The sequence below is a fragment of the Coptis chinensis genome, chromosome 2, assembly GCF_015680905.1.
Source record: "Coptis chinensis isolate HL-2020 chromosome 2, ASM1568090v1, whole genome shotgun sequence".
Classification (NCBI taxonomy): Eukaryota; Viridiplantae; Streptophyta; class Magnoliopsida; order Ranunculales; family Ranunculaceae; genus Coptis; species Coptis chinensis.
The window spans coordinates 32,251,496-32,323,584 of NC_141457.1; the positions used below are offsets into that span (position 1 = coordinate 32,251,496).

Below are 72,089 nucleotides of genomic sequence, written 5' to 3' on the forward strand. Positions count from 1 at the left end.
TCAAAATGGTTACTTTCAACCCACTAGAAACTATTCTTAAGGAAAACAAACTTCTTGGCCCTAATTACATAGACTGGAAATGCAACTTGGATATCGTGTTGACTGCTGAAGAGTACAAATATGTACTCAATGAGGAATGCCCACCTAAGCTTGAAGATATTGCTGGAGAAGAGGAGAAAGAAGCATTTAAGAAGTGGAACAAGGCAGATGAGATGTCGCGGTGTTACATTCTGGCATCTATGTCAGGTGTGCTGCAACATCAGCATTAGGCCATGACCACGGCTTATGATATGATGCTCAATCTCAAGGAATTCTTCGGACACCAGAATAGGGCTGCTAGGCAAACTGCCATGAAAAACTTGATGACCACAACTATGATTGAAGGGACTCCTATAAAGGATCATATACTCAGGATGATGGCTTATCTGAATGAGTTGGAGATCCTTGGAGCTGATATCGATGCAGAAATGCAGGTCGATATCATTCTCATGACGCTGCCTGAGAGGTTTGAACCGTTCCGCCTTAACTACAACATGAACAAAAGGTTGTATTCTTTGGTGGAATTGATGACAGAACTTCAGTCAGCTGAGAGTCTCTTTAAGCAGAGTTATGTTCATGTTTATGCTACTGAGAAGGTTTCTACTTCTACGCCTAATAGCGGAAAGAAGAAGAATAATGTTCAGAAGCATAAGAATATGGCAAAGAAAGGCATGGGACCTCAAGGAGCTGTGAAAAAGCCTAAGGGCAAATGCTACAAGTGCAAGCAGTCAGGACACTGGAAGCCAAATTGTCCTCTTCTCAACAAAGAGAATAATGGAGGTATGTCTCATGTACTAGTAGTTTAAACATGTTTAGCGGTGTTATCTACCAGAACCTGGTGTGTAGATACGGGAACCACTAACCCCGCATTTTGTTGCGCAGGTTCCGTGAAACCGAAAACTTAGTCTTTGGAGAGATTGCCATATCTTTAGGGATGCTACCAGAGTAGTAGCTATTGCAGTGGGAGATGCTTGTTTATCTTTTGGTAGAAATAAGACTAAGGTGTTAAAGAATTGTCTTTATGTGCCTAATTTTAGAAAGAACTTGATTTCAGTTTCTATGTTAATTAAGGATTGATATTCTGTTTCTTTTAAATGACAAGATTGTCATTAAGAAAAATAAACTTGTTATCTGTTCTGGTACATTAGAAGGCAATTTATACATCATTAATCTTATTCCACCCACAGTGCATTAAATTTTACCCAGAGTAGTTTTATTCTAGAAGTATTGAGAGGAGAGACATTAAACTACTTCAGTACCAATTGTACAAGAATAGGAACCACAACGTGTCACAAATGACGTACAAGAACAAGAGGTGCTTCGTCGTAATGGGGGGGGGGGGGGGTTATTAGACAACCAGATAGGTGATTGGTTTGGGAATGTCTTTAGACATAACCTCTGATAACCAAGATCCTGATCTCTGGACCTACAATGAAGCACTCCAAGATAGAGATGTAATATCTTGGCAAAAGGAAATGAATTTAAAGATGGAATCTATGGATTCTGATCAGATCTGGGAGCTTGTAGAGCCACCCAATGGTATAAAACCCATTGGATGCAAGTGGGTCTATAAAATGGATGTCAAGATAGCCTTCCTTAATGGAAGTCTTGAGGAAACCATCTATATGGAGCAACCAGAAGGATTCATTGAAAAAGGTCAAGAGCATCTTGTTTTGTACAAGAAATTTGATGGAAACATAGTGGTAATTCTTGTGCTTTATGTAGATGACATCTTACTTATTGGAAATAATGTGAAAGTGTTGACAGACATAAGGGTATGGTTATCCAAACTTTTTGATATGAAGGACTTAGGAGAAGCAGGTCACGTCCTTGGGATCAAAATTATAAGAGATCACAAGAAAAGGATGTTGTGCTTATCTCAGGCTACCTATATTGATACTGTGTTGACTCATTCTAACATGCAAAACTCCAAGAAAGGTTTTTGCCTTTCAGGCATGGAGTTCCTCTATCAAAGGATATATGTGTCCCAAAACACCAAAAGAGATAGAGGACATGAAAGCGGTTCCTTATGCTTTGGCTGTAGGAAGCTTAATGTACGCCATGCTATGCACGAGGCTAGACATCTGCTTTACCGTTGGCATGGTTAGCAGATATCAGAAGAACCCAGGATAAGGGCACTGGACTGCGGTAAAACATATACTGAAGTACATGAAAAGGACTAAGGATTATATGTTAGTATACCATGTAGATAGTTTGGTTCCCTTAGGGTATACAGTCTACACTATCGTGAACTCCCAAAAGTATTTCCACGAATCAAGAATGGTAAACGTCCACACTATCGTGGCTTACTACATCTCGGTGTGGAGGGTACTTAAGGGTCAGATAAGGACAAGAGTAAGTCTACCTCTGGTTGTGTGTTTACCTTGTGAGGTGGAGACATAATATGGAGGAGTGTCAAGCAGAAATGCTTGTCTGACTCTACCATGGAAGCTGAATATGTGGCAGCCACTGAGGCGGCTAAAGAATTAGTTTTGGGTCCAGAACTTCTTAGAAGCAAGTAAACACATTGAGCGCAAGTACCACCTAGAAAAGAGGAGATGTTTATGTTACCAAGATAGCATCAGAAGATAACCTAGGTGACCCCTTGACAACATGTTGAGGGGATGAGAATTAGATACTTGGCAGCATAGCTTTAAGTATAAGTGGGAGATTTGTTAATAGTATACTAAAAAGCAGTGCTTTGAGTATAAGTGGGAGATTGATAGGGTTATATACTAAAAGCATTACTTTTGTATTAACTCTAATTCTTCATTTTTTGAATGAGAATCATATGGGCAAATGTGATGCATATTATATATGTTATTAGTTATATGCATGTGTCTAATACTTTATGTTGTAGATGATATGGTGTGAACACACATAATATCATATCATCAGTACCTTATAAAGTATAAGTAATCGTTCACAACCTAGATGGATTTGGACAAACCATTAGTACGGTTATAGTATAATCTGGTATTAGTCTATCTTGACTATAGGATTACACTAGTACACTTTGTGTGTATTGAACAGGACCAAGTAAGGTTGTTTCTCCTTATACTGACTATATAAGAGAACAAACGCCTATGTTATTATGGATGCTTGTCCTCTTAATCCATATATAATAACGGACACTTACATGCATTGTACATTGCTTTAAATCATCAATGAGTGAGATTCATTTGTTAATCAACAAACTCAATGGATTGGGTAATGACATTGTATGTAAGGTGTGCTGTTGATTATAGAAGGAATCTGTGCCCCGCAAGAAGTCGGGTTGATGATGTCCCCTTGAGGAGCTCAAAAAGATTGTCATGTAAATCATGCAGGTAGATTTATTCCGACATGACGATGAGGTTGAGTGGTACTACTCAAGGACATAAGAAGTTGATTAATGTAGTTGACAGTAACTTGACTTAATCAACGGACATTCGATATCTTAAACTTGGGGAGATCAACGAGCAAATAATATGGAGCCCATAAACGTTGACACATAATTTGGGATTAGGGCAGTAGTGCAACAATGGCCTTTAGTGGAATAAGCCATTTGTTGACGGACTTAGGCCGTGTGTTCTGGGCGAACATGGGAAGCCGAAGCCCGTCAGGAGGCCCAACCCTAATTTTTCCTCATGGTCCCTGTTGTAGCCTATAAATAGAGTACTCTCTCTCTGGCCAAAATTCACTATTCACTAGATTAGAAAAAGAGGTAAGGAAAGATAGATCCAAAATTGGATCTAGCTTTGTGAGAAAGAAGGGGATTGGTAGATCGTTACCCACACAACGTCCAATCTGTTCTAAAGGAATACAACAGAAGATCAGGGGGTTGATTTTGGATTTGATAAAGCTTGGATTCTCAGAGTTATCTAAATCAAATTCAAAGGTATGTTTTATATTCAAAATCATGAAAACCCTATTGATTTCGCTGCGCGTGGGTTCTCGCGGTTTGTAGAAATATTTGCATTCTGAATAACGGTTCCTACAATTGACTACTACTGCTCAACGGGTAACGTATTACTGGAAACGGCACGATCTTCCTGGTACAAACCCAACACAGGTTATTAGACAGTATGGCTATAGAGATGAGATAGATATGTCTGTCTTCTACACCTTGTATAAGAATGGTTGGCTCAATGATATCGTATGTCTCTCTCACTGATCTTCTACTTACGCAGTTGTTTGCAAATATATTACCTAAATATTTGTACTAATTCTGTGCTGGTTTGCAGGCTGTCGATATGTACAAGGAATTGTTGCGGCGTTGATACAAGGACATGGTACATGAACCAAAGTACCACATTATATCTGCGTCATTTTTTTCGGTAATCTTAACAACGTATAGTATTGTATTTACGGAAATGTTATATAGGGTCTTCAAAATCTTATCTACTGTCTTCCATTGGGTATATGGTGTCATATAAAATCTTTCCCAAGCATATTAACAACTTAAAATTGTTAAGGACATATAAAAGCTGACCCACCATGAAGTCCGTTTATGAGAAAGCCTGCACAACGCCCTTAACTAATAAATTTTCCTTTCCATGACTACAACACTGTATGTACTTTTCCCATAATAGTTTGGCAACGATCCTTGACGATGACAAAATTGATTTGGAAGCTAAGATCAAAGAAATCACACATTCTGTATTGGGAGGCTTTTTACACACAAGCTACATGACAAGGGTTTTCCTTTCATTTGTTAATGACATAGCGAACAAGTCGTGTTTGATGATGATGGTTAATATTGGCAACATCCATTGGATTCTCATTGTAGTCAACTTCAGAGACTGGTCTGTTCAGATCTTTGATTCTTTAGAGGTTGCTAAGAGTGGTGAGGAGTGGGAGCTTGACCCCAGGCCGACTTTGGAAAAGGTACTCTCTGTATTGCCTTACGGGATGTTGGCTTTGAACAATGACTCTATCAATCACTCCAAATTGTGTACCAAGTGGAAGTTTGTGTTCGCTGATTGTTGCAAAGAAAATGATGATAACAGCTGTGGGGCCTATGCATTGACCTTTGCTGACTGTCTTCTCAGTAATAGGTCACCAGATTTGCGCAAAGTATACATCAAACAGAGAATTGCAAAGGATTTATTGGAGTGTGGAATTAGTGCTACAGAGTATGTTAAGATGGTTGCTGGTTGTCGTCAAGTTGACTTCAATGATAACGGAGAGGGTAATGTAAAGGATGGTGGTGACGGTACTGAAAAGGAAGTGAATGAAACCCAGACTAATGATAAGGTGTAAACCAAGAGTATGACACATATTCAAAATGTCAAAGATAATTTTGTTTGCTTTTTCACTTAAACACTTAGCTTATACATGATCGTGGGGGCAGCTTATATAATCTCTTCCAACACCTTATCTAGTTTCGTGAACAACCTTTTAATGTACAGTTACTAACGTTTTAATTTAGGCTTATATATAACACTATATAAGTTGTGCAAGACCCTATATAACGTCGTAGATACACAGACGTCTGATCTTGTGTCATATATAAGCTTCCCTTGATCAAGTTCTTAAGAGGAAATATAAAATTTGTTGAAGACTTAATATAAGCTATTCAAGAGACTATATAACCTGGTACGTTCACCCACATATGATAGTGTCTTGTCACAGCTAATTTAGTGTCATATGTAAGCTTACCAGGAACAAGTTGATAAGTAGAATTTCAAAGTTATGGAAGCCAATATATAAGTTTGCCAAGACACTATATAAGTTGTTAAAGATTCTATATATGTTCCCTTGTGAATGTGTTTCTTCACGGAAATGTCCGTTGAAGAGAATGCCTTAAGTTGTGAATAGTCTTCAATATGTATACTGCTTTATTGTGATGTCCATTGCACTGTACTAACGGCCTATGCCACTAATCTGGATTTGTCAGAATGTATTTGAAGGTACTATCCTCAAACAATATTGTTGACGACCAGTTCACAAAAGGAATGCACAGAAGGAGTCCCAGTGGAACAAATTTAGTGTACTAGAAGAAGAAGTGGCAAAACTATGCCAAAAAAAGATTCAACATACTTTTCAGAAAAATGCGCTAATTGTCAGAAACTCTACTGTATGCACTAGAGGTGAACTTATGGATGATCCAGTGAAAAGGACCACTATCGCCTATGTCACAGCATAGTACTGGTGGCAGCATGATCAACCAAACATGGAAGCTATTACACCAATTATTAAAGTCAGATGTTTTGGCCGAGGCTTACACATTAATCTAAGGAGCTTCTACTTGCTTTATGACAAATAATGGCTGAATGATGAGGTTTGAAAACAAATTATTACCCTATAGTAATCTGTCAACGCCCGTACGTACACACAATGGCAAACTTCTTTTACTTTATTTATTTATTATTATTATATTTTTTTTCCAACAAGTTCTTTCTGTTTACATGGAACTTTTGAATAGGTGGAATAATGAAATGGTGGATCCAGATTTCCAGACACATTATGCCAGATACACTATCATCCCTGACATGCTTGTCCCAGTAATTTATTACACATTCCCAACTGTCGTCCTTCTTCATTTTTTCTGATATAGTGACACAAATTACTTCTATGTCTATTAACTTAGGTTTTGATGGAGGCGTTATATGGAACCCTGCAAGGCACCTTCAGTGATGGGAGTCTAACCACAATAGAAAAGCTTACAAAAAATGGTACGGTAATATCATGGAGCCTAAGCATGCCGTTCAAATACTTGGTTTGAAGTCTGTATGGCTTTTATTTGCGAGGACTTCCGTCTTTTTCATAGACTTGTTTGTTATAATGTAATTTTGGTCAATTGTCTACTAATCAGGCTACTGTTATGTGCCCTATAATGTTAATCTTAATATTTGTTAGTGATAAAACATAGAAACATTGTATGATATAAATATATCATTATCTTAAGATTTACCTGAATTATTATACCTACCTACCAACATAATCTCAAATATGTTAGATGTAATAATATTCGAAGCATTACAAATATACTATAAAAACAGATTTCCTCGAGTACTTATCTACTGTCGTCTGATAAACTGTAAAACAAATAGTTTTACCTACGAATAAGCGATGAAACTCAAACGTAAGTAAAACTAAAACTATTTTCTAGCTTATATTATCAAAGTTTTCTACTCTCGATGCTATTGCAATATAGTTGGAATAGAAAATTCGTTCCACTCCTAGTTCTTTAGAATTCTAAGTTAACTACGATTATCAATCTATCAAAGTTAGTGACAGTAACGATAGGATTATACTACAATGGGAAACTACTAATCAGGATACGATAATTCAAACTACGGAATTGCTAATTTGACTATATGAGGAGGAATTAGGGGGATTTGATTCCACCTTAACTCGACTTAATTAACTAGTGAAGATTCGTCATAATCCCAATTGCAATGGTTTCGCATAACAAATTGGTATTTCTAATCCCTAATTATTCATGACAATCTCTATCAAATAATAACTTGCATGTGAAACAATCAAACCCATTCTCATGGTGAACTAATTACTTTCTAAAATTGAATAGATTATCACAATGATTTCTAAGCTAACACAATCAAGTTTTCATCAAGGCTTCCTCAAACCCCTCTAATGGAGGTTTTAGCCTTGAATCATTAAACTATTATTTCTATATGAATTGAAGCAAGACATGATATAAAGATTATAAATATACTAATTTGATCTAATCAAGGGTTCACAACTGAATTAACAATTAAGAAATGATTAACAACTAATAATTGAATTTAGATCTAAGTAATTTAATAAACCAAAACTAAATTTATGAATAACTTACTACTTTTATTAATCTAAAGAAGAATTATCAATGATTCAATAAACTAAATTAAAAACAAGTAAATTACTAATTAAAAAATGGAGTCTAAGCTAATTTATTTCTGATCTAGGTCTAGCTAACGAGTCTGCCTCCTTTCCTCCATTCAAGAAGAGAAAGAGATCTCTAATTTCGTGCATGGGCTTGGAGCCATGTTTTGGGCATGAAAATCGAGCCTAAAACCCAATTTCTTCAGTATACAGAAGTCTTTTCAGCTAGATTTGACTTGAATAGACTTTTTGTCTACTTCTGCTCCTCTGATTGGGTCAAAGTTTGAACCATTGGGAAGCTCTTTCTATGACGGTCGTTTTGACATAAGGTAGGCCCAATTCTGAGATCTGAGTTCAAAGATATGGTCTTCGGAAGTTCTATTGACTTTTGTACGCTGTTTATGCGCGCCCTCGTTGACTTTGACTTTTTAGCTTTGACCGGGCTTTAAAAAGGCTTTTTCTCTTTCAATCTTGGCCTTTAATCACAGAACATCTTAGCAACCAATCCTTGCTCCTTTATCTCGCAAAAGTGACACATTTCTGCTCATAATTGACTCCAATGCCTGAAATACATAAAAGCACGTAATCAACATTAACTCTTATTTATTACTCACATAATTGGTTTAAAAGTATTATTGTTAAAGGGTTAAAACTACAGTTTTGGGCTCTTATCAAACAACCCCCAAACAGCATTTTACTTGTCCTCAAGCAAATATGAGAAATTAGAATAAGTGACCAAAAATAGAGTTCTAACTAATCTCGTTTCGCCGAGTGCGATTGCATTGACCATATACAACAAGGCCTTAAACCACTAGGAATTCCCTAGTGGACGCGTTATAGCCTCGTGAGAGTTTTCCAGTGAAGGTACTCACAAACTTCATCTATACTACAACGACTAAGAAATAGAACTATTGTTTCCTTATTTATGTCTCAATTATCTATACATCTCACTAGCAATGAATATAGAATAATCAAGTCAAAACCTAAGCTAATATATGCATAATAATCAATTATCTATGAATAAACTTATATACAATGAGTAATACTATGAAATGCACTAGCATGTCCATTTCTGAAACTTTGGAATAACCTCCTTAAGTAGGTCCTCACATAAATGTCAAGACAAAAACACTGATTTTTTCGCTCAAGTTTCGCTACTCCAGTGTCTAGTGGGCACACTTTACCTTACAATCTCAATGACACACAAGGAAGCTGAAGTCGATCAAACACATCTCCACTTACTATCACACTAACCTATTCCTAATTGAGCTAGATGTCTTATTTAGGTGTTACGGGGATTAGGAGATGGTTTGAGAAGGAAGGAAATGAATATTCAAAAAGAACAAGTCTGAGATAATAGGGTCTTCATATTATGTAACTAGAGAAACCCTTGTTATTTTGCTTCTCCACTTTGTTTCCATCCTTAGCCTTTTTATTTTGGTTTTTTGGCTTTTTGACTCTGATTTTTTTGGAGTTCTAACTCTTTATTTTATTTTATTTGGATGGAAACTTTCTTTTCTTATTCTTTTCTGAAGCAACTAACTAATTTTTGTTTACACAAGTTTTTCTCTTCTATTTTCTTCACTCATCCTATTCTCAGACTCATTCTATAATGGGTAGGTTGATTTTTATTTTGTTTTGTTTTTGTAAAAGGGTAAAGAAATTGTGGTTTATGAAAGTCTAAAGGTTCAGAGGGGCGACTAGCAGAAAATAATTTCATAAGGTTTGAATTTCTGGCTATATCGATCCAAAGAGGGCCTAAATTCTCGCTTAGGGTATGGTATAGTGATCAAGCAAGTGGACGTGTGATTTATCTATCCAGATTTTACTTCTCCCTTGCGTCATTTCTCAAATGTTTCACTCATATAAGTCTTTAGGCTATATTCTCACAGGATTTGTAGAATAAGTACTCTAGCCTAGATTTCAGAAACTTACTACCAAACAATCCTAGATACTCATGTAATATATTTATAGAGAGATGCAAAGATTATTACCTACATATTAACCTAAGTTTCTAAAAACTATTCTAATGCAAAAGCTAACGTGAGACTTCTAGATTATTAAGAGCATAGGGAAAGAAAACAATACCAATATTACTAAGTGTATAGCGTAACATATATTTTTTTATTTTTTTTATTTTTTTTAAAATTTTTACTAGAAAACAAGTGCATATTGTACATAGCTATATCCTAACATATGCCTTAATTATTAATATTTCTATGCCACCCCCAAACAAGAAGCATGCTTTGTCCTCAAAGTATTGAAATAAAAAGGGTAGAAAAATACCATGGAAACACATAAAATTTTGGAACATCTGCAAAACAAGGTTAAAACATACTAATATAGATAAAGAAAAATAGACGCAACTCTATATGAGTTCCGCCCGTTATGAGGATAACAAGAAGTAAATTGCTTAGGACATAAGCAGACACGAACAAAAATAAAAACTTGCCTCCTCTCCAGCATTTAAACGTCATCATCCTCCTCTTCTATAAAGAAATAAGGTTCCTTTGCATCCTGCCACGCCATGATGATTTGCGAGGCTTCACACCATTTATCATCTATGATCGCTAACCTGTTAAGCGCCACTTGGTCGGATGGGGTGTAAGGTGCAACCTGATGAGGTTGTATTCTCCACCCTTGCCAAGTCATTGCACGGAAAGATCGAATAATACAATTGGTGGGTCTTACAATGTCGACCCGAACCCAATCCGTGAAGCGGGCACAAAAAATAGGGAAGAAACATAACATAATATGACAAACTAAAACAATCATAAGAAGGTACTTATGCCTCATGCTATGGGCTCGTGCTAAACTAGACATTAGGGTCTGAGGAATATCATAGAGTATACGTCCCCTAGATAAAGCAAGGAAAATATCACAAGTTTCATCATTCACAGAAGAATAACGCCATTCCCCTCTAATGTTTAGCATGATCCAAAACATAACAGTGCCCACGTTCATGGGCAGGCTACCAAAGGTGACGTTATATTCCCCTTGGTCCTCTATCCTAAAGATTCCTACCCCGTAATGCTCATGCAAATTCTCATAGTTATAAAGGTACATATTATCGACCAAATAGGCCTATGAGTCTTGTATTTCAGCGGGTATAGTAAGTCCAAGAACAAAGGCTAGCAATAACCTAGTAATTTCCATTGGTTCATCCTCAATGGTGATGGAGAACATTTGTTCTCCATCCGGTCTATCAAAGAACTTACAATTATCATAAAAATAAGATGTAAGTGCCAGAGAATAAAGTTCATCAGGTCTTACCATTAGCGGTTCCCAACCTACGTGTATGATCACCTCGCAAAACCAAGCACCATAGGTGTCGCTTTGGAACAAGTCTTCAAAAGACTACTCCGGTATGATTGTAGGAGATGTCATCAAAATAAACACACTCTAGAAGTGCTACAAACAACCCTGGAACAACTCACAAAAAATCAGAAATTTCTGGGGCTACAACGGTCAGGGCGTGGGGTGTGCTCAGAAATGGTCTTGGTAGGGCGCGGGTCGCGCTCCTATCAAATATCGAGTTACAGTGTTTTCAGCGCAGGGTGCGCTCATAAATGGGGTGTGTTGGGCGTGGGGCATGCTCCGTGTGTGAAGAGCAGGATGAAGTGAAAAATAACAGGAAAAATGTAGAGGTTCAGGGTGAGAGATGGAAGTGAGATGTGTGGGTTTTGTGTGTAGAATGAAGCAAGTATATATAGGGTTTTAGTTTCTAAAATGAATCGACAAGTTGCCAAAAAAATTTTAGGCAATTGCCGGAAACAAAATATTTCCAAAACCTAAAACAGAAACAACCTATATTTCTTATTCCAAAACAAATCTAATATCTTTTAGATTGAATTTAGAAAAGCAACTTCCTAACTTATTGAAATTTCATCCTACCACAATATCAAATCATAGCCACACAAATAATAGCAACCATCTCGACCAACTCATTGCAAAATTACTTCTAAAATGGTGGATCATATAAAAGCAATGCTAACAATAAGAATACCACCCCCAAACAGTTCGGGAAGGTGGGATTTACATAAAAATCATTGCATGCTTAGACCAAACCCAATTTAAAGTAAAATAGAAATTCAAATAACCATTAACTATAGAATTTAAATTTAACTACTGAATTTAACAACTTAACATCCAATCTACTAAAAACAATAAAAACAACATCAAAACAACAAAGTGAGAATTTTATAGTAAGATAGTAAAGACTATATCTAAAACATATGTATATAATGAACATGCAGTTTACCATATATCAACAACCAAAATAGTTGTGGATCTTTCCATAAATAAATAACATGGAATGCACCCCCAAACAGAATCAAGCACCAAAATTTTCTACGACGCAACTTTGTGAAATGAAAGTGAAGTCTGATAGACCTAGAACGTAACCGAGCATACACCTTCTTCTTCATTTTTGAATGAAAGGGTGTCCAAGTGAATGATCGTGAGAAAATGGATGTTTGTGGAAGATATGTTGGATATGTATAAGTTTTAGAAGGAAAGAATAGAAAAAATGGGAATGTGGATTTAGCACAAAACTCATTCATGGTGTAAGTAGGAACTATCTCAATTCTGAAAATGAAGGTGTCAAGTGCTTTTTCCTTGGGAATTATTTCCGTATTAGGAGGATTTATAAAATCATTAAGCATAGGAGAAAAAAAAGGGTCAAGTGCAAACTCAATGTTCCTTTGAAAAGGTGGAAGGTGGAAAAAATTGGTGATGGAAGATGAATGAGTGACAGGATGATGTGAGGTGGATGAATAGGGCTCGGCTAAAGCTCTCAGGTCTAGATCATCAGAAGCCTTGAGATATGCAAGACATTCCTCAATAGGTGGGTCAAAAGAATCACTGGGATAGAGGGTGAAAAATTCATCTTCCGTCATAGCGTCAAGGGATGAATGGATGTTGACAGGGAGGGACTTGCGAGGTGGCAAGGAAGAGTTGCAAATGAATCGAAGGAAATCTTCCTCGACTTCCAGGGAGTTCTCGTTGAAGTTGGAACTTCCAAAGGAAAGGAATTTGTGCATATGATTATCAGGAAACGTGGTTTTGAAATAATCTTAAGCTAAGCTCTCGATCATGCTAACCTCTCCATCGACAGTCATATTTGGGAACTGTTTAATCATTTTAAAAACATTTACCTCAATAGAAAGATGGCAAAAAGACATGGACATCGAACCATCGCAGCAGTTTATGAGCGCATTGGCAGTAGCCAAGAAAGGACGCCCTAAAATGATCGTAATAGAGTCGTTAGCGACTTCTGTATCGAGGATAATAAAATCAGCAGGATAATAGAAATCCTAAACCTTAACAAGAACAATTTCCACCACACCCTTTGGATACTTAATCGACCAATTAGCTAATTGCAACGTCATTTTAGTAGGTTGCATCTCCTGTAGACCTATTTGTTTATAAAGATAATAAGGGAGTAAGTTAACACTCGCCCCCAGGTCTAATATCGCGGTCGTCGTGTGGGAATCTCCTAAGGTGCATTGTACAGTAGGACGACCAGGGTCCTTGTACTTTACAATTCTATTATGTTCGGTTAAAGTTTGAAACTGTTCAGTTAAAAAAGCCTCTTTAGGAATATTTGTCTTACGCCTAGTAGTGCACAACTCTTTGAGAAACTTAACATGGTGTGGTAACTTTTTAATTGCTTCGAGAAAAGGTAGTTTTATCGTTGGATTTTTAAAAACCTCCCTAATCTCATCAAAATTTGTATCCTTGTTCAACATAGCGAATCTCTAGGGAAACGGTGGTTTCTCTCTATATTTAGCATATGGATCAACAGGATGTTTAACCTTGGCTTTTTATTTCTTAGGTTGTGGTTTAACTGGTACCTCTACAGGGGTATGAGTTTCAGTTTTTATTTCGGTATCTAGTTCAATATCTGGTGTAGGGACTACTGGTGGGCTAACTATAGGCATAGTTACGGCATTATCAACCACTCTGCAAGAACGGAGAGTGGTGATGGCATTTAGCTCACCTACGTTTATATTGTCCTTACTAGTATTACTGTTTACCTCAAAGGTTGTGTTTATTGTTTTAGGATTAGGTATCGCTTGACCTGGAAACATACCTTTCGGTTGTACTTTCTCTTGTGCTAACTGCTGTAAGGAAAGTTGAATAGACTGTAAAATATGTTGTTGGGTTTGCATAAAGGCGTCAAAACAATCCGGTTGTGGAAGAGTGTTTGCTATAGGTTGTGTGACAAGAACTATGTCACGTTGATTATTAACAGGTGGGTTGTGATAGTTATGATTAACCGGAACAATACCTCTATTAGCATTATAATTATTATTGTTATAATTATTATAATTCCCTTGTCCTTGTCCTTGTCTCTATGGAGCTTGATTGTAATTGTGTACTAGCCTAACATTTTGATTATTATACGCTGGAGGTGTAACTTGTTAATTATTTCGCTAACCGTTGGGGTTTTGTCGCCAAGGAGCGTTAGGTTCACTATTAGTGGAACAAACATTGTTCGGCTATGCGGATTGTTGTTCATAGACTAGAGGCCGGATAATAGGAGTCGGGATGCGCAGGACTCAAACAGAAATTACATGCAATAGAGTTGATATTCATGACAGGGATAAGCTTTTGTTGAACAAAAATATCTTCTACCTTTTTAGTGAGGGATTAAATTAGAGTTTTAAGCTCAGGATTGGATTTAACCTCAAGCATACTGGTAGCCTTAACTGTTGAAGAATAACTAGCGAAACGGGAGATATCGTCACTACACCCACGCACCCCCCCCCCTTCTCCCTCCCGCCAGTTATTATTACACTTTGTTTGATCTTCTAAAAATTTATAAGCCTATGAGGCTCCTTTACTGAGGAAACTACCCCAATTCATTATATCTAGGACCTTATAGACACCCCATTTTTGCACCCCAAACATAATTCATTCACGATTTTACCTTGAATTAAATTTGATCATATAAGATGATTTGCTTTCTGGAGTCTTCATTGCTACATCAAACTTCTTTCTTTTCATCTTCTTTTAGCGTTTTTAGACTCTCCTCATCATGTTCTAGCTATGGCTGAAGTTTCATTGCTTTCTGAGTTTTGAGCTGAAAATAACCAAAATACCCCTCTAACCCTTTGGACCCCAAATCTCGTTTTTTCAGCTCTTTCTTTGGATGAGATTATTTCATATTTGAATTACCCTTAAAAAATCCTTCGAAATGAGTACAAGCTTGCCTAGGTTCCTTATGGATTTTAGAAACCCTAATTTTGCCTTATCCCGTTTTAGCTCGTTGTGTGCACTGTTCAGTGCAATATATTATTAGAGTAAGATTTCGACCCAAGGGTAAGTTGCCCATAGGTTAAGTCTAAAAGGGTCAATTATGTTAGAAATTATTTCATTGCCCTTTTCATCCACCTTTACAGCTCTGATTATAGCAAGGGTAGGTCATTGGAAAGTTTATTCTAAGCTGGTCATTTTGACATAATGTAGGCCCAATTCAGAGGTATGATTCCAAAGATGCACCCTTTTGAAGTTCTAATGGCTTTTTGTCCTTTTACTATCCAAATTGACTTTGACTTCCCAGCTTTGACTGGGCTTGAAAAGGCTTTTTCTTCTTGATTATTGGGCTTTAAACATAGAACTCTTCCAGCAATGACCTTGACTCATTTTCCAAGCAAAATGGCCTCTTTAAGCACATAAATAGCTTCAAGACTTGAAATACACAAAAAAACGTAAACAATACTAACTCTTATTTATTATAAACATAATTGGCCTAAGTAGAATACTATTAAAGGGTTTAAACTACACTTGTGGGTGCTTATCACACCACCCCGAAATAGCATTTTGCTTGTCCTCAAGCAAAGGTGAGAAATAAAAACAGATTAGTGACAAAAAATGTGGTCCTAACTAATCTCGTTTCGCAGAGTGCAATCACATTGACCATATGCAATAAGGTCTTAAATCACTAGGAATTTACTAGTGGACAAGTTATAGTCTCGTGAGAGTTTTCCAAAGAAGATACTCATAAACTTTATTTATAATTCAACGACTAAGAAATAAAAGTAATTGACCCCTAATTTATCTCAAATATCTATACATCTCACTAGCATTTAAACAAGGATCATCAATCTAACCCCTAAATTAATATATGCATAATTATCAAATCATCTTAAGATAAACAACTATACAATGAACTATACTATGAAATGCAATGACATGTCTTTTTATAAAACTTGTGGGTAGCTTGCATAAGTAGGTTCTCACAAGGAATGTGTCAAGACACAAAACACTATGATTTTTCCACTCAAGTTTGCTAATTCCAGTGTGTAGTGGGCACACATTTCCTCACAATCTTAATGACAATCCAAGAAAGCCGAGGTCAATCAAACACATCTACCACTTACTATCACACTAACCTATTCCTAATTGAGCTAGAGGTCTTTATTAGGTGATACGGGGCGTAGGTGTTGGTTAAAGAAGGAAGGAAATGGATATTCAAAAAGATAAATCTGAGATAATAGGGTCTTCAAAATATGTAACTAGAGAAAACCTTGTTCTTACTTTTCTTATACACTTTGTTTCTATCCTTAGCCCTTTTGTTTTGGCTTTTAACTCCTTTGATTCTATTTTTTAGAGTTCTAACTTTATATTTTATTTTTCTTATCTTTGGATGGAAACTTACTTTTCTTTTCTTTTTCTATTTCTTTTTCTTTTGAAGCAACTAACTAACTTTTGTTTACACAGGATTTTCTCTTCTTTTTTCTTCAATCATCCTATTTCTCAGACTTATCTAGATAAGTAGGCTAATTTTATTTTTTTTATTTTGTTTTATTGGGTAAAGGATTTGTGGTTTGTGTAAAGGCTAATGAAAAACTCAGTGGGGCGACTAGCGGAAAATATACTTAGGTAAGAATTTCTGGCTATATCGATCCAAATAGGGCCTACATTGCCGCTTAGGATATGGTATGGTGATCAAGCAAGTGGATGTGTGATTTCTCTACTCGGAATTTACTTCTCTCTTATGTCATCACTCATATATTTCACTCTTATGAGGCTTTTAGTTTTAGGTTAGATGCTCATAGGATATGGATTAAGTACTTTAACCTAGATCTCAGAAAAATACTGTCAAGTACAATCATAGATGCTCATGCAAGATGTTCATGAAAAGATGCAATGACTATTACTTACATATTAATCTAAGTTTCAGAAATTAAATCCTAATTCAAGTACTACGTGAGATTTTTTGACTAATATCATCTTAGAGAAGGGAACAATTCAATACCATTTTCACTAAGTACATAGTATAAACTATTTTTTTGATTTTTATACTTTTCTAATTTTTATACAACAAATAATACGTAATATACAACCTAGTATGTGCTTAAACATTTACAACATGTTTCTATACCACCCCCAAACAAAATCATTCATGTTTTGTCCCCAAAGTATGAAATTAAAATAAATGATAGAGAGTATCATAGAAATGTGCTTGTAAATGGGAGCACCTGAAAAAGAAGATTAATTTATACTAATATAAATAAATAAAAGCATACGCAACTCCTATATGAGTTTCTCCCATTATGGGGATAACATGAAATAATAAATAGCGTTTGGGACATAAATAGACTCTAACATAAATAAAATAATAGCATACGTGGCTCATATAGGCTTAGCTTATGAAATTCCGCAAAATAGAGAAATTTTACGAAATTAAGGTACCTAATTACATTATGCATCCCAATTAAATCAACAAGGTCCATGGGTTCTATATTTCGATATTTATACATGCAATTTTAATACGTGAATGTACAATATGTTAAAATTAAATATACCACCCCCAAACAATTTGGGAGAAGGGGGTTCATGAAATAATTCAATATCACAATTAAATTATGTAATTAACTAACCTAGACTCTACTAGAGTAAATATGACAGACAAAAAGGTGGCAAAAGGTTTTGAAATGAAACACCAAAATAAGCAACCCCTAAACAAAATTTGAAAACACTTTTTAAGTTTGAAATTTTTTTGTGGCATATACTCCATTAAGGTGGTATTTTACAAAAACTTGGGTCTTTTAAAGTCAGATTCCCTAGACATACTAATATATGTTTATGTTTTTAATTTTTTTTATATGTTTGATTTTTGGAAAAACAAAATTACAAGAAAAAAAAAGGAAAATGAAACTTACTCCATAGAGAAAGACTACTCAAATAACAAGAAAAAGTGCAAGAGATGAATGTGTAAGTTACATGAAATGTGGACTAAGGATCCGACACTTACAACCACTCACTCCAAAAGGAAGGTCCGGTTACCTTAATGGTGCACTCCCATAACATAAGATTGGAATGGAGTACACTAAAGAATAAAATGAGTCTTTTATAGTCAAATACTCGAGACTTTATCTAATACATCTATTACCCTGCAATTTACCATATATCAATAACTGAAATAGTTGTGGGTCTTTCCATAAATAGTTAACACGGAATTCACCCCCAAAATGAATCAAGCACCAAGATTTCCTATGATGTAGCTTAGCAGAATAAGAGTGAAGTCTAATGGACCTAGAACTTAATTAAGCATGTAATTCCTTCTTTTTCCTCCAACAAAAGGGTCTCCAAGTAAATGATTGTAAGGAAATAGATGGTTTTGGAAAATACTTAGGATGTGGATAAGTTCTAGAAGGAAAGGGTGAAGTGAATGAAAGAGTGGGTTTAGCATAAAACTTATTCATGGTGTAGGTCTGAACTGTCTCATATCTAAAAATGAAGGTGCAAGGTGGCTTAGAAAATCATGAAGCACAAGAGAAGTAAAAAGGTCAAGTGCAAACTCAGGTTTCCATTGAAAAGGTAGAGGGAGGGGGATCGAGGTGGTGGAAAATGATTGGATTTTATGAGGGATTAGCTCAGGTGGATGGTGGTCTGGTGGTGCTCTAGGTAGTTCTTGAGAAGGTGGATTGTCAATGGTTCTTAAAAACACGACAAATTCCTCATCTAGGTTGTTCATATCCACGTAATTGTGGTATTCCTCTGCATCATTGAGGAATTCATCTATGTCGTCCATTGTGAGATTTACTCCATCTCCATAGGGGTGGGAAGGCAGGTTGGAAAATTCTTCCTCTATTTCAGTTATGTTTAGGGAGTCAAAATTGTGATATTTGTCTTCTTCCCTAAGAGGGGTATCTGCTAGTGTGGGGACGAGGTCGGCCGCACTAACGTGAGATACAAAACTCTCAATGGACTTCACTTCTCTTTCGACAAGCAAACCTAGTTGTCCATGCTTGAGCCTAAATATCTTAACCTCCACAAAAAGATTTCCAAAGGAAAGAGTCATTGATCCATCTCGGCAATTGATTTGTGCATTGGCGGTTGCCAAGAAAAGACGCCCTAAGATGATGGGAATAGAATCATGAGCAACTTCTGTGTTAAGAATAACAAAGTTGGATGGGTAGTAAAAATCTTGAACTTTAACAAGAATGTTTTCAACTATGCCTTTGGGATACTTAATAGAACGATCAGCTAATTGCAAAGTCATTTTAGTTGGTTGAAGTTTTGTTAGACCTAGTTGTTTATATAAATAAAAAGGGAGGAAGTTAACATTCGCCCCGAGGTCTAATAGTACAATTGTTATGAAGTAAACTCCCAACGTGCATTGTATAGTAGGACGACTAGGGTCCTTGTACTTAATAATTTCATTATGTTCAGATAAGGAAGGATACTATTCAATTAAGAAAGCTTCGTTGGGTATGTTGGTTTTCCTCTTCGTGGTGCACAACTCTTTTAGAAACTTAGCGTGTCCAGGTAGACTTTTTATAGCATCTAGAAAAGGTATGTTTATAGTCAGATTTTTAAACACTTCCCTAATCTCATCAAAATTCTCGTTCTTTTTAAACACAACTAGTCTCTAGGGAAACGGTGGTTTTTCTCTATACTTAGCATAAGGTTCAACAATATTATTAACCTTGTGTTTATCTTTAGCATGAGGGTGAACATATTTATTAACCGTTATTTTATCTTTTGGTGGATTCCCTTTTGGTTGTAGTTTAACTGGTACTTCTACAGTTTTAAGGTCTCCGATTTCTATGACAATATTTGGTATGTTTCATTGTCAGCTTCCGTTTGTGGGCAATCTTTCGGCATAGTCACTTTGTTATCAACTACTCTACCAGAACGAAGGGTAGTGATTGCCTGTAGGTCCCCTTGGTTTATATGACCATTACACTGAATACTGTTTACTTTGAAAGTAGTATTTGTTGACTTAGGATTAGGCACTACTTGACCTGGAAACACGCCTTTTTGGTTATTATTTTGGTTAGGAGATAGTGCAATTACCTTTTGGGACAAAGACTGCATCATTTGCATTGTTTGTTGTAGCATGTTAGAGTTTTGCTCATGCCGATCTTTCATAAATCTGGAGTTTTGTTCATTTTGTTCCTTCATCAAGTTAGAGTTTTGTTGCATAATTTGATTTTGATGTTGCAGCAAAGTTACTACCACATCCTCTATAGATGGTTTAATTGGTGGAGTGGTCATAGGAGGACTGACTGGAATTAAGGCTTGTTAAGCGTTCATGTCTAGATGTTGATAGTTTTGGGTAATGGGCACTAAACTTCGGTTTTGGTCACCTACATCTCTTTGTCCTAGATGTTGGTTAAATTGGTGGAAGTTAGTAGTGGGCCTAACGTTTTGATAATTAAAACATGGAGGTGTAGGCTGTTGTTGATTATAATTAGTGTTCTGCCTCCATTATGTGTTAGGGTTTGTGAAAGCGTAATTATCTATGGGTTGTGGTTGTGGTGAACCGTAGAGTAAGGGTCAAAAGGAATCAGTATTATTGGGATTAAAACAGAAATTACATGGAGGGGAGTTGATGTTTATGGCTGGAGTGGGTATCGCTTCTTGTTTATGAACAGAGAGGGCATCTACTTTTTAGTTAGGGATTCAATAAGAGTTTTAAGCTCATGGTCAGGTTTAACCTCAAACATACTGGTTGCCAATGTAACTATTGAAGAAGAGTGGGAGTAATTGTTACCTCCCCAGGTGTTACTTTTCTTGGATTGATTAATTATCTAAGAAGTTATAAGCATCTGTGGCTCCTTTACTTAAGAAATTACCTCCATGCATGATGTCTAAAGTCTCCTTGTGGTATTGTGAAAGACATTTGAAAAATGCGCGAATGAGTGTGTATTTTCCAAGGTTATGATGGGGACACTCTACTAGAAGATCAGTGAAACGATTCCAAGCTTCAGAAAAAGATTCATGAGGCTTTTGGCAAAATAAGTGAATATTTTGAAGCATTTCGTCAGTCTTCTTTGGTGGGTAGAATTATTCTATATATAACTCAACTAGTTTTTCCCATTTGTCAATAGAGTTCGGCTTTTGTGCTGTTAGACAAGCAGCTTTGTCAACTAGGGTGAAAGGAAACACTCTAAGCTCTATTTGTTCAGGTCTTACGTTAGGATGATGAAATGTAGTAATAACTTGTTATATCATACGTAAGTGTTGATAAGTCTTTTCATGGTCTAAACTATGGAAAACTTGTAGCAGATTAAATATATTGGGGGGGGGGGGATTCTAAAATCTCCCGTTGTATCTGCTAGAATGATGCAGGACTTAGGTCCATCGTTTAAAGTCTTATAAAAATGAGAGAGGGGTCTCTATGCTATTTCTTCACCCATTGCTACAGATGTAGCTGTGGTGAGTGTAGGTGTTGTGTGTGTGTTACTGTGTGAATTTCTAGATAGGTGATAAAATATAAATTAAACTTTTTACCTATCTTAACTAATTATGCTAGGAAGAAGTAAATGATAATTTATATTCTTTTATAGCAACTTTCTGCTATCAATTATCATGCAAGAAAATAAGAATTCGTTCCACTCCTAGTTGCTTAGAACATACTAATTCAATTCATGATTAACAATTAAACAAGACGAGAGTAATGATCTTAAATATCACTAATATGGTGAAAACTATGATTTAATATATTCTAAATTGAAAAATGACAATTAAATAAGAAGATGTGAATATGAAGAAGGAATTAGGAAGATTTGAAATCCACCTTGATTAATTCTTAACATGCTAGTATAGAGTTTGTTGCAACCCTAATCTTTATGTTTTCACACAAGGTTCAACATAAAGGTTAAGTCTTTTTATCCCTAATTATTCATGACATCTCTAACCAACTAATAATTAGCATGAGAGGAACTTGAAACCCATTCTCATGGTGAATGAACTACCCTCTAGTCTAGGTTTATTTTACTTATTACTAAATAGAAAACCCTAGACTTGAAACTCTTTAATACAACTATTCTATACTAACATATCAAGTCTTCATCAAAGCTTCAATCAAACCCCTCTAATCGAGGTTTATCTATGGTTCATTAGACTATCATGGAATAAATCATAAGAAAAAGAAGACATAATTAAAGTACTACTTGAATAAAAATAACTTGATTTATATTAATGGTGGCTATGCTAATAAAACATAAACTAGGTTAAACTAAAGAGAACAGGTAAGAGATATAAATTATTCTAATTAATATGGGTTAGGGTTAGAGTTAGAGTTTTGCTTTAGTCCTTTTTATATAGGAGAGGGCTAGGTTTATAATTTCGTACATGGGCTTCGGAGCTATGTTTTGGGCCACTAAATCAAGCCCAAAACCTAATTACTTAAGTCCAAAAAGGGTTTCTCTGTTAGAAATTACTGCAATAGCCTTTTCATCTATGTTTACTCTTCTGATTGGATTAAGGCCTAGACAATTAGAAAGCTCTTTTTGAGCCCGTCGTTTTGACATAAAATAGGCTCAATTCCGAGGTCTGAGTCGAAAGATACCACCTACGGAAGTTCTGTTGACTTTTATGCTCTATTTATGTCAGCGTTGACTTTGACTTTTCAGCTTTAACTGGGCTTTAAAAAGACTTTTTTTCCTTGAAACTTGGGCTTTAACCATTGAACTTCTTAGCAACCAACCTTTGCTCCTTTCTCAAGTAAAAGTGACATATTTCTTTGCATAATTGACTCCAAGACCTGAAATACACAAAACTACGTAAACAATATTAACTCTTATTTATTATAAACATAATTGGTCAAAATGTAATATTATTAAGGGGTTAAAACTACAATTTTGGGCTCTTATCAAACCACCCCCAAACATTATTTTGTTTGTCCTGAAGCAAAGATGAGAAATTAAAATAAGTGACCAAAAATGGAGTTCTAACTAGTCTCGTTTCGCCAAGTGCGATTGCATTGACCATATGCAATATGACCTTAAACCACTAGGAATTCCCTAGTGGACGAGTTATAGGCTCGTGAGAGTTTTACAGAGAAGATGCTCACAAACTTCATTTATATTATAACGACTAAGAAATAAAATTACTGTTTTCTTATTTATTCTTAGATATCTATACATCTCACTAGCAATGAATAAAGAATAATCAATTCGAAACCTAAGCTAATATGTTCATAATAATCAATCATCTATGGATAAAAATATATATAATGTACTATGCTATGAAATGCAATCACAGATCCGTTTCTGAAACATTGGAATAGCGTCCTTAAGTAGGTCCTCACAAATATGTCAAGATAAGAATACTCTGATTTTTCCACTCACTCCAGTGTGCAGTGGGCACACTTTTCCTCACAATCTCAATGATGTATAAGGGAGCCAAGGTCGATCAAACACATTTGTCACTTACTATCATACCAACCTATTCCTAATTGAGCTAGATATCTTTATTAGGTGTTGCGGGGATTAGGTGATGGTTTAAGAATGAAGGAAATTGATATTCAAAAGGACAAGTCTGAGAAAATAGGGTCTTTATATTATGTAACTAGAGAAAACCTTATTCTTACTTTGCTTCTACACTTTGTTTTCATCCTTAGCAATTTTTTTTTTCTTTTGGTTTTTTACTCCTTTGATTATATTTTTGGAGTTCTAACTTTTTTTTATTTTTTTCTTTTCTTTTCATTTCTTTGGATGGAAACTTTCTTTTGTTTTCTGATAAACGTAAAAAGATAAAAGTTTACCTACGAAATGAACGATGAAACTCAAAACGTAAGTAAACTAAAACTTAATTACGAGCCTAATTTATCAAAGATTTCTACTCTCAATCCTATTGAGATATAGTGGAGTAGATGATTCGTTCCACTCCTAGTTCTTTCACAAAGTAATGTTCTCTACGTATAAATAATCTTAACTAAAGTCTAATGAGAGATTTACGAAATGATAACTAGACTACGATGCAACTACCCACAAGATGCAACTAGTCAACTATTTAAACAACTATGGGAATACTACGTCGATTCTATGATAAGGAGTTAGAGGGGGATTGATTCCACCTTAGCTCAACTTAATCCACTAACGACAATTTAATCGTCAGAATCTGAATTGAATCGCTTTCAGCAGAACAATCTGGTTATTCCTAATCCCTAATTACACAGCATTTCTACCAATTCATAACTAGCATGTGAACGATTACACCCATTCTCATAGTTAACTAATCATTTCTAGAGTGGAAAGGAAATTACGACTATTCAACATTAACACCTAATCAAGCCTTCATCAAGGCTTCGCAACCCCCTAATGGAGGTTTAGCCGAGAATCATCACGCTATCATTCCCAATCAAATTCGAACAAGACATGATATAAAGATTGAAACTTTGCTTATTTAAACTCAAATGGAAACTACTCATGCAAAAAATCTATTCAATCTAATAAAGACAAATAATTGAATCTAAGAATTGAACTAAATAAGTAAATGGAAAATGAAACTAGATTACCAAGAACACTATTTTATTAATCTAATGAATAATAAAACAATGATTCAAATACTAAATTAATAATCTACTTTGTTCTAAAGTAATTAATTAAACATGAAACTAGATCTAAAAAAAGATATGAAAAACTAATTAATTAACTAATTGAAATTCTAAAACTAAGTTCTAAAACTAATTAATGGAGGCTAACTAATCAAATTATTAATCTAGGTCTAACTATCTACCATTAACAAAGAGCTAAGCTTTTTTTTTTATATGTTTCAGATCCAAAAATTGTGCATGGGCTTGGAGCCATGTTTTGGGCCAGAGAATCAGGCCCAAAACCCAATTCTTTCAGTCCAAAAAGGCCTCTTCAGCTGCAGTTGGCTACAATAGACTTTTCGTCCACTTTTGCTCCTTCGATTGGGTCAAGGCTTAGACCATTGGAAAGCTCTTTCCAAGACGGTCGTTTTAACATAAGGTAGATCCAATTCCGAGGTCTGAGTCCAAAGATACGGTCTTCGGAAGTTCTGCTGACTTTGTGTGCTGTTTCCGCCCGCGTCGACTTTTCAGCTTTTGACTGGGCTTTAGAAAGGCTTTGTCTTCTTGAATCTTGGCCTTTAATTATAGAACTCCTTAGCAACCAACCATTGCTCCTTTATCTCATCAAAGTGGTACATTTCTGCACATAATTGACTTTGAAGCCCTAAAACGATAAAACACGTGTCGGTATTAACTCTTAATTATTACTCACATAATTGGTCTAAAAGTATGACTGTTACAGGGTTAAAACTACAGTTTTGGGCTCTTATCATTTTCTTATTTGAAGCAACTAATAAATTCTTGGTTTTCCACAGATCTTTCTCTTTTATTTTTTCCATTTCATCCTACTTCTCAGACTCATTCAGAAATGGGTAGGCTGATTTTATTTTTATTTTGTTTTTAGAAAAGGGTAAAGGATTTGTGGTTTACGAAAAAGCTAAAGAAAGGCTCAGAGGGGCGACTAGCAAAAAATAATTTCATATTGGTTTGAATTTCTGGCTATATCGATCCAAAAAGGACCTAAATTCTCGCTTAGGATATGGTATAGTGATCAAGCAAGTGGACGTGTGATTTCTCTATTCGGAATTTACTTCTCCCTTGTGTCATTACTCAAATATTTCACTCATATAAGGCGTTTAGGCTATATTCACACATGATTTGTAGAATAAGTATTCTAGCCTAGATTTCATAAACTTACTGCCAATACAAACATAGATGTTCATGCAATATATTTATGGAAAGATGCAATGACTAGTACCTAAATATTAACCTAAGTTTCTAAAAACTATTTTAATTTAAGAGCTAACGTGAAACTTCTAGACTACTATTATCATAGAAAAAGAAACAATACCAATATTCCTAAGTGCATAGTATAAACACTTATATATATATAATTTTTTACTAGAAAGCAAGTGCATATTATACATATATATATATCCTAATAGGTGCCTTAAATTACACGTGCTTCTATGCCTCCCCCAAAGAAAAACATATTTAGAACATACTAATATAGGTAAACGCGTGAAAATTTTAGAGCACCTGCAAAACAAATTTAGAACATACTAATATACGTAATGAAAAACAGACGCAACTCCTATATGAGTTCCACCCGTTATGGGAATAACTAGAATTAAATTGCTTGGGACATAAACAAACACTAACATAAAGTAAAACTTACTTTATATCCAGCACTACGCGTTGTCCTCCCCTTTTAAAAAGAAGTGAGGTTCCTTTACGTCCTACCAAGCCATGATAATCTGCCAGGCCTCATGCCATTTATCATCAACCTTTTCTAACCTGTTAAGCGCCATTTGGTTGGATGGGGTGTAAGGGTCAACCCAATTAGGTTATAGCCTCCACCCTGGCCAAATCATAACACAAAAAGAGCGTACAATGCAATTGGTGGGTCGCATAATGTTAACCCCAACCCCAATCCGTGAAATGGGTACAAAACTCAGAAAAGAAACATAGCAATATGCAACAAACTAAGATAGGCATAAGATGGTACTTATGCTTCATAATATGGGCTCATGCTAAACTAGATACTAAGGTCTGGGGAAGGTCATATAGTATATGCCCCTCAGCAAGAGCAAGTAAGACGTCACAAGTGGCATTATTCACAGAAGAAAAAATGTCATTCGCCTAAAATATTCAGCATAATAAAGAACATAATAGTGCCTAAATTAAGGGACATGCTACCAAGGGCTACGTTATATTGCCCTTGGTCCTTTGTACTAAAAATCCCCGCCCCATAGGTCTCATGGAAATAGTCATAGTTATAGATGTACATATTGTCAGCCATATAACCCCATGAGTTTTGGGCAGCAGGCATAGAAAGTCCAATAGCATAGGCTAATAAAAACTTGCTTAAATCCATTGTTACATCATCAATGGTGACAGAGAACACTTGTTCCCCATCTGGTCGATAAAAGAACCTACAATTATCATAGAAACAAGCAACAAGAGCAGGAGAATAAGTTTTATCAGCACTTACCATTAGAGGTTGCCATCCTGATTGCACAATCAAGTTGCGAAACCAGAACCCATAGGTTTCACTCTCGAGCAATTCTTCAAAGGACTGCTTCAGTATGATTTTAGGATATTTCATAGCAACAAACACACTAATCAACTCCTAGAAGTGACTGCAGAAATTCCCAGAAAAAAGAACTGGAGGTATGTTGAAGTAAGGGTGTGGGCGCGCTCAGAATGGCCTATGTCAAAGGGCAGGCGTGCTTTCTTCTGACAAAAGAAAAATATGTGATACTTGAATTACAGCACGGGCGCACTCTGTGTTAATGCAATATAAGGGAGTGCATGCTCTGAGCAAGACTAGTGATATGAATTTGAGAGGTGCAGAGTGAAGTACATGGTGTGCCATGTATTTATAGAGCACTAGTTTCTTAAACAAAGGTTCTTAAGGTTCCCAAATTTATAAGGAAAGAGACGGAATAAGAAAAAGGCGTCTAAAACCAAAATAGAAACAACCGAGAGCAAACTCAGCACCAAATCTATATGGTTTTAAACCTGGAATCAAAATAACAATCTCCATGCTTCTAACCCTTGAGGTTGCACCAAACAACAGTAGCTAATTCTAGCTATACCATATTAGCAAGATGCTTATCTAAACTATATTCCTTAAGCATTGCACTATTAATTCCAAAAGCATGTGGATATGGTAAAATACAATGCTAAGCAAATAATGCCACCCCCAAACAAGTCGGAAGGGTGAGATTCATGAAAAATAGATAGCATGTGTGGACAAAAATTAAACCAACTTAAAATTCAAATAACAACCACTAACATAATCCAATAATAACTACTTAAACTCACAACTGGGAATAATAAATCTACTAAAATAGGAAAATATTCTTAAATATAATACAAAATAACTAGCCACGAGATGAGGAAGGGCCAGATCCATCCATCCTACGTTGACGACGCTCATGCCTTCCAGAGTCAGTAGAGGAAGAACCATTGTGAGATGGCAGGCATCGTAGAACTTTGTCTTAAAACGTTGATAAGTGCTCAAAAAGTGCAATTTAACCCTTGATTATGCCTCTTGTTTAGCCATCTTAGTGGAGTAATAGTGTTTCAAAGTTATGTTTTATGAGTCTATAGGTAAAAAAGAGAATTTTGTGGAAAATTAGAGAAAAGGGGTAAAATGGAGTAATTCAGATCATTAAGGATCACATGGGAAGCACGTGGACAATCATGGAGAAGGCCAAGGAATTGAAGCTATTAAAGATGCAACTTGGACCTATTTTAAAGCCTATTTGGAAACCCAAGGAAAAATAATTTATTGCTTGGACCAAAGCCCGCAAAAGAGGATAGAAGGATAGAGTAAAAGAGGGAAAATAGACTTCTGCGTCTGGGATGCATGGATCGTGCGTCCAGACATATTGCTCGCATCTGAGGTGTAAGGATCGTGCGTCCAGATGTATGAAATGACACTGTAGCCACTTTCTTCTCAGTTTTGGAGACGAAGTTCGACTCTGGAAGAAATTGATTTGTACTAGGAAACAAATGGTGGTTTGGAATGCTTCTATAACTCATTTTAAACCCTATAAATAGAGGACCTAAGTGCCTCATATAATTTGCCAATTCACTTATACTCTTGTCTCCAGAACTTGAGGCAGAAAGAGATTAATAATAAAAGATTCACTTTAAACTAGTCGAGTTTTAATAAATTAGTCTTTCTAGTCTTATGTTCTTCGACTCTTCTTCTTCTCGTACTTCGTGTTCTTATTTCTTTATGGAAGGCTAATCTTCTCCTTTAAGGGAGGAGATGAAGCCGATGCTTAAGGTTTAATGATTCTTCTGGTTCATGGTGTTCTTCAATCAGGTTAGTTCTTTATGATTTTAGTTATTAGTTCCATTGCCCACACCAGGGGATGGAAGTATAGAATAAGGTTTATGTTTTGCAATATTAATATTATGCTACTGTTCTTTACTTTTCTTCTAGTAGTATAGTTCTTTAGAGTTAGGGAAGTATTCTTTGTGTTGCCTTAGAAGGGGTAGCTCAGGGAGTGGCTGCCTAGGGGAAGTATTCTTTGTGTTTGCCTTAAGTGGTGATTCATTGAATGGCTGCCCTATTAGGAAGTACTCCTTGATGTTGCTTTCGGTAATACATTGAATGGCTACTTGAGCTTACATAAAAGGAAAGAAGATATTAATAGCATAAACATAGGAACAACCTTAAGTAGAGTTAATTGTTAACTATGTTTCGTCCAAGAACAAGCATGAAGCAGAAGGTCATAGATCAAAAGTATTGGTGGATTCTAATCTCTTGAATTCCCTCTCTTATAAATTCTCAATAGTTTAGTTAATTTAGTTTAGTTTAACATTAGAATCTAAAATCTCTACAATCATAGTTTTGAATCCCTCAAACCATCTTTCCAGTCCTGTCCTTCACATAACATACACTTAAAAGTAGAACAATACCCTACTCATCCTTTACTTATTGAGAGATAATTAGGTTTTGATACGCTTCTATTTGTTCAATGACCATCATCTATCTACATCATCCATATACCATCTCATAAACACAAAAAGAAGTGAGTGTCAAATGGCGCTGCTGCCGTTTTAAGTTATTTATGTTTATCGTCTTGAAGGACATCTCGAAGACAAGATCTACCGTCTAGGTTAGTCGAATCTTCATTCTTTTTATTTTATTCTTAGTATAGTTGCATCATAGTTTAGTTTTATCGCTTTCTAGTATAATTGCATTTAGGACCTTTTCAACAATTGAAGTTGTAAGCCAACACAGGGAAACTTCAAACTTTAGTGTTTCTTGTCTGAATCTTGACAAACGGACTATCGTCTATATGCCATGGTACCTAAGCAATCCAAGTGATTCACCATAACCATAGAAGAGACAGCTTTAGACAACGGGCGAGATACTAGCTGCAAAACCAAACCCAGTTGAAGGAACATAGTTTTACATTTAGTAAAATAGTTGTATATTATTCAATCATTATAGGATAGTTTTTCGTCATTTTCGCATAACATTTTCTAGTGTATACCCCATCGTCCATATCATCATCCAGTAAGAACACAACAGTGGACAAGGTTTAATAACCGACTCCAAAGAATACTAGACGAGATTGAAACAATGGCCGCATGCAATGATGGAGGTGTTTTGGACACCAATAATTCTGAAGCTATCCCACCCATGCAAGCAAAATAGAGGAAGAAGCTGAGTGATTTCTATTCACCAATCATTGGAGACCCACCAAGCAGTATTATTTTTCCAGAGACAGAAGCTAACCAGTTTGAACTTAGAGCATAAGTAATCTCTATGCTTCTAAAGTTCAATGGTTCAGACAATGTTCAGCCTTATGTCCACATGAAAAAATTTCTATTAGTCCTCAGAACTTTCAAAACCCAGAATATCAGGGATGAAAGTATCAAGTTAATTATTTTTCCACTCTCACTCTAAGGTAAAGCATCCGAATGGTGTTAACTGCACAACCGATCAATTCAATCAACAACTGGGAGAAGTTGAGAACAAAGTTTATGAACAAGTTCTACCCACCCCAGAAGACAGATGCCATGCATCAAGCCATCAACAATTTCAAAGGGAAGGTGATTGAAGAATATCATCAAAGCTGGGAGAAATTCAATAATTTGCTAATTTCATGTCCACATCATGGTTATGATAAAAGCACACTGGCTCATTTTATCTTCTGAGGACTTTCTACTATGAACAAGCAGATGATACAGTCAATGCATCAAGGTAAGTTTACATTATTGAATGGAGAGGAAGCCTACAACTTTCTCATGAATTTAGCTGAAGACACTCAACAATGGAGTACTAGCAACGAGGACGTAGCAAGAGTGGAGGGGATGTCGAAGCAATTTGGCAACCAAATTCAAGAAGACCCAAATCAAGCGATGCTATGAATTATGGCAAGCTTATCAACATGACTTGAAACTCTGAACAAGAAGTTTGATCAGTTCTCCATGAATCCTCCAAAAGCAAACAATTTCCAAGCTAAACCTCAGCCATCCAAGCCTTGTTATGCCATTTGTGAGCTTTGTTCTGATGAAGGCCACACCACTGAAGAGTGTTCGTACTATCTGGATACTAATGTAGAGGCATGTAGTATCAACTCTTTAGGAAGAAATAACTAGTTCAATCAGGGACAGAATTATTGGAAGCCACAAAATACAAATCAAAGGAATTTTCCTCCAGGATTCCAAAATCAGTCAAATCAATTCCAAAATAACCAGTATTAGTTCCAAAACCACCAGTAACCATACAGAAATCAATAGTCATACCAGAACCAGCAATACCAAGCCAACACAAATAGAGAGTTAGTTCTAGATCTTATGAGTGGATATATTACCCCTACACTTCAGTCGAGCAAAGAAGTTATCCCATATTTGGAAGAAGCTATCACCACCATTGTCAATGAGCTGAAACAGACAAATCAAAGAACCCAGAAGTTGGAGAATAACTTTAGTGTCATTCAAGGCCAGATAGGGCAAATCACTGCCGCATTGACAGAGAGATCAAAAGGAGCATTACCAAGCCAGCTGGAGCCAAATCCGAAAGGAAAAGGTGTCTTGCAGGTGGATAACCTGGAGATTACTAAGTCGAATGACAAAGTTAATGTTGTCACCACTCTGAGGTCAGGTAAGAAAATTGATAACAAGATTGTCTATGAACCAAGAAAAGATTCTGCGGAGCCTAAGGTAACTTATGTCCCCACCATCCCACCCAGTTCTAACATTCCAGATATATCTAGTGTTGTGACACCTGTTGAACAAACTTTTGCAAAAGAAGTTGAAGGAACTATTGTGGAAGTAAGTAAGAAGAAGCCATCACGAGTGACTCCACCTGCACTCCATTATTTGTTACCAAGCCAACCGAAGCCGAAAGAAGAGAACCGATATTGAAGAATCCACCAGCACCGTTTCCTTCGAAACTAGTGAATACCAGAAAGGACGACCAGTACAAGGAGATTTGCAATATATTTCAGAATTTACATATTAATATCCCATTTCTTACCGCCATCAAGAAAGTTCCCTGGTATGCCAAGTTCATGAAAGATCTAGTGAAGAAGAAGACCAACATTCCGAAAGAAGCTTTTATCGCTCAAAGATGTTCATCGTACGTACAGAATCTAGCGATTGTGAAACTGAAAGATCCTGGAAGTCCAACTATTACATGTAGAATTGGAGATTCTTTAGAGGAGCAAGCTTTATTAGATTTGGGTGCCAGTGTGAATCTTCTACCATATTTCGTCTGCGAGAAGTTAGGCTTGAAGGATCTTAAACCGACTGATGTTACTTTATAGTTTGCAAATAGATCAGTAAAGATACCTAGAGGAATCATTGAAGACGTCATAATCAAGATTGAAGATTTCTATTATCCGGTTGATTTCATAGTACTCAACACAGAACCTACATCTGGTAGGCAGATACCAATCATTATAGGCAGACCATTCTTGGCCACTGCAAATGCATTCATCAACTGTCGAAACGGTAATATGATGTTATCCTTTGGTAATATGAGAGTCGAGACTAATGTTTTCCATACGTTATAGCAACAATAGAAGGTGTGTGCTGTGAACGAGGTATGCATGATTGAAGCGTTAGCACAAGATTATCTGACTCATTCATATTCTGTTGATGAGTTGTTGAAAGCTCTGATAGACTCAGATTGTGAGGAACTTAGTGTCGAGGAAACCAATGCGATTTTGGATCCATCACCTGTCATGGATGACAGCAAGTTCAAAGAAAAGTTTGAATCACCTATGCCTGATGGACCATCTAAAGAGCTTAAGAAGGAGCCGCCTAAGCTAGAATTAAAACCTTTGCCATCTACACTTAAGTATGCTTTCTTGGGAGATTTGAGAACCTACCCAGTAGTCATTGAATCATATTTGACTGAGGAGCAGGAATACAAGTTAGCTATAGGTTGGACAATTGATGATATCAAGGGGATTAGCCCTATGATAGTTCAATATAGGATTCATTTGGAAGAGGATTCCAAGACTTCTAAGCAACCATAGAGGAGGCTTAATCCGAAGATAAAGGAAGTAGTCTAAGAAGAGGCCGTCAAACTCCTTGACACCGGCATTATCTACCCTATTTCTGATAGTCAATGGATTAGTCCAGTTCAAGTTATGCCGAAGAAGTTTGAAACCACAGTGATTGAGAACGAGAACAATGAGTTGATTCCAACCAGGATTCGGACTGGATGGAGAGTTTGCATCGATTACAGGAAGTTGAATAGCGCATCGAGGAAAGATCATCTTCCATTGCCATTCATTGATCAGATGTTAGAAAGATTAGCTGGACAAGCTTACTACTACTTTCTTGATGGTTACTCAGGATATTTTTAGATCCATATTCACCTTGAGGACCAAGAGAAGACCACATTCACATGTCCGTTTGAGGATTGCTTGCACCATCTCTCCTTAGTCCTTAAACTTATTGCGATACACACTTACTTCTGAACTGGGAAAAGTGTCACTCCATGGTAAAGGAAGGGATAGTGTTAGGTCACCAAGTTTCAAAGGAAGGAATTCTAGTAGATCGAGCGAAAATGTCTACAGGAAGTAAGCATGCTGTCGAGAGATCAGTTTTGAGATGGAAACCTAAGTGTTCCCCACCTGTTAGTTTGTGGGATTTACTCCCCGTTGACCTTCAAAGGAAGATTATTTCTATGGCTCCTGTAGGGTTCGGTAAAATTCCATTTGCGCATAAGAGGAGAGTGCGTAAGCTAGATTGCTGTAAGAATTGCCATTCTAAAATTTGTCCTGGGTTATAGCCATTAAGAGAAAATTGTTGGTACAAGGTATACTTTTGTCAATCACCTACTGAGAGAGATCGGAAGAATCCCTACAAAGTGAAACCTAGTGGGTGGGAATACTAGTCTTGAGGATCTGACTATAAAGGACTCAAAAGTCGTGAGAATCTGACTTTAGAAGACTCACATTACGTCTTGGGGATCTGATGTAAAAAGACCTAAAAATATTTGATTTGGTTCTTGAACTAATTCTACTGATATTCGGCATCAATGGTAATATCCTACCTTTTTCTCATCCATTTCATTTACTTCTTTATACATTGAGGTCAATGCATGCATAAGTAGGGGGAGGGTGTACTTGAGAAATGAATTTCGAAAATTAGTTTCAAAAACTAAAATATTTTTGTTTCTATATTAGTTGCATGAGAAAAATAAATTTCAATGATAAGTCTGGGATATATATTCTATACTGTTTAGTGTTGAGTTTGATAGATAGTTGAAATTATTGATTTCATTACCGCTTAGACTATTTATTATGCTCGGACATAGTTCTTGTTGATAGAATTCTTTATCAAGGCACCACCATAGTACTTGGTCAGTTTTGGTAGAAGAGAGATTTAAACCCTTAGTAAACTGGAAGTAGAATTTTTAGACTTAGTCCTTGAGACTTGAGCTTTATACCCATTCTTTGGAGAGTTCTTACAAAAAATCCGAGTCTTAGTAACTCAACATCTTTCAGTTCTTTATGTCCTTGTAATATAGTCTCATTATTTGTTGATTTGGTTAATCACGAAGTGACATCAACTGGGGAGATAGCCATTAGGTCTTGTAGTCTATTCGAAATAGAGTATCATACTGATAAGTCAAGTAGTGAACCCATTCAGCCTTTATCCCACCTAGTAGGACCATAATGTTAAACCATTTTAAGCCTTATAATAAGCCATTTTCTTTCATAAAACCCTTTACCCTTTACCCAACTCCAGACAAGGATTATAGCCAAAAACCTTTATCAGCCATACCCATATGTTTCTGAGAATACAAAGGGAACAAGGAAGAAGAAATAGCACAAAAGGAAGATTACAAGGAAATATCAGAGAGATACAATGAAGACCATCATTCTGTTCAAAGTGAAAGAAGCTAGTGGAAAACAAGCATATCGAGTTGATAAGAGCCCAAAACTGTAGTTTTAACCCCTTAAACAATATTACTTTAGACCAATTATGTGATTAATAAGTAAGCGTTAGTACTGTTATCGTGCTTTTGTGTATTTCAGGCTTCAGAGTTGAATATGTATAGATATGCGCCCCTTTTGTGAGATAAAGGAGTAAAGGTTGGTTGCTAAGAAGTTTTGTGATTAAAGGCCAAGATTCAAGGAGAAAAAGCCTTTTTAAAGCTCGGTCAAAGCTGAAAAGTCAAAGTCAACGCGGGCAGAAATAGCGCAAAAAAGACAACAGAACTTCCGAATGCTGTATCTTTGGACTCAGACCTCAGAATTGAGCCTACCTTATGTCAAAATGACCAGGTCGGAAAGAGCTTTCCAATGGTCCAAGCCTTGACCCAATCATAGGAGAAAAAGTGGGCAAAAAATCTATAGAAGTCAAATCTAACTGAAAAGGCCTCTGTGGACTGAAGAAATTGGGTTTTGGGCTAGATTTTCTGGCCTAAAACATGGCTCCTCAGCCCATGCATGAAAAAGTGGATATGGTCTCCTCCATTTGTATGGAGAAGACTTAGCTCTAAAAGATACCTAGATCTAGATTAGAAAATTAGGTTAGACTCCATTAATTAGTTAGAATAGCTTGTTTTAGATCTAGTTTTTACCTTCAATTAATTAGTGTTAGAATAAAGTAGATTATTATTTAGAATCAAATTTAGTTTTATAATAAAGAATTAGTTCTTCATTTCAATTTAGTTATTGATTAAATTCTTATTTAGTTTTAATTGATTTAAATTCATAAATTAGATTGTTTTCATTTTGATTCTTAGACTATTGTTAAAATTAGATTTATAAAGTTTAAATTAGTTATTAAATTATGACTTGTTATTATTGTTCTTGTGTTGGGAATGATAGTATAGAAATTTCACATCACACATTACTCTCACCATTATTTCTTGTGTTTGATTAGTTGAATTTTATTTAGTCTTGATAGATTGAGAGTGGAAGTGCTCTATATATTACATGAATATATATGTGAGAGTAGGTAAAAAATAATTAATACTGTAAGAATGAGGTTAGAGTATCTAGTTTAGTTTTTACGGGTTATCAAATGGCGCCGCTGCCATCTTAATCTCGTTCAAGACAAGAATTCAATTGCTTGAATTCAAGGGGCAATCCCCCATTCTCTACCCACCGACCCTTTTATTTTTTCATTCTTATTTCTTGAATTTTTGGAACTGTTCACTGTTTTAGGCATAGGGGCTGCGGATTCACAGAGGAAAACACTGCAGTAAAGGTATTTGTAAATTTCAAAAGTTTCTGAAAATTTACAGGCGTAATCCTTAATGTGTTATTGATTTACTGTAATATGTTCAGATTTTTTCTAGTTGTTTTACCTAGTGAAATAATACGATCATTACAGTGCTGCATTTCAGTTTTCAAACCGTAAGTTCTTGAAAAACAGACAAGTAAGGTTACTTAGGTAGTTCTAAAAATTCTAAACTTTTTACAGGAGTATCTATCCTAAGTCAGGAGGTTGCAGTAAAAATTTGACGACTTTTTAATTTGTTTTAACCTCCTAACTAGTGGAGTGTTTCCAGTGTGTTTCTGCAGTTTTGCAAACACTTAATTTCTGGAACAACAGCCGGTAAGGAGGGTTTCTAGAACTCCAATTCCTCTAAAACGTTTACAGGAATAGCCATGATCTGTCAGGAGTCTCCAGTAAAATTTTGGCGATTTGTTTCTCTGTTTTGATTGGTTAACCATTCGGTTGTTTGTATTGTGTCCGAAAACTATTTCACAAACTTTGAAGGGTAGTAGAAAGACTTTCATAGCTCTGATTGATCTGAAATTTTACAGGCTACTTGATAGAAATCTTAGAAAACTACTATAAAAATTTAAAATTTTTTGGACCGTGACCCGCGCCCTAGATAACCTATTTTCGAGCGCGACCCGCGCCAAAAACACTGGACATCATCCAAGGTTGAGCGCGCCCTGCGCCCAACCAAGGCTAATTTCGAGCGCGACTCGTGCCTACGTGCCTATTCCTCGAGCAAGGTCGGAGCGCACCCCATGCCCTACCCAGGCTAAAAGTGAGCGCGACCCGCGCCCTCTTGTGTACCAGCCCGGTTTTTTACAGGTTAGTTCAAGCTTTCATTTCTTCAAATTATTCATTGTTTCTAACATCATACAAACACTGAGATCGGTATACAAGACGCTATTTAAATGCGTAGCAAGGAGGCATTCAGGTAGTCCTTCTTCCACTTCTCACCTCTTCTATCGGAGGAGTTTTAATTCTAGTATAATCAAGCTTGTTTTTCGTAGACATAAATACCACACGCCTATCCAGAATTTCACACATTACACCTGCATCAATGGCTAAAGAACAAGAGACTCCTCTCTCTAATTTTTATAAAGCCCTAAACGATTGTCCTAAGTCGTGCATCGTTCTTGCAGACCTAGTGGGGGATTTTTGAATTCCCCCTAATATATTTAACTTATTACCGGTTTTTCATGGTTTAGACCACGAGAAGCCTTACCAGCATATGCATAGGATAGAGCAAGTTCTCACTACATTCCATCATCCTAGCATAAGTCCGAATCAAGTTAAACTTAGGGTGTATCCTTTCACCCTAGCCGACAAGGCGGCGTCTTGGTTAACTGCCCAAATGCCAAACTCTGTGGACTCATGGGCTCAACTTGTTCAATTATTCATTGGACAGTTTTACCCACCACTAAAGACAGATGAAATGCTTCACAAGATTCATTTCTTCCTCCAGAATCCTAATGAATCCTTTTCAGAGGCCTGGAATCGTTTCACTGATATTCTCATTGAATGCCCACATCATAATCTTGCGAAAGACACGCTTGTTCGTGCTTTCTTCAAGGGGCTTTCACATCATCATAAGGAGGTTCTAGGTATCATGATTGGGGGTAGTTTTCTTAGTAAAGGAGTCTTGGAGGCTTATACATTCTTAGAAGATCAATCTAAGAGGAACAACAATTGGGGAGGTAATGACTCTTCCCGCTCCACTCCTTTTTTTGAGGTTAAACCTGATTCCGAGCTTAAAACTCTTATCGATGCCCTCACTAAAAAAGTAGATGCCATCTCTGTTCAACAACAACCCACTCCAGTCATGAACATTAAATCTACTCGTTGTAATGTCTGTTTTAGTCTTGAGCATTCCGACTTCTATTGTCCTTTTGTCTATGCACAACCACCACCACAACCACCACACTTCAACCAGTTAACTCAACATCAAGGACAAGGGAACTTAGGTAACTAGAATAGAGGTTTAGTGCTCATGACCCAGAACTATCGACATCAAGACATGAACGCTCAACAAGCCTTAATTCTAGTTCAACCATCTACAGACAAATTAGTAGTGACCTTGTTGGAAAAACAAAATCAAATTATGCAACAAAACTCCAACTTGATGAAAGATCAGCATGATCAAAACTCTAATATGATGAAACAAGCGATGCAAATGATGCAGTGTTTGTGCCAAAAGGTTATTGACATGTCTCCTAACCAAAATAATAACCAAACAGGTGTGTTTCCAGGTTAAGCAGTGTCTAATCCTAAGTCAACAAACACCGCCTTTGAAATAAACAGTATTCACTATAATGGTAATATAAACCAAGGGGACCTACAGGCAGTCACTACCCTTCATTCAGGGAGAGTAGTTGATAACAAAGTAGCTATGCCTAAAGACCACCCGCAAACAGAAGCTAAAAATGAAACCATACCAAATACTGTAATAGAAACTGAAGACCCTACAACTGTAGAAGTACCAGTTAAACCACAACCAAAAGGAAAAACCTTACAAGACCCAATAATAGAAATTGAAGACCATACACCAGTATAGGTCCCAATATGGACACCTAGATGGAAAACGGCTAGAGATAAAGCAAAGACTAATAATATTGCTAAATATAGAGATAAACCACCGTATCTCAAGAGACTAATTGTGTTTAAAAAGGACGAAAATTTTGATGAGATTAGGGAAGTGTTTAAAAATCTGACTATAAACCTACCTTTTCTAGATGCTATAAAAAGTCTACCTGGACACGCTAAGTTTCTAAAAAAGTTGTGCACCAACAAGAGGAAAACCAACATACCCAATGAAGCCTTCTTAACTGAACAATATCCCTCTTTATCTGAACATAACAGAATTGTTAAGTACAAGTACCCTGGTCGTCCTACTGTACAATGCACCTTAGGTGATACCTTCATAACAACTATTTTATTAGACCTGGGAGCGAGTGTTAACTTACTCCCGTTTTATTTATATAAACAACTAGGTCTAACCAAACTTCAACCAACCAAAATGACTTTGCAGTTAGCCGATCATTCTATTAAGTATCCCAAAGGCATAGTTGAAAATATTCTCGTTAAAGTTCAAGATTTTTACTATCCAGCCGACTTTGTTATTCTCGACATAGAAGTTGCTCATGATTCCATTCCCATCATTTGAGGGCGTCCTTTCTTGGCAACCGCCAATGCCCAAATCAATTGTCGGGATGGCTCAATGACTCTTTCTTTTGGAAATCTTTCTGTAGAAGTTAACATGTTTAGACAAAAGCAGAGACAACTAGGTTTTCCTGTAGAAGGTGAAGTTAAGTTTATTGAGAGTTTTGTATATCACATTAGTGCTTCTGACGATCTCGTCCCTACACTAGTAGATACCCCTCTTATGGAAGAAGACAAAGATCATAATTTTGACTCCTTGAACATAACTGAACTAGTGAAAGAATTTTCCACCCTGCCTTCCAACCCTACAAGAGATGAAGTAAACCTCACAATAGACGAGATAGATGAATTCCTCAAAGATGGAGATGAATACCATAATTATATGGATGCGAACAACCTAGATGAGGAATTCGACGAGTTTCTAAGAGCCTGTGATGATCCACCCTCTCAAGAACTATGTAAAGAGCCACCTGATACCTTCATTTTCAAATGTGTGCTAATACCAACCCATGCCACCAATAAGTTTTATGCTAAAACCATGCACTCATTTTTTCCATTCCTTCAATCTAAAACTTATCCATACCCTACATATCTTCCACAACCATCCATTTTCTCACGATCATTCACTAGGACACTTTTCATTCAAAGAAAAAGAAGAAACTTTATGCTCAATTAGGTTCTAGATCCATCAGAATTCAGTCCTATTCTACTAAGCCATGCCATAGGAAATCTTGGTGCTTAATTCTGTTTAATGGTGCATCTCGTGTTAACTATTTATGGAAAGATCCATAATTATTTAGATTATTGATATATGGGAAACTGCATGTTAATACATATATATCACATTAAGTCTAGGGAATCTGACTTTAAAAGACTCAAGTTTTTATATAATACCAACTTTCTGGAGTATAGGCCAAACAAAAAATTTCAAGCTTAAAAAGAGTTTTCTAATTTTGTTTGGGGGTGGCGTATTTTGGTATTTCATTTCAAATCTTTTTGCCACCCTTTGCTTGTCATGTTTACTCCAGTAGAGTTTGTGTTAGTTCGTATGTAACAGTTTAATTATGTTTCATGTTATCATATCATCTTTACAATATTTTTGTTACAGGTACTGCCAATTTTTGCCATGTTTCTATGGTAAATTCTTTCCTTATCTCTTTACACTTTGAGGACAAAGCGTTCGATTGTTTGGGGGTTGGATAAAAACATTTGCAAATATTAGGCACTTTTAGGATGTAAATTACCCACTTTTCTTTATAAAAAGTTAAAAATCATAAATATTATTTAGACTACGCACTTAGTGATAATGATATTGTTCCCTTCTCCATAATGATATTAGTCTAGAAATCTCACATAGTACTTGAATTAGGATTTAATTTTTGAAACATAGATTAATACGTAGGTAATAGTCATTGCATCTTTTCACGAACATCTTGCATGAGCATCTTTGATTGTACTTGGCAGTATTTTTCTGAGACTTAAGTTAGAGTACTTAATACATATCCTGTGAGCATCTAGCCTAAAAACCTCATAAGAGTGAAATATCTGAGTGATGACACAAAGGAGAAGTAAATTCCGAGTAGAGAAATTACACATCCACTTGCTTGATCACCACACCATATCCTAAGTGAGAATTTAGGCCCTTTTTGGATTGATATAGCCAGAAATTCACACTTATATAAAATTTATTATCTGCTAGTCACCCCAATGAGCTTTTCATTAGCCTTTTCACAAACCACAAATCCTTTACCCAATAAAACAAAAGAAAAAAAAATAAAATCAGCCTACCTATTTGGATAAGTCTGAGAAATAGGATGAGTAAAGAAAAGAGAAGAGAAATGTAAACAAAAAATTAGTTAGTTGCTTCAGAAAAGAAAAAAAGAAAAGAAGTTTCCATCCAAAGAAAAGAAAAATAAAATAAAGTAAAAACTCCAAAAATATAATAAAAGGAGTCAAAAAGCTAAAATAAAAAGGCTAAGGATGGAAACAAAGTGTAGAAGCAAAAGAACAAGGTTTTCTCTAGTTACATAATATGAAGACCCTACTTTCTCAGACTTGCCTTTTTAAATATCCATTTCCTTCTTTCTTTAACCAACACCTACGCCCCGTATCACCTAATAAAGACCTCTAGCTCAATTAGGAAAAAGTTGGTATGATAGTAAGTGGTAGATGTGTTTGATCGACCTCGACTTCCTTGGATTGTCATTGAGATTGTGAGGAAACGTGTGCCAACTGTACACTGGAGTTAGCAATCTTGAGTGGAAAAATAAGAGTGTTATGTGTTTTGACACATTCTTTGTGAGAACCTACTTAGGTACGCTACCCAAAAGTTTCAGAAACGGACCTGCCACTGCATTTCATATCATAGTTCATTGTATAGTTGTTTTTCTTAAGATGATTTGATTGTTATGCATGTATTAGTTTAAGTTTTAGAATGATCATTCTTGTTTAAATACTAGTGAGATGTATAGATCATTAAGACATAAATAAGGAAACAATAGTTTTATTTCTTAGTCATTGTAGTATAGATGAAGTTTGTGAGTACCTTCACTGGGAAACTCTCATGAGGCTATAACTCATCCACGAGGGAATTCCTAGTGGTTTAAGGCCTTGTTGCATATGGTCAATGCAATCGCACTCGGCGAAATGAGATTAGTTAGAACTCTATTTTTGGTCACTTATTCTAATTTCTCATATTTGCTTAAGGACAAACAAAATACTGTTTGGGGGTGGTTTGATAAGAGCCCAAAACTGTAGTTTTAACCGCTTTAACAATATTACTTTAGACCAATTATGTGATTAATAAGTAAGAGTTAGTATTGTTATCGTGCTTTTGTGTATTCCAGGCTTCAGAGTCGAATATGTGTAGAAATGTGCCCCTTTTGCAAGATAAAGGAGTAAGGGTTGGTTGCTAAGAAGTTCTGTGATTAAAGGCCAAGATTCAAGGAGAAAAAGCCTTTTTAAAGCTCGGTCAAAGCTTAAAAGTCAAAGTCAACGCTGGCTTAAACAGTGTAAAAAAGTCAACAGAACTTCTAAAGGTCCTATATTTGGACTCAGACCTCGGAATTAAGCCTACCTTATGTCAAAACGACCAAATTGGAAAGCGCTTTCCAATGGTCCAAGCCTTGACCCAATTAGAGGAGAAAAAGTGGGCGAAAAATCTGTAGAAGTCAAATCCAGCTGAAAAGGTCTCTTTGGACTGAAGAAATTGGGTTTTGGGCTCGATTTTCCGGCCCGAAACATGGCTCCTCCGCCCATGCACGAAAAAGTGGATCTGGTCTCCTCCATTTATGTGGAGAAGACTTAGCTCTTAAAGATACCTAGATCTAGATTAGAAAATTAGATTAGACTCCATTAATTAGTTAGAATAACTTGTTTTAGATCTAGTTTTTACCTTCAATTAGTTAGTGTTAGAACAAAGTAGATTATTATTTAGAATCAAATTTAGTTTATAATAAAGAATTAGTTCTTCATTTCAATTTAGTTATTGATTAAATTCTTATTTAGTTTTAATTGATTTAAATTTATAAATTAGGTTGTCTTCATTTTGATTCTTAGACTATTGTTAAAATTAGATGTATAAAGTTTAAATTAGTTATTAAATTATGACTTGTTATTATTGTTCTTGTGTTGGAAATGATAGTATAGAAATTTCACATCACACATTACTCTCACCATTGTTTCTTGTGTTTGATTAGTTTAATTATATTTAGTCTTGATAGATTGAGAGTGGAACGATTATGTTCTCTATATATTGCATGAATCTATATTTGAGAGTAGGAAATAAAATCTTTGATACCGTAAGAATGAAGTTAGAGAAATTTAGTTTAGTTTTTACGGGTTATCACCAGTACTAATCAATGATATACCACTGAGCTTTAAGAAAAAATAAAAAAAAAAAAAAACATAATAGATGTAAAAGCTAAGACAAAGGAATAATTTTTTCTGCAATACAGAATTTGAAGAAATCTTCCAAAGAATGAAGCAAAACCATTAGTGCTTTTCAGAAACAACATTTGAATCCTTTTTACCTTTTCTTCATAAACTAATACCCAAGCCAAGTTACAACCCATGGCTTATCACTACAGTATGGTACGAAGTCTAGAATTGGTGAGAGAATGCTAAAGTGAGGACCTGACACTTCATATGTGATTGACATTCTTTCTATGAGACTACTGTCATCTAGAAGTCTGGTTTTAAGGTAGTATATGGGATGTTCGTATTCATTATTCTTTTCCCCACATACATGAGGTAAAATAATATACCATCTTCTGAGAGATTCTTTTCTGAGAGTATAACCAGTGAGGATTGAAAGTCGAGATTATCTGTCTAAAGGTAAACTAGGGATTTCATTTATTGGATAGGAGAGTATAGGAGATTAACTGAGTACACACATAAGCCTTGATTGCGAATTTTGTCAATTTTTACTATTTCCCATCAAAATCTATGAGTCTTTGCAGCAAACTATAGTTAGCAATTGGGACCGTCTGTTGGAGTAAGCACTAAGTGGGTAAGGAATTTCTCTCTCTGAAAAATACTATCATTCTTGAACATACTATTGATTGATTTTGTGGGTATATCACCTGAAAACCCTCACGAGACTATAACTCGTCCTTTTTGGAGAACTTAAACGTTTAAAGCCTTGTTGCATATGGTAAATGCAATAGCAATGCCTGCAAAAGTGAGTTAGGATTTTATTTTTGTTATTAGGATGTGATTTTGATCACTTATCTATTTTTTTATCTTATTTGCTAAGAGACTAGCAAAAGGCTAGTTGGGAGTTTTGATAAGTGCTCAAAAAGTGCAATTTAACCCTCGGTTATGTCTCTTGTTTAGCCATCTTAGTGGACTAATAGTGTTTGTTAGTTATGTTTTATGATTCTATAGGTGAAAAAGAGAGTTTTGTGGAAAATTAGAGTAATTCGATCAGAGCATTAAGGATCACATGGGAAGCCCGTGGACAATCATGGAGAAGGCCAAGGAATTGAAGCTATTAAAGATGCGACTTGGACCTATTTTAAAGCCTATTTGGAAACCTAAGGCAAAATGATTCGTTGCTTGGACCAAAGCCCGCAAAAGAGGATAGAAGGGTAGAGCAAAAGAGGGAAAATAGACTTCAGCCCTGGGGCCTTTATGGATGGATCGTCTTCCGGATGCATTGCTTTCGTGGTTCGAGAAGAAAGGATCATGCGCCCGCACGATGAAACCAAAATCTTGTAGGCACTTTATTCTCAGTTTTGGAGATGAAGTTCGACTCTGAAAGAAGTTGATTTGTACTAGGAAACAAATGGCGGTTTGGAATGCTTATAGAACTCATTGAAAGCCTTATAAATAAAGGACCTAAGTGCCTCATGTAATTTGCCAATTCACTTATACTCTTGTCTCCAGAACTTGAGACAGAGAGAGATTAATAATAAAAGATTTGATTTTAACTAGTCGAGTCTTAATAAATTAGTCTTTCTAGTCTTATGTTCTTCGACTCTTCTTCTTCTCGTTCTTCATGTTCTTCCTTCTTTATGGAAGGCTAATCTTCTCCTTCAAGTGAGGAGATGAAGTCGATGCTCAAGGTTTAATGATTTTTCTGGTTCATGGTGTTCTTCAATCAGGTTAGTTCTTTTTGTTTTTAGTTATTAGTTCCATTGCCCACACCAGGGTATGGAAGTATAGAATAGGGTTTATGTTTTGCAATATTAATATCATGCTAGTGTTATTTACTTTTCTTCTAGTAGTATAGTTCTTTAGAGTTAGGGAAATATTCTTTGTGTTGCCTTAGAAGGGGTAGCTCAGGGAGTGGCTGCCTAGGGGAAGTATTCTTTGTGTTTGCCTTAAGTGGTGATTCATTGAATGGCCGCCCTATTAGGAAGTACTCCTTGATGTTGCTCTCGGTAATACATTGAATGGCTTCCCGAGCTTACATAAAAGGAAAGAAGATATTAATAGCATAAACATAGGAACAACCTTAATTAGCGTTAATTATTAACGATGTTTCATCAAAGAGGGCATCGGCACTCACTCGATTACCTAATTGTAGTCTACTTGTAAGAACAACCATGAAGTAGAAGGTCATAGATCAAAAGTATTGGTGGATTCTAATCTCTTGAAATCCCTCTCTTATAAATTCTCAATAGTTTAGTTAATTTAGTTTAGTTTAACATTAGAATCTAAAATCTCTTCAATCATAGTTTTTAATCCCTCAAACCATCTTTCCAGTCTTGTCCTTCACATAACATACACTTAAAAGTAGAACGATACCCTACTCATCCTTTACTTATTGAGGGATAATTAGGTTTTGATACGCTTCTATTTGTTCAACGACCATCATCTATCTACATCATCCATATACCATCTCATAAACACAAAAAGAAGTGAGTGTCAAACGTGCACTGTTGTTCCAATACAACATCCAAGGTTTCCCAACACTCAGTATGAGTATGAGTGAGAGTCTCCATGTTAGCCTGGAGATCCTCGTGACTATCACTGAACAACTAAATATTAGACTAAAGCTTCTCTTGGTTACGGAGAATGGTACCTTGCCTAGTCTGGATAACCTCACAGAGGACACTAAGAGAATGTTGGCCTATACAAATCGTCTCATACTGGTTATAAAGAGTTCGCAGGCCACAATAAAGTAACGAGAAATGGGTTATCTCTGTAGTAGCGCTTTCCAAAGGTTCTGCATCAAAATAGGCTGCATCTTCCTCCTCTTCCTCCTCTGATTCCATCTTAGCAGCCAAAACTTCAGGCAAATTCCACTCTTTCTGAATACACTCCCTATAAATATATACATTCTCATGCAACTTCAACTTAACCTTACTAGACTCCGAAACACATCCCCAAAACAATATAATCTTCATGATTAATGTAGGGAAAGCTGCGGTAAGTTGACCAACTACTATAATCTCATTCAATAAAAATTCTAGGATGCAAAACCCATACCTTCTATTCTGAAAAGTCCAGAGAATGTGCAGACAACTCAAATTGATGTCGATGGCTTCCGTGGTGGCAATAACATTCCTGCCAACCCACTAAGCCACTACCAGCTGGTTTCTTCTCAGAGACGTCTGACAAACACAATGTGACCCAGAATTATAACGTCTTTCCAATACTTTCTCCATCATCAGTGTACCTATACCTCCGAGTTGAGATTCTTGCATGGTGATTATGATATCATGTTCCTCAATGCCAGTAACCTAAGCCAACACTGCTGTAGTCAACTCCTTACGACTACCATTCACATCCAGAAAAATCCTACGACCTCTAATCTCCCTCTTCTTGTAAAATGCAAGCACCAAATCAGTGTAATAAAAATCCTAAGTAGAATACCACAACCCTTCCCACTTCCTAATATGCATCTCGGTATCGAAGAAGGGTGCAAACTGTGCACTAGAAAAAACTTATTCGGGAAGAATTTTTGGGGGTTTAGGACCCATTAAGATCTGGATTCAGAATTTGTGGTGAAGGTTAAGGTGTGGGACAGTAAAAAAATACTCGGTTGAAATTGGAACTGGAGGTGTGTGGAGGTAAGGGCACAGGCGCGCTCAAAATGGTCTAAACAAAAGGGCGTGCACGCTCTATGTTTTTCGTTGATCAGGCGATTTTCTTGATTGTGGAGGCAAGGAAGAGAAGGGAAAAAAAACATGTGGATTTTTAAAATAGGGAGTCACGTGCCGCCCAAGCCCAAAACAAATCCGTAATACCCATCCTGTCCTATGCCTCGTATAACTTAAAACTAAAATTCCCAATTCGTTAACGGTCCGATTTTGGCGAATGAGCTGTGAAAATGATCAACAGAGAAATTTCAATCCAATAATCTATAAAAAAAAAAGCCTAAATCTAATCGTGGTAGACACATAAGGAGATGGAAAACGTCTCAAAACGCATGAATGACATATGTTATGTGATCGAAAGAAATCTAAATTCATAGATAGTGTCAACCTGAATGAAAGTACGACTAAATGACATAAACAACAAGAATAGGAAGTTAAGCGATCAAGAATGGAAAGACCGAACACCTCACCACCAAACAAATTTTTGAAAACACGGTTTAGAAAATTTGTTTTAAAACATGGGTCTTTTAAAGTCAGATTCCCGAGACTTACTAGATTAATGTTTATTGGATTATAATATTTTTTTTACTTTATATGAATAAGGTTTAATATAAAAGAAAACAATAAAGCAATAAAGACACAAATCACTCCATAGAGAAACACGACTAAAAAACGAGAAAATATGCAAGAGTGGAAAACATGAATTACGTTACATGTGAACTTAGGATCCGGTACTTACAGTCACACACTCCAAAGGGAGGACCTGGTTACCTTTATGGTGCACTTACCAATATATATGGAAATGAAAGGAAGTACACCAAACATCAAAGGTCAATCCTCATAGACAGGGTCCTGTAAAAGGACATTCTCCATATCTGGGGACCTTAACTAGTGAAAATGCTTTAAACGTTGGCCATTGACTTGAAAGGTACTGTTGTCCTTGGGATTTACCAAGGTGATTGCCCCGTGAGGGGTGACTTCAGTAACCAGAAAAGGACCAGACCAACGGATTTTTAATTTCCTTGAGAAAATATGCAAACGTGAGTTGTAAAACATAACTTTTTGACCAACTACAAACTCTTTACGCAAAATTTGTTTATCATGAACACGTTTCATGTTTGTTTTATAATCCTTCGTGAGATCATAAGAATCGTTACGGATTTTTTGAAGCTCATTTAATTGCAATTTACGCTTGATACCCGCCTCACTAATTTGAAGTTCAGGCTTTTTATAGCCCACATTGCATGGTGCTACAATTCAACAGGCAAGTGACAAGGTTTTCCAAACACAAGTCTAAAGGGAGACATTCCTATAGGAGTTTTAAAAGATGTATGATACGCCCGTAAGGCATCTGTTAGATGCTTAGACCAATCTTTCCAATCATGGTTGACTGTCGTTTCTAATATTTTTTTAATTTCCCTATTAGAGACTTCTACTTGGCCACTAGTTTGCGGATGATAAGGAGTTGCCACCATATGGCTAACTCCGTATTTTTTAACTAAAGAAGCAACAACTCTATTTCAAAAATGCTTTTCGCCATCACTGATGATGGCTTTAGGGAAGCCAAAATGAGAGAAAATATATTCTTTAACAAAAAACACAACTATCGTATGGTCATTACTACGGCAAACCATGGCCTCTATCCATTTGAAAACATAGTCCACGACAACAAGAATATAAATAAAACCGTGGAAAACAAGAAAATGACCCATGAAATCAATGCCCCATACATAAAAAATTTCCACTACCGTAATGGGATTCAAAGGCATCATATTACGTTTAGTAATATGCCCAAGTTGTTGGCAACAAACACACGTCCTGCAGTGTACTTAGGCATCTTTAAAATGGGTAGGCCAATAAAAACCACATTGAAGAACTTTAGCTGCCGTTTTCATACCACTAAAATGGGCACCACATGCTCTGTCATGGCAGAAGGATAAAACCTCATTATATTCCCACTGGGGAATACAACGACGAATAATCTGATCTGAATAATACTTAAAAAGGTAGGGCTCATCCTGGTAGTATAGCTTAACTCTGGCCAAAAAAATTTTACGTTCGTTTTTTAACCAAACATCAGGAATAATATCAGAAGCTAAAAAATTCACAATGTAGACATACCAAGATGCACAAAAAATAGAATAAATGTGCTCATCAGGAAAAGAATCAGGTATGGACTCAGAGTCACTATCACTGTCATTGGTTAGTCTAATTAAGTGATCGGCAACTACATATTCGACTCCTCGTTTATCCTTAATTTCTAAGGTAAACTCTTGCAGGAGAAGGATCCATCGGATCAATCTCTGTTTAGGATCTTTCTTGGCGAGAAGGTACCTGAGAGCTGCATGGTCAGTATACACTAAGGTCTTTGTACTAACCAAATAAGGATGGAACTTATCTAAAGCATAAACCACATACAGTTGAAAAATCCTTTTCCATAGTAGTATAATTTCTTTGAGCATCATTTAAAGTCTTATTAGCATAATTAATAATGGGTGACTTATGATCTAGTTTCTAGCCTAACACAGCACCAACAGGATAATCGCTAGTGCCACATATAAGTTTGAAATGTTTAGACCAATCAGGAGGCTGTATAATTAGTACAAATGTTAAAGTGGCTTTTAATGTTTCATAAGCCTATTTGCAGTCATAATTGAAATCAAATATGGCATCTTCAAAAATGCCTAGCTAATTTTGAAAAATTATTGATAAAACGCCTATAGAAACCTGCATGGCCTAAAACGGCTCTAATGTCATGGATAGTCCATGGTATAGGTAGAGACGCTATTTTATCTAATTAGGCCTTATCTACTTCTATGCCATCACTAGATACAATATGATCTTGAACTATTCCTCTTTTAAGCATGAAATGACATTTTTCCCAATTTAAAACCAGATACTTTTTCTCACACCTTGTCAACACTTTAGAAAGGTTAGGCAGGCAGTCACTGAAAGAGTTTCCATAAATAGAAAAATCATCTATGAAAACTTCCATAAAGCGCTCCACCATGTCACTAAAGATATGAAACATACACCACTGGAAGGTACCAGGAGTATTACAAAGACCAAAAGGCATCCGTTTATAGGCATATGTTCCAAAAGAACATGTGAAAGTAGTCTTGTCTTGGTCATCAAGATCGATAATGATCAAAAAATAGCTAGAGTAGCCATCTAAAAAACAGTAATAAGCATGACTAGCTAGATGTTTGAGCATCTGATATATAAAAGGAAAAGGAAAGTGATCCTCTTGTGTCATGGAATTTAAGCGTATGTAGTCAATATATATCCTCCCTTTCATAGGAACTCATATGGAAACATATTCACCAGCAGCATTACGCACAATGATAACAACCGATTTCTTAGGAACTACATGAATGGGACTTACCCATTCACTATCGGAGATGGGATATATGATACCCGCATCGAGTAACCATAATACTTTTTCCCTAACCACCTCTTTCATGGGAGGGTTCAAGAGACTCTGAGGTTCACGTGAAGTATTCACAATTTCCTCCAAATGTATACGATGTGTGCATACACTAGGGTCAATCCCCTTAATGTCGTCTAGGGACCAACTGATGGTGGAACAATGTTCCCTAATCACCCTAATCAAATGTGCCTCTTCATTAGTAGACAACTGAGAAGATATGATCATTGGATGACTACCATCCGGATCAAGCTGGATATATTTCAACTCAGTAGGAAGAGGTTTAAGCATAGGGGTGGGAGGAATGGGTAGAAATGCTTCCGTAGGGTGTTCGTCTTGAGTACTAAAGACTTGTTTAGGTAAGAGGTCTTCAAACTCGAAAGATGGAGCTACAGAAGGATCTAAGATAGGAGTAAACTCTAAAAGAGCGTTAACTTCCTCTACGTAGAAGTTATTGTCGAAGTCGAAACTACCGAAGGAAAGGAATTGATGCATCTGATTCTCTGAAAATGTGTTGTTAAAATAATCTTGAGCGAAGCTCTCGATCATGCTAACTTCTCCATCGATAGTTGAATCAGGTAACTATTACATCATTTTGAAAACATTCACCTCAACAGAAAGGTGTCCAAAGGATATGGACATCGAACCATCGCGATAGTTTATGAGTGCATTGGCAGTTGCCAAGAAGGAATGCCCTAAGATGATAGGAATATAGTCATTAGTGACTCCTGTGTCAAGGATAACGAAGTCGGCTGGGTAGTCAAAATCTTGAACTTTAACTAGAACATTTTCAACAACACCCTTCGGATACTTAATAGAACGGTCAGCCAGTTGCAACATCATTTTAGTTGGTTGCATCTCTTGTAGACCTATTTGTTTATATAGACAATAAGGGAGTAAGTTAACACTCGCCACCAGGTCTAATATAGCAGTTGTCATGAGGGTATCCCCTAAGGTGCATTGTACAGTAGGATGACCAGGGTCCTTGTACTTAACGATTCCATTATGTTCAGATAGAGTGGGAAATTGTTCAGTTAAAAAAACATCTTTTGGAATGTTAATATTTTGTCTAGTAGTGCACAACTCTTTTAGAAACTTAACATGTTGTGGTAATTTTTTAATAGCTTCAAGAAAAATTTAGTTTATCGTTAGATTTTTTAAAAACATCCCTAATCTCATCAAAATTTGTATCCTTATTTAACATGGCTAGTCTATGGGGAAACGATGGTTTCTCTCTATATTTAGAATATGAGTCAATAGGAATTTTAACCTTGGCCGCTTTTTTCTTGGGTTGTGGTTTAACTAGTACCTCTGTAGGGGTAGGATCTTCAGTTTCTATATCGGTATCTAGTAAATTTTCATTTTTAATGACCACTGGTGCTGTATTAATGGGCATAATGATGACGTTATCAACTACTCTACCATAACGGAAAGTGGTAATGGCATTTAACTCACCTACGTTTAAATTTCCATTACTAGTATTACCGATTACTTCAAAGGTTGTGTGTGGCGTTTTAGGATTATGATAAGAGCCCAAAACTGTAGTTTTAACCCCTTAAAAATAATACTTTTAGACCAATTATGCGAGTAATAAATAAGAGTTAATGCTGATTAAGTGCTTTTATGTATTTCAGGAATTGAAGTCAATTATGTGCATAAATGTGTCACTTTGGCGAGATAAAAGAGCAAGGGTTGGTTGCTAAGAAGTTCTGTGATTAAAGGCCAAGATTCAAGAAGAAAAAGCCTTTATAAAGCCCGGTCAAAGCTAAAAAGTCAAAGTCAACGCGGGCAGAAATAACACACAAAAGTCAGCAGAACTTCTGAATACTGTATCTTTAGGCTCAGACCTCGGAATTGGGCCTACCATATGTCAAAACGACCGGCTTGGAATCAGCTTTCCAATGGTCCAAGAGTTGACCCAATCAGAGGAGAAAAAATAGATGAAAAGTCTGTGGAAGTCAAATCCAGCTGGAAAGGCCTATGTGGACTGAAGAAATTGGGTTTTGGGCTCGATTTTCCAGCACAAAACATGGCTCCTCAGCCCATGCACGAAAATATGGATCTTGTCTCCTCCATTTCAACACATAAGACTTAACTCTTAAGCATCAATTAATTTAGGTACCAAGTAGCCATTAGCATAGAATTCTAGATCTAGTTTTACATTCCATAAATTAGTTTTCAATTATTGTTTTTAGATCTAGTTTTTACTTTGCAATAGATTAGTTAGAAAAAGTAAATTATTAATTGAGAATCATATTTAGTTTTATAATAAAGTATTAGTTTTTAATTCCAATTTAGTTTAGTGATTAAATTCTTATTTAGTTTTAGTATTGTTAAATCCATATCTTAGTGGTTAATCATTTCTTAGAGTTAATTTAGTTTTGAATTATTGATTAGAAACTTTATATTAGTAAAGTTTGAATCTTTATATTATGTCTTGTTCAAATTCAAATGCAAATGATAGTTTGATAAATCAAGGTTGAACCTCCTTTAGAGGGGTTTGATGAAGCCTTGATGAAAACTTGATTGTGTAATGTAGAACTAGTTGTAAGAGTCTATTCCACTCTAGAAGGTAGTTGATTCGTCATGAGAATAGGTTGGACTTCCTCATATGCTAGTCATTATTTGGTAGAGATTGCCATGATTGATTAGGGATTAAAACAACCAATTCTTATCGTAAGAACGTAAGAATTGGATTACAACAATCTATACTAGTTTATTAAGTTGGATTCAAGGTGGAATCAAATTCCCCTAATTCTTTACCTAGATTCAAACCTTAGTATTATTTGTTAAATTATCGTACCTTCTTAGCATAATTTTCATCGTAGTATAATTTCGTAAAACTCTCATTAACTTTGGATAGATTGATAATCTTAGGAAAAGCGAATTCTAAAGAACTAGGAGTGGAACGAATTCTCTACCCCAACTCTATTTCGATAGAATCGAGAGTAGAAATCTTTGATAAACCCTTAGTAGAAATTAGTCTTAGTTTTACTTTCGTTTGAGTTTAATAGCTTATTCGTAGGTAAAAATATCGTTTTATCTTTTATCAAATGGCGCCATTGCCATCTTAGTTCCCTTTAGTATTGTTTTCTTTAGTATTGTTAGTCTTTTCAAAGTCCCATTAAACCCACCCACCCTTGTTTGATTCTAAATGTGGTTGTTTATTTCAGAACTGAATTTTTCCTCACAGGAATACACGGAGCGCAACCCGCGCCCTACTAAGGGAAAACTCGAGCACCCCCCGTGCTGAAGCGCCTCGAACTTGAGTTTTACTTGAGCGCGACCCGCGCCTTGCCAAGGAAAAACTTGAGTGCCGCCCATGCTGAAGCGCCTGGAACTTGAGTTTTACCTGAGCGCAACCCACGCCTTTCCAAGGTTAAACTCGAGCGCCCCCCGCGTTGAAGCGCCTAGAGCTCAAGTTGGACCTGAGCGCGACCTGCGCCCTACCTAGGCTTATATGGAGCGCATCCCGTGCCCTCTACTCTGAACCGCCCGATTTCCACAGGTTAGTTCAAATTTCCATTTCTTCAAGTTATTCAGTGTTCTAACTTGTTAAATACACTGAGCTCACGTAAACAAGATGTTATTCATAAGAGAAGCAAGGAGGCATTCAGGTACTTCTTTCTTCTGCTCCTCGCATCTCCTGTTAGAGGTTTATACTAGCATATCAGGATTGTTTTGAGTATTGTCGTGTTTCGTTAAGATTGGTCTTAGCCTTGCATGAGATTAAGGTCAGGCAGAAGAAAAACGCCTAACGTAATAAACCGGCAACATCAACGAACATGCCTTTCTAGTATACCACTCACTGCACCTCTAGTTAATATATCACACACTCCACCTGAAATAATGGTTGAAGAAAGAGAGTCTCCTCTCTCTGACTTTTACAAAGCCTTGAATGATAGCCCAAAATCTTGCATCATTCTATCAGACCCAGTGGGGGATTTCCGAATCCCCCCAAATATATTTAATTTGTTACCCGTTTTTCATGGGTTAGACCATGAAAAACCTTATCGGCACATGCGTAGGATTGACCAAGTCCTTACTACATTCCACCATCCTACGGTTGGTACTAAACAAATTAAACTAAGGGTGTTTCCTTTCACCTTAGCCGATAAAGCGGCTGCTTAATTAACTGGCCAAGCGCCTAATTTTGTGGTCTCGTGGGCCAAACTTTTTCAACTATTTATGGAACATTTTTACCTACCATTGAAGACCGATGAAATGCTTTCCAAGGTTCATTTCTTTCGATAGAATCTTCATGATTCATTTTCAGAGGCTTGGAATCGTTTCACCGATCTTCTTATAGAGTGTCCACACCATAACCTTGCGAAAGACACGTTAGTTCGTGCCTTTTTCAAGGGACTGTTACACCACCACAAAAAGATGCTTGAGATAATGAATGGGGGTAGTTTCCTCAGTAAAGGAGCCTCAGAGGCTTATAAATTTTTAGAAGATCAAACAAAGCATAATAATAACTGGGGGGGGGGGTAGTGACGATATCTCCCATTCCACTAGTTCTTCTACAACAGTTAAGGCTATCGGTATGTTTGAGATGAAACCCGATCCTAAACTTAAAATTTTAATCGAATCTCTCACTAAAAAGGTAGAGGCTATTTTTGTTCAACAAAAGCCTATTCCCATCATGAATGTAAACACCAATCCATGTAATTTCTATTTGAGTCCAGAGCATCCCGACTCCTATTATCCTCTCGCTTATGAATAACAAACATTACAACAAGATAGCATTTGCTCAATAAATAGTTATCCTATTCCTAACACCCCTTGGAGACAACATCCCAACTTTAGTTGGAGAAATAATCAACAAGTAACATTTCCAGGGTATAATAATCAAAATGTTAGGCCAGGAAACAATTACAATCTACCCATTAATTATAATAACCAAGCTCCACCACGTCAAGGACAAGGCCAGGGTAATTATAATAATTATAATAACCAAGCTCAACCACGACAAGGACAAGGTCAAGCACAAGGTCAGGGTAATTATAATAATTACAATAATAATAATTATAATGCTCATAGAGGTATCGTTCCGGTAAATAATAACTATCAAAATCCACCCATTAATAATCAACGTGACATAGTTCCTGTCGCACAATCTATAGCTAACACTCCTCCACAACCGGATCGTTTTGACGCCTTTATGCAAACCGAACAACAGATTTTACAAACTATCCAACTTTCCTAACAGCAGATAGCACAAGAGAAAGTACAAACAAAAGGTGTGTTTCCAGGTCAAGCAATACCAAATCCTAAAACAACAAACACAGCCTTTAAGGTAATCGGTAATACTAGTATGGACAATGAAAATGTAGGTGAGCTAAATGCCATCACCACTCTCCGTTCTGGCAGATTGGTTGATAATAACGTAACTATGTCTATAGTTACCCAACCAGTTGTCCCTACACCAGATATTATACTAGATACTGACGTAGAAACTGAAAATCTTACCCCTATAGATGTACCACTTAAACCACGACCTAAGAAACAGAAAACCAAAGTTAGACATCCAGTTGATCCATAAGCTAAATATAGAGAGAATCTACCGTTTCCCCAGAGATTAGCTATGTTGAACAAGGATACAAATTACGATGAGATTAGGGAAGTTTTCAAAAATCTAACTATAAACCTTCCTTTTCTTGAGCAATTAAAAAGTTACTTCACCACGCTAAGTTTCTTAAAGAGTTGTGCACTACTAGGCATTAGACAAATATTCCTAAAGACGCCTTCCTAACTGAACAGTTACCAACTTTATTAGAACATAATGGAATCGTTAAGTACAAGGACCCTGATAGTCCTACTATACAATGCACCTTAGGAGATTCCCACACGACCACCGCTTTATTAGACCTGGGGGCGAGTGTTAACTTACTCTTGTATTATCTGTACAAACAAATAGGTCTACAGGGGATGCAAACTACTAAAATGACATTGCAATTAGTGGATTGGTCTATTAAGTATCCTAAGGGGGTGGTTGAAAACGTGCTTGTTAAGGTTCAGGATTTCTACTATCCTACAGATTTTTTTATCCTCGATACAGAAGTCGCTAATGACTCTATTCCGATCATTTTAGGGCATCCTTTATTGGTTACTGCCAACGCGCTCATAAACTGCCGCGATGGTTCGAAGTCCTTGTCTTTTGGCCATCTTTCTGTTGAGGTAAATGTTTTTAAAATAATGAAACAGTTACCAGATTTGTCTGTAGATGGGGAGGTTAGCATGATCGAGAGCTTAGTTCAAGATTATTTTAACAACACGTTTCCAGAAAACCATATGCATAAATTCCTTTCTTTTGGATGTTCAGATTTTGCCGACGACTCCTACTTAGAGGAAGTCAACACCATATTTGAGTCTACAGCTATCGTAGACCCTTCTGTTGCTCCATCTACTGAGTTTGAAGAATTGCTGCCTAAGCAAGTCTTCATTACTCAGGATGAGGACCCTCCAGAAGCATTTATCGACATTCCCACCACCCCAGTGCTTAAACCTCTTCCTTTTGAGTTAAAGTATATTCAACTTGATCCGGATGGTAGTCACCCGGTAATAATCTCTTCTCTATTATCTAAGGATGAAGAGGCACGTTTGATTAGGGTGATTAGGGAACATCTTCTGTGATTGGTTGGTCCCTAGCCAACATTAAGGGAATTTACCCTAATGTTTGCAGTCATCGCATCCATTTGGAGGATAACGCAAAGACTTCTCGTGAACCTCATCGTCGCTTGAACCCTGCCATGAAAGAGGTGGTCAAGGAAGAAGTCTTACGGTTACTCGATGCTGCCATCATATACCCAATCTCTGATAGTGAATGGTTAAGTCCCATTCATGTGGTTCCTAAGAAATCAGGGATTACCATGGTACGTAATGCCAAGGGTGAATATGTTGCCATACATGGTCCTATGAAATGGAGGATCTGTATTGATTACAGACGTTTAAATGTTATGATACGAAAGTATCATTTTCCTTTACCCTTTATAGATCAGATGCTAGAACGTCTAGCTGGTCATGCTTTTTACTGTTTTTTGGATGGTTACTCTGGCTATTTTCAAATTATTATTGATATTGATAACCAAGAAAAAACTACAATCACATGTCCTTTTGGAACATACACATATAAATGAATGCCTTTTGGCCTTTGTAATGCTCCTGGTACCTTCCAACGGTGTATGCTTCATATATTTAGTGACATGGTAGAGCGCTTCATGGAAGTATTCATGGATGACTTTTCTATCTAAGTAGACTCGTTCACTAAATGCCTGTCTAACCTGTCTAAGGTTTTGACACAGTGTGAAGAGATGAATCTGGTTTTGAATTGGGAAAAATGTCATTCCATGGTGAAAAAGGGAATAGTGCTAGGTCACATTGTATCTAGTGATGGCATCGAAGTAGATAAGGACAAACTAGATAAGATAGCGACTCTACCTATACCACGGACTGTCCATGATATTAGAGCCTTTCTAGGTCATGCAGGTTTTTATAGGCGTTTTATCAAAGATTTTTCAAAAATAGCTAGGCCTTTAACTAATATGCTTTTAATGGATACCATATTTGATTTTAATTTTATCTGTAAACAGGCTTCTGAAACTTTAAAAGCTGCCTTAACCTCTGCACCCATTATACAGCCTCCCGATTGGTCGGAACCTTTCGAACTCATATGTGATGCTAGTGATTATGCAGTTGGTGCTGTCTTGGGACAGAAACTAGATAATAAATCCATTGTTATTTATTATGCTAGTAAAACTCTAAACGATGCTCAAAAGAATTATACAACTACTAAAAAAGAATTCTTAGCTGTCGTTTATGCTTTAGATAAGTTTCATCCTTATTTGGTTGGTTCTAAGACTCTAGTTTACACAGATCATGCAGCCCTTAGGTACCTTCTCGCAAAGAAGGATGCTAAGCAGAGATTAATCCGATAGATTCTTCTCCTGCAAGAGTTCACATTAGAAATAAAGAACAAAAGAGGGGTTGAAAACGTAGTTGCCGACCACTTATCTAGACTTACAAATAACGATGATAGTGATTCTGAGTCCATACCTGACTCTTTTCCTAATGAGCATCTGTATGCTATTTTTTATGCACCATGGTATGCTGACATTGTGAATTATTTAGCGTCTGATACTATTCCTGAAGATTGGTTAAGAAATGAACGTAAGAAGTTCTTTGCCAGAGTTAAGCTATACTACTGGTATGAGCCCTACCTTTTTAAGTATTGTGTGGATCAGATTATTCGTCGCTGTATTCCCCAGTGGGAATACAATGAGGTTCTCTCATTCTGCCATGACAAAGAGTGTGGTGGCCATTTTAGTGGTATGAAAACAGCTGCTAAAATTCTCCAATGTAGGTTTTATTGGCCTACTCTTTTTAAAGATGCTCAAGTGCATTGTAAGACATGTGTTCATTGCCAACAACTTGGGAGAATCACGAAGCATAATATGATGCCATTAAATCCAATCATGGTGGTAGAAGTTTTTGACGTATGGGGCATTGATTTCATGGGTCCTTTTCCTGTTTCCCTTGGCTTTATATATATTCTAGTTGTCATGGACTATATGTCGAAATGGATAGAGGCCATGGCTTGTCGTAGCAATGACCATAAGATAGTTTTTTTTTTGTTAAGGAGTATATTTTCTGTCGATTTGGAATTCCTAAAGCCATCATTAGTGATGGTGGAACACATTTTTGCAAAAGAGTTGTTGCAACTCTAGTAAAAAAGTATGGAGTTACACATAAGGTAGCAACTCCGTATCATCCATAAACTAGCGGACAAGTTGAAGTTTCTAATAGGGAAATCAAAAAGATTTTAGAAACAATCTTAAATCCTGATAGGAAAGACTGGTCGAAGCGTCTATCCGATGCCTTATGGGCATACAGGACTGCTTTCAAAACTCCTATATATATGTCTCCCTTTAGACTTGTATTTGGGAAACCTTGTCATTTGCCCGTTGAATTGGAGCACCGCGCTATGTGGGCTATAAAAAGCCTTAACTTCAATTTTGATGAGGCGAGTGTCAAGCGCAAGTTGCAATTGAATGAGCTTGAAGAAATCCGTAGTGATTCTTACGATCTCGCGAAGGATTATAAAGCTAACATGAAACGTGTTCATGATAAGCACATCTTGCGCAAATAGTTTGTGGTAGGTCAAAAGGTCTTACTTTACAACTCCCGTCTACATATTTTTCCAGGGAAATTAAAAACCTGTTGGTCTGGTCCTTTTCTGGTTACTGATGTCACCCCTTATAGGGCAATCACCTTGGGAAATCCCAAGGACAATAGTACCTTCCAAGTTAATGGCCAAGGGTAAAACATTTTCACGAGCTAATGTTCCCTGATGTGGAGGATGGCTGTTTATAGGACCCTGTCTATAAGGACTGACCTTTGCTGCTTGGTGTACTTCCTTTCACGTCCATATATTGGTAAGTGCACCATTCAGGTAACTGGGTCCTCCCTATGGAATGTGTGGCTATAAGTACAGGATCATAAGTCCACGGTTAACATAATTCACGTTTTCTCTGTTTTTGAGTCATGTCTCTCTATGGTGTGAATTATGTCTTTATTGTTTATTTTTTTCTTATATTAAGTTTTATTCATAAAAAGTAAAAAAATTCTAACTCATAAAAATAGTAATTAAGGAAGTCTCGGGAATCTGACTTTAGAAGACCCACTTTTAAAACAAATTTTCTAAACTCTGTTGTCTAAAATTTGTTTGGGGGTGGGGTGTTCGTTTTTCCGTTCTTGATTGTTCAACTTTCCATTTGTGTTGCTTAGGCCATTTAATTGTATTTCAATTCAGGTTGACATTATCTTTGAATTTAGATTTCATTCGTTCACATAACTTACATCACGTCACGCACACACTGCGAGGCATTTTCCATCTTCTTATATGTCACCCACGGTTGGAATAGAGTGTTTTATAGATCATTGGATTGGAAATTCTCTCCTGATCATTTCCATATCTCATTCGCAAAAATCGGACCGGTAACGAAGTAGCAATTTTAGTTTGAAGTTGCGCAAAAAATCGAAAATTTTCAAAAATCAAATTGGGCTTGGGCCCAATACCGCACGCATGTGCGTGACACGTGCATCCCCTTCCTCCAAAAAAAAAATAGTCGCGAGTTCCTTTTCACTTCCACCATTACCAAAGCTTCCAAACCCTAGAAAATAAAAAAAATAAAAAATAAAAAAAATCCTAAATACAACACGCCCAAAAATTTAAATCAACTTCAAATCTTCTGCATAACCTCTCTTACACCGTTTCCATCCTTTACCACCACCAAAACTTAACAAAATTTCAAAAATTTAATCCACCACCACCACCACCGCACCACCTCCCATTGTTTTAAGTGAGTTTGTTTTCAAACTCTTTCCCTACCTTATTCAAACCCACAAATCGTCGACAATCGTCAATGGCTCAAAGACGATGAATTTTGCCGGAATAAGCTTTTACTGTTGCCCGCTTTACGCCATTTTTTCATGACGAGATGATTAGGAGGAATTGGAATAGGTTGCGATACTCGACAGATGATTTCTAGCACTCCGATTTGGTCGAACAATTATATAAGAAGAGAGAGTTGGATGGTCAGAAAATTTTCATGAAGGTGGCTGGGACTAGGAGAGAATTATTGAGAGAGAAGTTAGCTGAGATTTTAGGCATTATGCCTGAACCCCACCTCGAAGCCACCGTGCTGTAATCCCAATATACTAGAGTTCCTGCATTGATGAAAGACACTATCATGGAGGGTCAATACAATCCGAATTCCCATTGTGCTCGACAGTCATCTCTGCGAACCAACCAACTGGCTGTAGCTCAGTGGATTGGTAAAAACGTCATTGGGAAGGAGAAAGTGAGCGACATTGGTTTGACATGTCTTCACGTTCTCTAGATATTGCAAGAGAAGAGGTATGAATTATGTATCCTCGAGTTTTTGATAAATATGATTAGAGGAGTTGGGAAGAGTATTGCACCATTTCCTGCTTTAATTATGAAGATAATGTTGTCTTGGGGGAAACCAAGAACTGAGCGGACTATGTTAAAATTGCATTCAAATGAAATTATTTATATGGAGTGTATCCAAAAGACTTGGAAGTTGCGGGAGGATAGGGTGGTTGATTCGGATGAGGAAATAGAGGATATGACATGTTTGGATGAAGATGCCTTGGAGAGGTGTACGTCTGATTTAGAATGCATGTCAGTGCTACAAAGTGGCTTGTGTTGCGTTTATGGTATTTGTGAAGATATACGAGATAGGCAGATTATAATTCAAAATAAACAAAAGACCCTTCAGACGAGTTTTGAAGTGCTCGACAAGAGCAAGACGGATCTCCATTATAACATGGAGACAGTCCTCCAGCATCAGGTTGCATATTATACAGAGATAAAGGACGAGATAGAAGCACAATGCAAGTTCAGAGAAGATATGCTTAAACGCTTCCCACCCTACGGGGGTTCTTCTTTTGATGAGGCGTCTGTGAGGCACGAGCGTCGTATCCAAAGGGCAGATGGCTCAAGGCCATTGGGAACTCAGGCCCAATCCTCTTCTCATGTTCCATCTTCCACCAGTAGCGGATGGTTTAGAGAGTTTATGGATTAGATGTTGTTTTTATTGTTCCTTTTATATTTTTATTTGTTTTTATTAGTTCGGATGTTAATTTTTGAATTTTGTAGTTAAATTTGAATTCGGTAGTTAATTGTATTTGAATTTGAATTTTAATTTTAATCTGGTTCTTTCCTAATTGTGCGTTGATTTTATTGTTAATCCCACCTTTTCAAATTGTTTGGGGGTGGTATTATTTATTCTAGCATGATTTTTATATGATCCTCAATTTTAGAAGGTGTTTTGGAGTGATTGTTTGGAATATTGCTGATATTGGCAGACTATGAGTAGATATGGTGATAAAATGAAATCTAAAAGAGTTTAGAAGTTACTTTTCTAAATTCAATCTTAAAGATATTAGGTTTGTTTTAGAATCAAGAATATGGGTTGTTTCCGTTTTCGGTTTTGGAAATATTTTGTTTCCGACAATTGCCTTAAAACTTTTTGGCAACTTGCCGATTCGTTTTGGAAGCTCACAACCTATATAAACTTCCTTCATTCTACACTTACAACCCACACTACATCCCACTTTCATCTCTCACCTTTCACTCCTAAGTTTCCCTTATTTCTTCTTCACTTTAGCACTTCAGCTGCACGGAGTGCGCCTGCGCCTCAGTTGAGCGCCACCTGCACTCTCCCACCTGTAACTCAAAATTCACCAAGGTACACCCCGCGCCCTACCCAGGCATAGTTTGAGCGCCCCCTGCTCTCTGACATCCATAGGCACGAAAAATTCCAATTTTTTGTGGATTGTTCCCGGATCGTTTGCAACTATTTTGGAGAGTATTGTTATGATGACATCCCCTCGTATCATACCAGAACAGTCTTTTGAAGACTTGTTCCAAAGTGACGCTTATGGTGCTTGGTTTTGCGAGGTTATCATACACATAGGTTGGGAACCAGTAATGGTAAGACCTGATGAACTTTATTCTCCCGCACTGACATCTTATTTTTATGATAATTGTAAGTTCTTTGATAGACTAGATCACCATCGGGGATGAACCGATGGAAATTTCCAGGTTCTTGCTAGCCTTTGTTCTTGGCCTTGCTATGCCCGCTGAAATACAAGACTCATGGGCCTATTTGGTAGATAATATGTACATGTATAACTATGAGGATTTGCATGAGCATTATGGGGCAGGAATCTTTAGGATAGAAGACCAAGGGGATTATAACGTCGCCCTTGGTAGCCTGTCTATGAATGTGGGCACTCTTATGTTTTGGATCATGCTAAACATTAGAGGGGAATGGCGTTATTCCTCTGTAAATGAAAAAACTTGTGATATTTTCTTTGCTTTCCCCAGACCCTAATGTCTAGTTTAGCCCGAGCCCATAGCAAGAGGCATAAATACCTTCTTATGCCTGTTTTAGTTTGCCGTATTATGCTATGTTTCTTCCATATTTTTTATGCCCGCTTCACGGATTGGGTTGGGGTCGACATTGTGAGACCCACCAATTGTATTATTTGATCGTTCTGTGCAATGACTTGGCAAGGGTGGAGGATACAACCTCATCAGGTTGCACCTTACACCCCATCCGACCAAGTGGCGCTTGACAGGTTAGCTATAGTAGACGATAAGTGGGGTGAAGCCTGGCAAATCATCATGGCATGGCAGGATGCGAAGGAACCTCATTTCTTTATGGAAGATGAGGAGGATGATGCTTAAATGGGAGTTAATGTAAGTTTTTAGTTTCAATTTGTGTCTGTTTATGTCCCAAACAATTTAATTCTTGTTAACCCCATAACGGGTGGAACTCCTATAGAGTTGCGTCTGTTTTTATTTTTTCTATATTAGTATGTTTTAACTTTGTTTTGCAGATGTTCCAAATTACACGTGTTTCCATGGTATTTTTCTACTCTTTTTATTTAAATACTTGGAGGGCAAAGCATGCTTCTTGTTTGGGGGGGGGGGCATGGAAACATGTGTAATTAAGGCATCTATTAGGATATAGATATGTACAGTATGCACTTGTTTTCTAGTAAAAATTCAAAAATTTCAAAAATATAAATAAAAAGTTATGTTATACACTTAGGAATATTGGTATTGTTTTCTTTCTCTATGCTCTAAATAATCTAGAAGTCTCACGTAGCTTTTGCATTAGAATAATTTTTAGAAACTTAGGTTAATATGTAGGTAATAATCTTTGCATATATCTATAAATATATTACATGAGTATCTATGATTGTTTGGCAGTAAGTTTCTGAAATCTAGGCTAGAGTACTTATTCTACAAATCCTGTGATAATATAGCCTAAAGCCTTATATGAGTGAAACGTTTGAGAAATGACACAAAGGAGATGTAAAATCCGGATAGAAAAATCACACGTCCACTTGCTTGATCACTATACCATATCTTAAGCGAGAATTTAGGCCCTCTTTGGATCGATATAGCCAGAAATTCAAACCTTATGAAATTTTTTCCTGCTAGGCACCCCTTTTAAGCCTTTCTTTAGCCTTTCATAAACCGCAAATCCTTTACCCTGTTACAAAAACAAAACAAAATAAATAAATAAAAAAAAAATCAGCCTACACATTCTTTGAATGAGTCTGAGAATAAAGATGAAGAATAGAAAAGAGAAAGACCTTTGAAATCAAGAATTTGTTAGTCACTTCAGATAAGAAAAGAAAGTTTTCATCCAAATAAAAATAAATAAATAAATAAATAAAAGAAAATAAAGAATTAGAACTCCAAAAATAGAATCAAAGGAGTCAAAAGCCAAAGAAAAAGAGAAAAAATATATATGGCTAAGGATGGAAACAAAGTGTAGAAGCAAAAGTAAAGAACAAGGTTTTCTCTAGTTACATAATATGAAGACTCTATTATCTCAGACTTGTCTATTTTGAATATCCATTTCCTTCCTTCTTAAACCATCTCCTAATCTCTGCAACACCTAATAAAGACCTCTAACTCAATTAAGAATAGGTTAGTGTGATAGTAAGTGGCAAATATGTTTGATGACTCCGGCTTCCTTGTGTGTCATTGAGATTGTAAGGTAAAGTGTGCCCACTGCACACTGGAGTAGCGAAACTTGAGCGGAAAAATCAGAGTGGTTTTTGTCTTCACATTTATATGAGGACCTACTTAAGGACGTTATTCCGAGTTTTCATAAACGGACCTGCCAGTGCATTTCATAGTAATACTCATTGTATATATGCTTATTCGTAGATGATTGATTATTATACATATATTAGCTTAGGTTTCGACTTGATTAGTTTGTATTCATTGCTAGTGAGATGTATAGATAGTTGAGGCATAAATAAGGAAACAATAGTTTTATTTCTTAGTCGTTATAGTATAGATAAAGTTTGTGAGTACCTTCACTGGAAAACTCTCACGAGGCTATAACTCGTCCACTAGGGAATTCCTAGTGGTTTAAGGCCTTGTTGCATATGGTCAATGCAATTGCACTCGGCGAAACGAGAGTAGTTAGAACTCCATTTTTTGTCACTTATTCTAATTTCTCATATTTGCTTGAGGACAATCAAAATGGTGTTTGGGGGTTGTTTGATAAGAGCCCAAACCTGTAGTTTTAACCCCTTAACAATAATACTTTTAGAACAATTATGCGAGTAATAAATAAGAGTTAATGTTGATTACGTGCTTTTATGTATTTCAGGCATTGAAGTCAATTATGTGCAGAAATATGTCACTTTGGCGAGATAAAGGAGCAAGGGTTGGTTGATAAGAAGTTCTGTGATTAAAGGCCAAGATTCAAGGAGAAAAAACCTTTATAAAGCCCGGTCAAAGCTGAAAAGTCAAAGTCGACACGGGCAGAAACAACACACAAAAGTCAGCAGAACTTCCGAAGACTGTATCTTTGGGCTCAAATATCGGAATTGGACCTACCTTATGTCAAAACGACCGGATTGGAATCAGCTTTCCAATGGTTCAAACCTTGATCCAATCAGAGGAGCAGAAGTGGATGAAATATCTATGGAAGTCATATCTAGCTGAAAAGACCTATGTAGACTGAAGAAATTGGGGTTTGGGCTCAATTTTTCGGCACAAAACATGGCTCCTCAGCCAATGCACGAAAATATGGATCTTGTCTCCTCCATTTCAAGACACAAGACTTAACTCTTAAGCATCAATTAATTTAGGTAGCATGTAGCCATTAGCATATAATTCTAGATCTAGTTTTACATTCCATAAATTAGTTTTCAATTATTGTTTTTAGATCTAGTTTTTACTTTGCAATAGATTAGTTAGAACAAGTAAATTATTAATTGAGAATCATATTTAGTTTTATAATAAAGTATTAGTTTTTAATTCTTATTTAGTTTATTGATTAAATTCTTATTTAGTTTTAGTATTGTTAAATCCATATCTTAGTGGTTAATCATTTCTTAGTGTTAATTTAGTTTTGAATTATTGATTAGAAACTTTATATTAGTAAAGTTAGAATCTTTATATTATGTCTTGTTCAAATTCAAATGCAAATGATAGTTTGATGAATCAAGGATAAACCTCCATTAGAGGAGTTTAATGAAGCCTTGTTGAAAACTTGATTGTGTAATATAGAACTAGTTGTAAGAGTCTATTCCACTCTAGAAGGTAGTTGATTCGCCATAAAAATGGGTTGGACTTCCTCACATGCTAGTCATTATTTGGTAGAGATTGCCATGATTGATTAGGGATTAGAACGACCAATTCTTATCGTAAGAACGTAAGAATTAGATTACAACAATCTATACTAGTTTATTAAGTTGGATTCAAGGTGGAATCAAATTCCCCTAATTCTTTATCTAGAATCAAACCTTAGTATTATTTGTTAAATTATCGTATCTTGTTAGCATAATTTGCATCGTTGTATAATTTTGTAAAACTCTCATTAACTTTGGATAGATTGATAATCTTAGGAAACGTGAATTCTAAAGAACTAGGAGTGGAATGAATTCTCTACTCCAACTCTATTTCGATATAATCGAGAGTAGAAATCTTTGATAAACCTTTAGTAGAAATTAGTCTTAGTTTTACTTTTGTTCGAGTTTAATAGCTTATTTGTAGGTAAAACTATCATTTTATCTTTTATCAGATTAGGAATAACTTGACCTGGAAACACACCTTTTGGTTGGGCTTTATCTTGGGTTAACTATTGTATGGATTGTTGAATGGATTATAGAATATGTTATTGAGCTTGCATGTAGGCATCGAAATGATCCGGTTGTGAAGGTGTAGTAGCCACAGGTGGTGTGACAGGAACTATCTCACGTTGATTATTAACAGGTGGGTTGTGATAGTTGTTATTAATCGGGACGATACCTCTATTATTATAATTACCTTGTCCTTGTACTCGTCTTGGTGGAGCTGGGTTATAGCTATTTGCTGGCCTAACATTTTGATTATTAAACCCCGGAGGTGTAACTGGTTGATTATTTCGCCAACTGGAGTTGGGATTTTGTCTCCAAAGTGCATTAGGAATAGGAAGACCACTTAACAAGTAGGCATTGTCCGGCTGTGCGGGTGGTTGTTCATAGACAAGAGGATAATATGAGTCGGTATGCTCAAGACTAAAATAGAAATTACATAGAAGAGAGTTGATGTTCATGACAGGAGTAGGCTTATGTTGAATAGAAATAGCTTATACCTTTTTTGTGAGGGATTCAATTAGAGTTATAAGCTCGGGATTAGATTTAACCTCAAATATACTGGCAGCCTTGGTTGGAGAAGAAGAAGACGTAGCGGAGCAGGGGATGTTGTTACCCCCCATTTATTATTATGCTTGGATTGAACTTCTAAAAACCTATAAGCCTCTGACGCTCTTTTACTAAGGAAACTACCCCCATTCATTATATCAAGAACCTCCTTATGATGATGTGAAAGCCCCTTAAAAAAGGCACGAACAAGCGTGTCTTTTGCAAGGTTATGATGTTGACACTCTATGATAAGAGCCCAAAACTGTAGTTTTAACCCCTTAACAATCGTACTTTTAGACCAATTATGTGAATAATAAGTAAGAGTTAATACTGATTACGTGTTTTTATGCATTTCAGGCTTCAAAGTCCATTATATGCAGAAATGTGCCACTTTAGCGAAATAAAGGAGCAAAGGTCGGTTGCTAAGTAGTTCTGTGATTAAAGGCCAATTTTCAAGAAGACAAAGCCTCTGTAAATCCCGGTCAAAAGATGAAAAGTCAAAGTCCACGCGGGCAGAAACAGTGTACAAAGTTAACAGAACTTCCGAAGACCATATCTTTGGATTCATACCTCAGAATTGGGCCTACCTTATGTCAAAACGACCGGCTCGGAAAGAGCTTTCCAATGGTCCAAGTCTTGACCCAATCAGAGGAGCAGAAGTGGACGAAAAGTCTGTGGAAGTCAACTGCAGCTGAAGAGGCCTTTTTGGACTGAAAGTATTGGGTTTTGGGCCTGATTCTCTGGCCCGAAATATGGATCCAAGCCCATGCACGATTTTTGGATCTGAACATATAAAAACCAAAGCTTAGCTCTTTGTTAATGGTAGATATTTAGGTTAGAAAATAAATTAGGTTAGGAAGCTAATGTTAATGGAGTTTAGGGTTAGAAAAAGATAGATCTAGATCTAGTTTTGAGTTTTATCCCATTAATTAATTAGTTTTCATACCTTGTTTTAATATAGATTATTGAATCATTGTTACTTTTCATTAGATTAAATAAGTTAGTTATTTTTGATAATCTAGCTTCATTTTCCATTAAACATCTATTGCAATTCATTGATTTAGTATTTGTCACTATTAGTTTAAATCAATTCTTACATGAGTAGTTTCCTTTTAAATTCGAACAAGCAAAGTTCAACCCTTTATACCATGTCTTGTTTGATTTGCTTGGGAAATGATAGTATAATGATATTAGAAATTTCACATCACACATTACTCTCACATTGTTCTTTGTGTCGAGTAGTTGAATTCTAATTAAGTCTTGAGGGTTTAAGAGTGGAACGAATCCTGACTCTCTTACATTACTTCGTTATTGAGAGTAGGAATATTGATATAAACACGTATTTACGTAAAATGATTATTTGTATTTACGCATATATAGTTAGAATACGTAAAATAACTTTTATCAAATGGCGCCGCTGCCATCTTAATTTCTTAATTGTTTGAATCCAAGGGGCAATCCCCCATTCTCTACCCACCCACCCTTTTAATTTTTCATTCTTATTTCTTGAATTTTTGGAACTGTTCACTGTTTTAGGCATAGGGGCTGCGGATTCACAGAGAAAAACATTGCGGTGAAGGTATTTCTAAATTTTCGAAAATTCTGAAAATTTTCAGACATAATATTTAATGTGTTGTTGATTTACTGGAATATTTTCAGATTTTTCAAAGTTGGTTTACCTTGTGAAAAATACAATCCTTACAGTGCTGCATTTCAGTTTCCACACCGTATGTTCTTGAAAAACAGATGAGTAAGGTTACTTAGGGAGTTCTAACAATTCTATAATTTTTACAGGAGTATCTATCTTAAGTCAGGAGTTTGTAGTTAAAATTTGACGAGTTTTTTATTTGTTTTGACCTCCTAAATAGTAGAGTGTTTCCAGTGTGTTTCTGTAGTGTTGCAAACACTTAATATCTGGAACACCAGCCGATAAGGAGAGGTTGTAGAACTCCAATTGCTCTAAAATTTGGAAATTTTTGGCTTTGTTTTGATGGGTTAACCATTTGGTTGTTCGTATTGTGTCCGAAAACTGTTTCACAAACTTTGTAGGGCAGTAAAGGGACTTTCATAGCTCCGATTGATCTGAAATTTTACAGGCTACTTGATAGACGTCTTAGCAAATTACTGTAAAATTTCAAATTTTTTGGAGTACGATAAAAGGCCTAAAATTCAAAAACCTGAAATTAGCCACCCGTTAAGCCCAAACCGAAGCGCGACCAAAAACACCGACATCTGAAAAACCCGAGCGACCGACACTACAAACCGAAAGCACCCACTCAAACACCGACATCCGAAAAACCACGACTCCTCGCTAAAGGAGAGCGCACCCACGCCCTGAGCTGATTTTTGCCAGATTTCCACATTTTTGTTTCGAACTTCGATTTTTCAAGTTTTTCAGTGTTCTAACTTGTTATATACACTGAACACGCGTGAACAAGACGCTATTTATAAGGGAAGCAAGGGCGCAATCAGGTATTCCCTTCTTCCACTCCTCGTTCTTTTGTTAGAGGAGTTTTAATTCTAGTATAATTAGGCTTGTTTTTTGTAGACATAAATACCACACGTCTATCTAAGAATTTCACACACACCACCTGATATAATGGCTAAAGAAAGAGACTCCTCTCTCTGACTTTTACAAAGCCTTGAGCGATAGCCCCAAATCTTGCATCGTTCTAGCAGACCCAGTGGGGGATTTCCGAATCCCCCCAAATATTTTTAATTTGTTACCCGTTTTTCCACCATCCCACGGTTGGTGCGGAACAAATTAAACTGAGGGTATTCCCTTTCACCTTAGCCGATAAGGCGGGGTCTTGGTTAACTGCCCAAACGCCAAACTCTGTGGACTCATGGGCTCAACTTGTTCAATTGTTCATGGAACAGTTTTACCCACCACTAAAGACAGATGAAATGCTTCACAAGATTCATTTCTTCAGCCAGAATCCTCATGAATCCTTTTCAGATGCCTGGAATCGTTTCACTGATCTTCTCATTGAATGCCGCATCATAATCTTGGGAAAGACACGCTTGTTCGTGCTTTCTTTAAGGGGCTTTCACATTATCATAAAGAAGTTCTAGATATCACGACTGGGGGTAGTTTTCTTAGTAAAGGAGCCTTGAAGGCTTATAAATTCGTAGAAGATCAATCTAAGAAGAACAACAATTGGGGAGGTAACGATTCCTCCCGCTCCTCTCCTTCTTCTCTTGAGGTTAAATATGATCCCGAGCTTAAAACTCTTATCGATGCCCTCACTAAAAAGGTAGATGCCATCTCTGTTCAACAACAACCCACTCCAGTCATGAACATTAACTCTACTCATTGTAATGCCTGTTGTAGTCTTGAGCATTCCGACTTATGTTGTCCTCTTGTCTATGCACAAACACCACCACAACCATCACACTTCAACCAGTTAACTCAACATCAAGGACAAGGGAACTTAGGTGACCAGAATAGAGGTTTAGTACCCATAACCCAGAACTATCAACATCAAGACATGAGCACTAAACAAGCTTTAATTCCAATACAACCATCTACAGACAAAGTAGTAGTGACTTTGTTGGAGAAACAAAATCAAATTATGCAACAAAACTCCAACTTGATGAAAGATCAGCATGATCAAAACTCTAATATGATGAAACAAACGATGCAAATGATGCAGTCTTTGTGCCAAAAGGTTATTGACATGTCTTCTAACCAAAATAATAACTAAACTGGCGTGTTTCCAAGTCAAGCAGTGCCTAATCCTAAGTCAACAAACACCGCCTTTGAAATAAACAATATTTACTGTAATGGTAATATAAACCAAGGGACTCCACAGTACCACCCACCCTTCGCTCGTATGCAGTAGTTGATAACCAAGTGACTATGCCTAAAGATTACCTGCAAACTAAAAATGATACCATACCAAATACTATAATAGAAACTGAAGACCCTACAACTGTAGAAGTACCAGTTAAACCACAACCAAAAGGGAAAATATTACAAGACCCAATAATAGAAAGTGAAGACCCTACACCTGTAGAGGTTCCAATATGGACACCTAGATGGAAAACGGATAGAGATAAAACAAAGACTAATAATACTTTTATCCCTTCTGCTAAAAATAGCGATAAAACACCATATCCCTAAAGACTAGTTGTGTTTAAAAAGGACGAGAATTTTGATGAGATTAGGGAAGTGTTTAAAAATTTGACTATAAACCTACCTTTTCTAGAAGCTATAAAAAGTCTACCTAGACACGCTAAGTTTCTAAAAGAGTTGTGCACCAAGAAGAGGAAAACCAACATACCCCACGAAGCATTCTTAATTGAACAATATCCCTCTTTATCTGAACATAACAGAATTGTTAAG

At 36.5% G+C, this 72,089-nt stretch overlaps 2 non-coding genes across 2 annotated transcripts; one reads left to right on the top strand and one right to left on the bottom strand.

Moving 5' to 3' along the window:
• The first annotated feature begins 21,022 nt into the window (after window positions 1-21,022).
• On the top strand, window positions 21,023-21,126 carry LOC147515812 (small nucleolar RNA R71). Its single transcript, XR_015214618.1, has one exon. It is a non-coding gene; the product is annotated as a small nucleolar RNA R71 (small nucleolar RNA).
• A 16,665-nt stretch (window positions 21,127-37,791) lies between these two features.
• On the bottom strand, window positions 37,792-37,897 carry LOC147515813 (small nucleolar RNA R71). Its single transcript, XR_015214639.1, has one exon. It is a non-coding gene; the product is annotated as a small nucleolar RNA R71 (small nucleolar RNA).
• Window positions 37,898-72,089: the final 34,192 nt, after the last annotated feature.